The sequence below is a fragment of the Platalea leucorodia genome (assembly GCF_965183815.1).
Source record: "Platalea leucorodia genome assembly, chromosome: 1".
Classification (NCBI taxonomy): Eukaryota; Metazoa; Chordata; class Aves; order Pelecaniformes; family Threskiornithidae; genus Platalea; species Platalea leucorodia.
The window spans coordinates 19,949,460-20,021,548 of record NC_138823.1 but is presented as its reverse complement, the minus strand read 5'-3'; the positions used below and the strand labels follow the sequence as shown (position 1 = coordinate 20,021,548).

The window sequence follows — 72,089 nt, the reverse complement described above, 5'->3', positions numbered from 1 at the left end:
CAATTTCAGTGGTTAGGAACAGTTAATTGTCATTATGCCACTATGTAAACTGATAGTGTACAGTTTGAAGACTATGCACGATCCTGAGGCTTTGATCTCAAAAAGGAAGTGGTTAAACCAAAAGAAGGCTAGACAACAGCTGAAAGGATATAAGGTACAAGGAATAATTAAATAGACTAATATATTTCAATTTAAAAAGGCAGTTGAAGTTGGATGCTAAAAGTCTATCATCAAATGGCAAACAGAAGGCAAGACAAAAAGGAATAGCTGTTCATTGCCTTTCTTGCAAAGAGAAGTAGAGAGGATCAGTTGAAGCTAGCAGCTGGAAAATTCAAAACAAACTGAAGGACATATTTCTTCTCCTGACAGTCTGATCTAGTATGATTGATCTTGTATTATATTATAACCTAATTCAACATAAACCATCCAAACCTGTATTTCAAGTTTTAAAGTGTATTTGGAGGAAATATTTTCCAATAAGATAAAGCTGCTGTAAATCAAAGTAGCTTGACTGCATAAAAACAAGGGAAGAAATGTGTAGAGTCATAGAGGGAAGAAGGCAAGAAATAGCAGGTGAAAATATTTAGGTGGGCTATTGCTGCGGATGAAAAACTGTACATGAGCGGGCAATGTGTGGTTGCAGCCCAGAAGGCCAACTGTATCCTGGGCTGCATCAAAAGAAGTGTGGCCAGCAGGTCGAGGGAGGTGATTCTGCCCCTCTACTCTGCTCTGGTGACAGCCCACCTGGAGTGGGCGTCCAGCTCTGGGGTCCTCAGCACAGGAAGGACATGGACCTGTTGGAGTGGGTCCAGAGGAGGCCACAAAAATGATCAGAGGGATGGAACACCTCTGCTATGAGGAAAGGCTGAGAGAGCTGGGGTTGTTCAGCCTGGAGAAGAGAAGGCTGTGGAAAGACCTTATGGTGGCCTTTCAATACATAAAGGGGGCTTATAAGAAAGATGGGGATAGTCTTTTTAGCAAGGCCTGTTGTGATAGGACAAGGGGTAATGGTTTTAAACTAAAAGAGGGTAGATTTAGACTAAACACAAGGAAAAAATTTTTTACGATGAGGATGGTGAAACACTGGACCAGGTTGCCCAGAGAGGTGTTAGATGCCTCATCCTTGGAAACATTCAAGGCCAGGTTGGACGGGGCTCTGAGCAACCTGATCTAGTTGAAGATGTCCCTGTTCATTGCAGAGGGTTGGACTAGATGACCTTTAAAGGTCCCTTCCACCCCAGACTATTCTATTCTATGCTTGTTTGTTTTATAATTCCTGGAGAAAAGGATGTAGGAGGGAGAAGGAATCAAACAAATTATTGCTTTAAAAAAAATTATTAAAAAAAACATTTGCCACTTTCCTGAAATATTTTGATCTGTAGTATTATTTCCAGGAAAATACAAAGTTACAGAGGTAAAAATGTAACCACAAAGCCACAAGGGCTGGATCCCTTTGCTAATTTCTGCTCACATAGCATGAACGATTTCCCTTGTTGCATGAACTGTTGCAAAGGGAACTGTTCTTTCCATTTCTTTCGAACCTCTCTTGTATGTGATTTTATTTTTAATATAGTTCAATTTAAAAAGAAATACTTTAGTTCTCTTTTTTAAAAAACACAACAAAAGAGACCTAACTCACAGTATTTGAGTAAATTTCAAATTTTCCACAAGATATTTCCTCCCTGGAGGAAATCAGAGCGCAGAACCTATGTGTAAAACTGTTTTATTTTCCACAAGGGGTTGAGAAAGTTATTGCTTCAATTCTTGCATCAAGCTGACACATCACATGGGAAAATATCAACAGTAGCTTAAAATCATATATTATTTCTTACCCTCCTTTGAAGATTTTGTGTCTTTCACATTTTTCTTTGAGGGATATTTTATTTATCTGAAGTTTATGGATGCACAAACGAAAGTCAGACATTGTTGTGCTTTTAGCCAGAAAGACCTTTATTCTGTTTTAGGAAAATAAAAAACTAAGAACTGTCAACACTGACTCTACTTAAAGGTCTCCTGATCCTTATGAGATCAGGATCAATGTGTTTCATCAATAGCTGGTGACAGCTGAATACCATTAGTTTTCGATATAGAAATGACAGCTTCCAGCAGAGCAAGAAGAAGCTATTTCCCTTTGTTAAGGGGTAATACATGATAGAACTGCATGAAAAATATTGTTTATTTCGAGTTAAAAATTTAGAGGTTCCTCTGGTTGCTTCTATTTCACCACATAAGTAGACCGCTGACAGTGAGACCCGCTTTTCCTCAAAGTCAAGCAGAGCAGGGACTAAAATCTTGGGATTTTAGGGAAATGGCAGGACCTAGTGTTAAAATTAGTGAGCTAAGAAGAGGCAATAAACAGAAAGCTGGTGGGACAGTCTCCCTGGGGCTATTTTTTTAGTATGAACTGCAGCAGCCCACCTGAAGAGAGGGCACATGGGGAAATCCAAGTCTCTGAGGAGGCTGAGTCCAGCTCTCCAACATGACCCTTGACCACTCTCTTGTAGTACATTTTCAAATTTTCTTGTTTAGAAGAATTAACCATGTTTTGACTGATGGAAGCATCACTGAAGTGTTTCCAAACACCTTTAATACATAGCAAAAGAGTCATAATAGCTACCAATTACATTTTCACAGCTTTCTTATTTTTCTGTCAGGCTGTGCTTCTCCAGTAAAAGGAGAAGCATTTTAGAAGGGCATTTCTTCAGCTGTGACTCATTCTTCACAGTAATATCTTCATTGTCTTGAGGCTGATAAAACATTTCTGTTGCTATAATTGCATAGCTCTTGAATTTGACTCCAGGACTTTCTTCCTTTTCAGAACTTTTTTTTCTATAATGTCTTGAAACTCTGTTTTGTTTGGGTTTTTTTGCCTTGATGTGGGAACTGTTGTCTGTTCAACAACTCTGCCTCTTTCCTCTCCTGCATTTTTGAACTATAATCTTGAGTGCAAAGCTGTGGAGAATGTCTGCTGGAGATCCTTTGCCTTGGCTCTGATTTTTGTCTTTTCCTTGTTTGCTTTGAGTGAATGACAAGTACATGCATTTCCTGAGTAAGAGATGGTGATGCAGGTGGACAAGAGAAAATCTGCAAATGATATTCTGGAGACTTCTCTGGAGTTACTTTCAATTTATTCTAATACCTCCTTTTTGTATCCAAACAATGCATTATCTTAATCCACTTATTGTTCATGATAAGCAGCATTAAATAGACTTTGCTGAATATTTTTTTGTAGCAATTGAAATTTCTCTGAAACAATTTGATCACTTCTGTCTGAAATTACCGTTCTCAGATCATTTATTCTGTAAAGTTAATGATATATGTACTGTAACTGGTTTGCTAAATAAGTTTTGAGTTCCCTACGATTAAAGTGCTTATTCTCATCAGCAAAATGAAGCTGTAGTCTACGCAAGGATCTCAGACATGTAATGGGGCAATTTCTGGAGCATTCTGGAAACCGCTTTGGTGCAGCCATGACCTGCTTAGAGAGCTTCATCCTGGTTCATCTTTTTTCTCGTGCAAGCAATGACATTTGCAGTTCTGAGTTAGGATTCATGGAACTGCTCCTGTACCAGGACCGATGGCCTGTTCAGGCCCCTTGTCTCTACTGCTGGACAGATTGGTCTTGGGGAATTTATTGTGGTTTTAGGGCAAGGCCTCTTGGAATATTACTATTGCTGAAAAGGGCCCACACACACACTTCTTGCTAGAGCCTTCACAGTGCCAGCCTGCTTATTCACCACAAGCTCATCAGATTTTGGAGCAACCCTGGGCCAGCTTTAATGAAATAACGCAGGGAGATGTGACAACAAAAAAAGCCCGAGCTCTTTGCTACTCTGTCACTGCAGGCTCCCAGCAAAGCTAAAGATTCACAGAAATTCAGATGTGTGAAGGTTGCCAGCTCTGCTCCAGCTCTGCACAGCTTTTCAAAAAGTGGTGGCACGGCAGCACTGTCCCCAGTTGCACATCCACACATAGTTGCATCAAGTTTCAAGAACTTTAATCCTGGGCTTTTGAATCCTTTTAGTATCTCCCATAGATTTTATCTGCTGTTTGACTGGTGTTCAAATACCAGATAAATAGCAATGCTACCAGTTTTTGCTATAACTTCAAATGTAACAAAATCTTGATGTAAAGAAAAATAGATGTTTCTTTTGTCCGGGGACTGAGAAAACTGACTGACGCTGCCTGAGAGAGACAGCACCTTTTCCAAACTGGCTCATTCACTGTGAGTGAGGAGAGCTTCCCAGCTCTGCAGGGGCGAGCGGCGTGTCCTTGATCTGCATCACCATCAGCAGGGAGAGGGGAAGTCTGACAGACAGCTTCTGTGCTTTTATTTTTGAAAGATGTGATGCCTGAAACCATTGTATCGCTGTTCACACCCATTTCTGTCTCAGCCTTGAACATGCTGCCTCAGAGCCCCCAGATTTGGTGGGTCTGCCTCTATGAAGCTGCTTTGTGAAGCAAGATTAAAGCTTCTGGAACTTGCTGCCTTCATGCCCATACAAATTGCAGAGGATGCATGTTTCAATGGGTTACAGATAGATACTTAGAAAATCCACACAGCCTCCATGAGCCTTAGCTATATGTATGTATTTCACTATTTAACGTAATTTCAGCTGTGATAAAATTATCTGACCATTAATGCTGTGTTGTCAAGGAGATTATTTGGCCTTTCTCAGAGGGAGATCACTGTGTGGAAAGCAAAAAGCTCGGGATAACAATTCATTTGAAAAGAGCACCCACGCATAATCATTTATACTGTACAAGAAGAAGCATACATTAATTCCTTGTTCCTACCTTCATAAAAATCAGTTATCCTAGTCGGTGTGTTTGCCAGTGCTCGAACTGGATGGGGTTTGAACTCCTAGAGAAGATCTCTGACAAAATGTTCTGGGTTATTTATGGCTGTCAGGGAGCAAAAGACAGGGAAGCAAATTGTAAGTGTGCATTACTGCAGTGGCAATAGCAGAGGCCAATTTATGAAAATGATGTGTTGTAAGTGCAGTCCAGCTAGAAAGAAAATATTTCTGACGCTTATGAATAACAGGATAGGAACCGTTTCTTGTGTCTCTTTGCACACTCAGGGTCTGATTCAATGTCTGCTGGAATCAATGGGGAAAACTCCCTTTTACTTTGCATTTTGGGTCCAATCTGTGTAGAAACAAGATCATGACCAAAACGAAAAATAAAATGAGCCAGCCACAAATCAATGTCTTTCGAATCTGCAAAAACAACAAGCTGTGCACACTCACACCACAACTTGTCCATTTTGAGGTTGAATACCATGTTTTTGAAAGAAAAAATTGGAATATTGACTGGGGTCATTTCGGATAGTTGGAGTCATTTTGGAGAGAAGTCGAAAAAAGGTGTGGTAATCCTGGCACCAGTCAGTGTTCCCAGTTTCTAAATATACTGGTCCATTGGCTGGATCCCTGTACACTGAGAGGCTGGATAACTACAACTGTGTGCTTCACAGTAGATGTCTGTTCATACGAAACAAGATGCATCATCATGGCCACACTGTGAAAAATTATCCTTTATCTCTTGTCCGGAGTTTTTGTCCTTTCTTTTTCCCTGTCTTTTTGGTCTTTTTAGTCTCATATAGCCATTACATTGACCCTTCTCAACCTATTCATGGCGATGCCCCTTCATTTGGAGTAAAACCTCTTAAAAGCCCACTTAACATTTACTGTAGAAGTAAACCCAAAAATGTAGCAGTGATAGAAATGGTAATGCATTTCATTTATTTCAGTGTTGTTTCAAGAGACTGATAGACTACGGGTCCCTGAGGGGCAAGAACAGGGAGCGGAGAAGCAAGGTGGTCTTTGCCTTGCCGCAAGCCACCCTGAAGCCCAGTGTCCTCCCCTGGCCTTGGTGGGAGTTTGCACCTTCCAGCAGAGACACAGTGCGCAGGAGTGCCCATGCCTGCCCTGCTGTCTCTGCGGGACACATGGGCCCCCTCCAAGTTCTGAAGTGCCACGGCAAGAGGGCTGGGGGATGCGAGCCCCCCTCAGGTAAAGCTAGGCTGGAAGTATCTCAGCTCTGCCCTGTGGCAGCCACTCTTCTGGCATGGTTATCCACTGCTTGCTTCAGCTGATGCATAAAGAAATGTGAAAATGATTTTGAGATACAGGTTGCTCTTCCCACAGAAATTGTGGACTGCCATATCCAGGGTGTAAACAGCCATTGCAGGCAGGCAAAACACTCAAACAAGCTGTAAAGACACAAACACAGCCTCTAAATCAGAGGCAGGCATTCATTTTGAAAGAAAGACATTCCCCTGGCATGATATAAAACTAATTGAAATAATTAACAACCATGTTAGAGCTCTCCAACCAATAGATGTCATCCAGCAGTCCCAGTTTTCAGAAAAGTCACTATTTTGTTACTTTATCAAGACTAAACATCATGAAGTTGGACTTAATGGTCACTCATCAACACAAAGGGCTGTGGCTGTGCGCCCACCTGTCATCTCAACTGTATAATGAAGCTCTGAAATGACATGCAATTCAAAATGCATTTCTCCAATTACTCAATACACATTAAAATTACCATCCTACAAAAGATCATGACTGAAAAGTGTGGTTTCAGAGCTGGGATGCTCAAAAAGAAATGCTCCCTTACTGCTTGCTGCATTGGGAACACTCACTGAAATAGCTGTCATCTTCAGACGGTGATTTCCATCCACAAACTATATCCAGGGTTCAAGCTTCAGGGTGCATCACAGAATTAGTTTGCCACCCTTCTTTTGGCAAGCCAGTAAAGCAGAAAAGCTTTTTAAAAATTAGGGCTTTATTTTTAAGTGTTGGCTATTTTACAGTTAATAATCTCCAGTGCTAATTTTTTCAACTAAAAATCCTTTGTACAGGACTTGGACTTGCTGTAATTGCCCCAGGAAAATGTAAGCAGTGGATGGATGTAAAATGTGATCCATTTGATCTGATTGAGTATGTGTTATGTTTTGCTTTTATGCACAATTTGCACACCTATTCCTAATAATAAGGCATCAAATAACAATGATTCCCAAATGACACCCAGCATGTGCTCACACAGACACACGGACACGAAGAAGCACTCTATTCACTGTGTATTGTGAATGCCTGTCCTTCTTTTCTGAATTCATCACGTTTCCAGACATTTTCTGATACATATATCACAGACAAATAGCTTATTTTTATTGAAACAGTTCATAAAGTGCTTGTTGCTAGGGTAACTGTACCTTTTTCAGCTGTATTTGCAAGGACGGAGGCTTCCTACCTCTTTGGTTCTTCATAAGCAGCTTAAAAATGAGGACTCACCTCCCCAACGCCCCAAAGGCATCTGCATGGCATTGAATTAAAGAACCGTAAGCTTTAGTATGTTATTAAGTCTGACTTGGTATATCTTCATTGCAACATGCATCAAAGTACTGATCCATTTTAATATATTTATTCAACCAGCCTACTTTTTAAACTTAATTATGAATATATGGGGCTTCAGGATGTTAGTTATTCATTTGATATTGCTTTTACACTCATTCCGTGTTTTACATTTTTGGGGTCCATGTGCTTTTGTGCTGTTCCCTTCACACAGCTGTATGACCCTCCCCCTGGCCACCATTTTAACAAAAGGTGTATATACCACAGCTCCTCAAGCTCATGTGCAGTGCTAGGTCTTGTGGAACTTTTCCAAGGCTTCCTACCACCTTTATGAGCCAATTCCACCAAAAACGACTATTGTGAATTAAAGGACTATATATCTTTCCTTACTGGCCCTAGCAATGGTGTGAAATGCAAAGGAAGACCATCTTGGACAAACAGCTTCTATGGCTGCAAATGGCCATGGCAACTAACATGCTGATTGAAAAACTGAACATGTAGCAATTGCAAAACATGCTATTTTAGTCCATTATGGGCTCATGTCTTTGTGCTGTCCAGCTTTGTGAGTGTGAAGTGGCAATAAGCTTCACAAGAGCTGTTTGAAACTGGCTAAAATAGAGTTTCTTGGAGTGTTAAATGAAGACAAATATGTGCAACTCATGTTCCACCTCTGCATTTTTGCTACTGCTCCATCTCATGTGCTGCCTCAGCAAGCAATGGCTGTTGAGGCCTTGAGCCACAAATTTTCACCTTCTCATAGCAGTGCTTATTCTGTTTGTTTAGTTCAAATTCTGGGGTTCTGAACTGCTTGTTTGTATGAATTATATGGTTTTTTTAAAAATGGCCAAGCCTTGTCACCTACCTGTGACTCACTATTTCTCTGCAATTACATGAAAAATAATAAGGGCCTGACAAACCCCAGAATTTTGTCCACCTGGCAATGCTACATAAGAAAAACTAACCTTGGTACTCTTGCTTGTGCTGCCCTACTGTGTCCTGACTTCACACCATACATGCACTGGTGTGTGATCCTTCACTAGACTCTGCTCAGATCTGCTCTGCACCCTAATGTAGGTCCTGGTACAGCCTCCCATCCTGTGGGTCTGTACTCTGAGCAGGAATGCACCAGTCTTTTCCAACATCTCCCTTTAGTGCCGTGGAAGCAGGCAGGTGGGAAGGCACCTCTGGAGATCATCTAGTCCAGCCTTCTGTGCCAAACATTCACAGGTGGGTCAGGCTGCTCAGGGCCTTGCCCAGGCAAGTTCTGAAAATCTCCAAGGATGGAGGCTGCAAATCAGCTATCCAATCAGTTTCCCATGTTCTGATTTGTACCCATTGCCTCTTGTCCTATCCCTGTGCACCTCTGAGAGCAGCCTGGCTCTGTTGCCTCTGCAATCTCCCATCAGGTCCTTGAGGACAGCACATTAACTTGGTTCTCTATTTCTTTTCCTGCAGTGGTTCCCAAGTGCCTTTCCCCTCAATGATGTTTGCAAGTCCCAGCTCCTGGAGGAGGAGACCTAGCTCCTGAGATCTCAAGTGCTTACAGAGAAGGATGGTCCAGTCCATCAGTTGGATTTATTTGCAGTGCAAGGAAGTCCCCAGAGCCACATGACTTTTGTGTCTGACCAGAAGGATTTGCAACTTTGATCAGTTTTGGTATGTCATCCTCTCTCTTCTGCCAGCTTGGCTACTTGGCCAGAGCAAATGAAATATAAACTTTAGAACAGCTGGTGTCATTAAGGTCAACTTTTGACTTTTTTCTTGATTTTTTAAAAATATATTAACTGAAAGTGGGCTCCTAAATCCTGTCTACTTGCTGAGTGTATGTGTGATCCATAACAGCAAGTCTGTCACCTTTGCTTGACCTTTTTCAGTCCAAACAATGCACCACTTATAGACACTTTGGACGTCTCTAAATGAAAATGTGAGGTGGCTTACAAATCCCCTATCTTTAAACCATAGTTTTAAGAAGACAGTAAGAGCACAAAAAGTAGAGTCAATAGAGGATTTAGTCTACAAGGTAGCTGGACCAGAGGAGCGGGTTCTACACGCTTAGCTCAATGACTAGTGAGAAATCTTTTGGCACGACAAGCCTACAAGCGTCCTCCCAAAGGAACAGCAGATATTCAGGCTGGTACACTCTGAAAATAAGTGCTGTTTCATGGATAACCAAATAGAGCACAGTTTCCACCCCACAAAAGCTATCAAAGGACAAGCAGGACATGACTGGATGGTACATGCACTGGTACTAAAGGATCCTCCAAGCCACCTTCATAGACACCATGAAAGCTTACTAAGAAATTTAAAATTCAAAAGACAACAACCTAGTCCCCGGTAGAGAAAGCTCCTGTGGAAATCATATTTAAGGGACAGAATTAACATGACATAATATACATTTGCAAATATTTTCTACTGAAACCACTGTGTAGCTTATCGGAAAGTCCTAGTTTCATTTTCGTGTAAGTTTTACTAAACTGAAATCCACTGTAGGTTTCCAAAGTAACAATGCATTAGGAAAAAAAGATTATATATAACAAAGCCTTGGAGATGTGTGACTATGTAAGGGCAGTCACAATCAATAAGACAAAACAAAAGCTTCCTTTTGAGCTTGTAGGCTTTTTTATTGCCTCCTTTGTAACTCTTTTGGGAATGCGTAAAGCCAGGATGAGAAAACTGGCATACAAATTTATGTGCAGAAATATCACATTTAGGGGAGGGAAAGGTGGAATTCCTGTGGAGGATGGTCAGCATCTGAGCCCTGGTGCTCACGGCTGTACAGAGCATTGTTGTGGGGAGTACTAAATAGCAGCTGGGGAGGGTGTGAGGAGCGCAAGGACAAAGCGTACCCATTCCAGCTTCTGGTAGTGTACACAGAAATGCCAGTCTGAATGCCTGTGTGACTGCAGCTCAGATAAACGCTCTCTGTACATTACTGTCTAACATGATTAATTGTAGTAGAAATGTTTTTTTTATCAACTACTAGTACCTGCTCTCTCAAAAGACAGTAAATAGTGACTCTTGGTATTTCAGATAGCTTCTCATGTTATTTTATTGCAGAGCAAAAATGGACGGACTGAAACATAAAGCAGCAGTTGTTCAGGTTTTTTTCCTCCTTGTCTTCAAAGCAAAACTTACCAGTGAGAAGCAGTGTTTCTCTCCCTACAGCTAACTTTAACGATGCTTTGGTTTGTCTGACTTGCTTGAAACCGTAACGTTTTCTTCCAGGAAGTTTGCTTAGGGCTACGGGTTGAGCAGCCCTCCTGAAAGACCTGCTGCAGGTACTGCTCCTCCATGTGCTATGTCCCTGCCAGCGTAGCATAAACAAGCAGCGTAAGTCACATCAGAATCAGCTTCAAGCAAACAACACTTGCACCCATCCTTTTGGTTGCAGAGAGCCCCAACCAGCCCTTGCCTCCTCAGGCTGTTCTGCCTGCCTTTGGTACACACCTACTCACGTTTATACACACCACCCCCCCGCCAGAAGCACATAGAGGACTGAAAAGATCTGCAGCACTGTTACAGTGATAACAACCTCTAATACGCAGCTCATGGCTCTCAAACACTATTTAGTTTCAGTAGTGGGTATGGCCACTGTCCCGATCCAATGTCAGGAGAGGTTTCGATACGATCCCAAGGACGAGATTAAGACGCAAACGAGGTCAAATGCCGTACAACTTTTTGACTTTATTTTGGTGAACGAAGGGGTGAGGACCGGGTAGGGAGATGGGGGGGAAAAAAGGAAAAAAAGAGAGAGAGAGAATAAGAGAAAAAAATAGAAAGAGCGTGCTCAGGTGGGTGAGAAAAGAGCCACATAGGGGAACTAGCCACCGCCACTCTGAGTCCGGTGTTGTCCCATCGATCAAAGGTCCAGTCGGTCCAGTCTCTGTGTCCGCAGGAGCAGCTTCCAAGGAGGTGCACGGTGTAGGACGAGAAGAGAAAGAGAGAGAGCAGAGGGCGAAGAGAGAGGGCCTCAAAAGGCGCACGCGGTCCTTTTATAGGGCCATGCACATGCGCAGAATGGGTCTGCGTACATGCAGTTTGTGCTTCTGCTTTTCGTGCCCTGGTGTCTGCGCAGGCGTGTGTGCAGTTCATGGTCCCACCTTTCGTGTCCTGGTCACTGCATGGGCATCCATCCTGTGGTGGTTTCGTTGGGGGCTGGATGTCAAACCCAGAAGATGGAGGTAGAACGGCAATGTCGAGACAATTCTGGTTCCATAACAGTCCTCGACAGCCACATTAGAGAGGATGCTGAAACGGGCAAATAACATCAGATATGTTAGTAAGATTCTTTGAAGGAATGTGTCCATTAAGATCTGGCTTTCATTTCCCACAGAAAACACCTAGACAAGCCTTCAAGAGGAAGCTTTTTTGGGAGGTTTCTCAAAAGCAATGAGGGCAGGTTTGGTTTTGATGCCTCCTGCTTACAAGGAGTGTGAAATTTGCTGCCAACAGATGTAATTCAATGAATCGAGGCTGGCAGAGAATTTGGTCCTGAAAGCCCAGCCTTGACTTTGTGGTGTATCGTACAGTTATATATTTCAGAAGCACTGCAGAAGTCTATGGACTGACTATGAAAGTTCATACAGCGTGGAAAATGTCATCTATGACCAAGGCAAGAAGCAACTCTTAAAATGAAAGAGAATCCACCTGAAGAACAAACAGAGCAGTGCAAATAATCATCCTCTTTCCCTAATGTCAAGGAAGGAAGAACTGGGTTTCAGCTAGTATCTGGTGAGAGTCACACCATGGCTTGGCTACTGCTGCCCCATAAACAGTACTGAAGACATACAATATCAGAAATGTTTTTAAGAAAACACAGGAAGGTACTCTTTCTCGGTCTGTTATTTTTTTAAAGTGTCTGTCACAGGAAGGCGAGGAAGCTCTTCATGTAGTGACTACCCCATCCATTACACTGTGTTTTGTTTCAGACAAGCACCGAGCCTGGGTGGGTGGCTGCTCCACTTGTTTTCTGTTTCACTGTGTCCGTCTTGCTTTCTGCTCACTTCCGAACCTGAAACCTGCAGCGCAGCGTTACTGTGACTGAACAGCCCAACCTCATCCAGCACCACAGACTCACTATTGATTTTCGTGGAGCAGGATCCAGGCCTTCCTTCCCTGCATCCCACAGGTGGCATGCTGAGGACTGACCACCACGTGGCAGTGGGCTGTGTTTCTCGAGGGTGGAAAGCCTTCCAGATCTTTCTCCATGACCACCCGTGGTGGGGCTGGGCCTGCACACGTGGATGGGGTGGGTGGGGGGAGAGAAACAGCCCCAAGAACCTGAGCTGTGGCCTTGCTGGCTCTGTTCTGCACAACGAACTGTCGAGCAGATGCTTTCTTCTTTGGTTCACCCACAACCTGGTCTCCTCCTTCCAGTGCTGCTGTCAAGACCCACTCCAAAGCCCAAGTTGGCCTTTTTTTATTCCCCCCCCCCCCGTTTCTTTATTTTCTGGCTTATGTGCCTTTCTTAACCCTTCTGGCTCTCTAAAAAATGGCCATCAGTTGTATTTCCTTCCCTGCTGCTTGTCCCCCACATGTTTTCCTCTCAGGTTTCCTGGGCAGTTATTTATCATCTGCTTTTGCTGCTGGTTCAAAGGCTCCCACAGAAGGCAGCGAGGATCCCCCTGAACAGCCAGGCTTTCTCTTAAAGCCGCCTCAGTGGCTGACGGCAGACTGACAGCGCCCATGGGTGAGCCAGGCCACAGGCTGGGTGCTGCTGGGCTGCACCTCTGGGACAGCTGGGCGCCTGTACAGGTGCTCCGCCAGCGATTTATGGGATGGTGCTGCTCAGCCAGGTCTATAGGCACGGGATTAACATTTATTTCAGACTATAACAGCCATTGCCACTGGTACCCATGTTCTCCTCGCTCACTGTTTCTTGGTTCCTCCATCCTTGTTTTATTCCACTCCCATTTTTCTCCTTGTCCTCAGGAACAGTAATAACCCTCTTAGACTCCATGCATGAAGTAAGAAGCTGCAGTGTGAAGCATCCCTTCTTTGTTGTGTCATACATTCCGAACCTGTTCTTGATGGTTGCTTTTTCTCAGTAAAGCCATTTATTCTTCCACGTTACTGGCAAATAACAGAAACAGCTGTTTATATCCCCTCATGACCTCGTTCATCGTACATACGCGCTATGCAAGTATGAAGCAGCGTCAGAGAGACAGAGTTTATGGTTCCCTGTTACGGCTTTGTTGGTATTTATGGAGAGTTGATTTTAGCCTGTGGTGCTAACATACATTCTTCTGGTAACAACTCATTACTAACACATGACAACTGAGTCTGGCAGTTCACCTTGAAGATAAAACCAAAAGATAACGAGACAAATGAGGAGCAGCTCCACGGTATTCTTAAATCTACATATAAAATTACTGGAACGGCTACCAGGGACTGCAGTACTGCTCATTTGTTTCAGTGACTGAGCTCTGGATTATACAGCTCTACTTCACTTTCTGTCCAATTTAAAATGTTTTATTGCCTTGTACTTACCTTCTCTGTTGATAGGTTAAGAGGAAGCTACATCTGAGCCACCAACACCCCACTGTGCTACTGATCACTTTGAAAAAAAAAGGTAGAGCACTATAATCAGCTAAACCTCCACAGGGGGTGATACTAGGCTGAAGTCAACTCAGCAGGTATTTTTTACCCACTGTTTTCACTGTCTTAAGCTTTTCAACTGAATGGGTAACAATCCCATGTGCCTGTTACACCTTCGACCATGTCACATCGAGGGGAACATGACAGACCTCTCCCTTCCCCGCTCCGTCCTGCCGTGTTGAGAGCAGCCGGAGCAGAGGAAGCAGGTCTCCAGCTTGATGCATGCTGCTGTGAACTTGTCTTTGACAATACAGCCTATGATCCTCCCTGTTAAGATGGTAATGGAAAATGTCCATAAAATATAACAGGCCTTTAGAGCTAAGGGCAAGGAGGAAGACTACAGGGAAGGGTGTGTGTTGTACCATAGACAGGCATAGATGGGTTTACGGAGGAAGAAGGATGAGAGGGGGGAGCAGAGGGAAAGAGCTGTGTATGCTAGAAAATTGTCTTTCAAACCATGCTATCCATTAACAAAAGCATGAAAGCATGTTTTTACAGTCTGGTAAAATAATGCATCGACTCTTAATTACTAATTCCAGAATAATGCACATAAATATATCTAATACATCTGAAAAATGTGTCTTGCATATCTCCTAATGAAGATAATTACTTTGGTTAAAGGATATTGATATAGCTGTGTTGTTATACAGTGAATTAAAGCTATTTTCAGATGTTAGCTACATACTCACTGCTCATTCACAACACAATTATAACAGAAATAAATGAAGCTCAAAAGGAGCAAACTTGCCATTTTTTGCACCTCTGCATTCTAAGCAATAAAAGAATAAAAGAAAACATAAATCAAATCTCCGGGAAGGAAACAACATTTGTTAAGCTTTATCTCTCAGGATTACCACTTCAGTAGATTTTATTTGATTCAGACCTATTCGCTTATCTCTAATTAATAACACAAGTGATTTGTTCCTCTGATTGGCTGTTATCATTGTGGCTTTTTTAATTAGCTGTTTTGCATGGATATGTCACTGCGTTGTCCTTCAGATTGCATGTTTCGTTGTATTTATCAAATCTGCTCACTTACAAAATCAAGTGAGCAGTTCTCTGAACAGCAGGAATAAAGTAGCTGGTTCTTTGCAGAAACGCATCTTTTAGTTAAATCCTCTGTTATCTAACAAGGCACAAATTCTGATCCAAGTTTCTCCCCTATGTTATGGTATGTATAATGGCTCTCTCCTTCATGGGTTTTCTGATATCCTTGTTCAAAACTTATTCCGTTCCAGACGCATCCGTTACCTCAGGCTTTTGTCCTTTATGTAGCCACTTGTTTTAGTATTTGTCAGCCTTAATGTATTTGAAACAGCTAACCTTCCTGTTAAATGTATTTGAGGTTCGTTAAAGTTTCTAAGAATTACTTAGGTTGAACAAGCAAACAGATGAAGAGGCACAAGCTTCACTCCTTTCTCATACCAGAATGAATACCAGTGGGCTAGATTCTGAACTGGTCTAATTTGGTACAGGCCCAAGAGAAGGCAAAATAAAGCATCATACTGGCATTTCTTGCTGCCTTTGCCATGGACTCACCCTAATTCTAGCAACAACCACTCTCTGGCTCTGCTCTACTGCATTTGCAAACCTACTGTTTGTTCTACTTACTAAATACAGATGACTAAGTGATTTTGTAATTTACTGTTTGCATTAAAGAGCAAACACACTCAGAGAGATTAACTGAAAGTGAAATCAAAACAGTTGTTTTCAAAACTTTCATGAAGCCCAGAGTTATGAAGAAATAGATTTACATTTTCAACAATGGAACATGACTCTTTTTTTGTTTATTAGAAATACTTTAACATTTTGAAATTACAAAACACTACTGCTATTTTTTTCTTGCCAACAAAAGTACTTTACTAGGACTGAAACAAATTTGAGAGTTGTTTCAGTCATCCTGTCTGTATTTGTTTCTACAAAACTGATTTTTAGCAATCCCTTCACTCAGCTGTAGCAGTAGCTCTGTGCCCTTCCAGCAGTGTCCCCGTCATTACCCAGTGTCATGTGCAAGAAGTCATGGTATAAACCTGTTTTCCACTGCCTTTGCATAACAGACCATACAACATGAAGCCAAGGAAGTAGAACAGCATATTGTTTTCTTATGCTTATACTAACAGCTTTCAGTCTGCTCCGTGTTGTAGCTGAACAACCAGCCACCCACAACCGACCATCTCAGCTGACTGCTAGAAGTCTTTTCAGCAGGTTTTTTACCATGGTCTAGTAAAGACACCACTGGGATCACAAGCTCCCGTCTTCTATGTGAGTCACTGCTATAGGGTTTACAGTGATGAATAGCAAATAGCTGAGCGAACCTGGTTAGTCGAACACCAGATGCTTACATGTTTTTTGGCATAACTCACTTTTTCACTGCTAGTTAGGAAGAAGTTACCAAGCTTTACGTCAGTTAGGGGTCAGGCCTCATAAACCTCAAACCAATCTGATGATCTTCTCCACACTTGGGCAGCCGATGGTCTGTGCTTCGTCTGGACCCAGGCTGCTGCCACACCAGCTGGCAGCTGCTCTCTCAGATGCTCTTTTCTAGTGCCTCTTTCTAAGATTTTATTGAGCTATTTATTGAGCAAGGAATAAAGTGCTTAGCTGTCAATTGCTTTGCAAGACCAAATGAGTCAACCTCCTTCCCAGCTACCAGATTAGCATTTTGAACCTGCTGAGCATCTCATTATGGATGTACTAAACTGTCTGTTGGTAATCAAGGTACTCTGATAAGATGAGTAATTTTCACAGCAAGGAAGAATTTGCATTAAACATTATCAAAATATAGTATCTTAATGAGTGATTTAATATCCTTGTGTTGCATTTCTCAGCATAAGGAGCTGGTAGTGTACTGAATTATGGTAAGGCTTTCTACTACAAACAAAGTTAAATGAATGTCCTGAAATTCTGTCTGATCATTTATTACTTTATCCTCTAGAATAATAGACAAGCAACTATATTCTTTATGACAAAACTCTAGGTAGAGTCATGGTAGAATTAATATTTATTCTCCTGACTTAAAGTTCTCCAGAGACACAAATCAGAGGCTAGAAAATTGGTTTTACATAGAAACTAGGAAGTTCTGACCTTGAAGTAAAACTATGGGATCTATGAGATCTAAAACTCAAAACCACTAAAGACAAGATTTCTGCTTTGATCTTTCAGGCAGTTACTATATTTTTTTGTTTCAAATATTGGATTTCTTTTATAGGCAATTAATTTTAATGCCTATAATATACATGTATACTCATAGAATCTACGCCTTATAGAATGAGATTCCAGCATAATTATAAAATACTTCTGTTTTTACTAAGAATTTGGGAGTATAGTCTACTTTTTACCCATAATCACAAAAGTCTTTCCATTGTATTTTTCAAAATATGGGCAACAATTTTAATCCAAAGTATGTACATGAAATAAAATTTGACAGTATACATGTTCTTCTTTGAAATGATGTATTATTAAATAACATTAATAAATCTTGTTGTAAGGATGAAAATACATAATATAAGCCAGAAGAATGCCAAGCTTCTGCAGTGTTACTTTGGGATGAAAGCTCAAGAAAGTCCGTGTGGGAGAGGTAGGATCTTCCATTGTTTTCTGTGATGCTGACAGCTCCCTTAGCAGAGGAGAATGCCCACCAGCTGACCCAATCCTAGATGTTCCCATTCCTTCTGCTGTGAACTCCTCCCACCACTCCAGCGTTTTCCCAAGGTAGCATTAATTTCAGTCATGGGACAAAATTTTAAATCCAATTTTACAAACCTTTTTACTTTTAAAAGTGAGGTGGCCTCTATTCAGGGGGGAATTGAATCAACACTATTGTAAAATCTCAGCACTTCAGGGAAGGAAGAACAGTGATTGTTTTTACAGGGTGAAACAAAAGCCAAAATTTCCTTTATTACATACAAACTACCTTCTAAAAGAATTAGTTTATTCACCTTTCTACCTGCAAGAACTGATAAACAGTGTTGCAGAAAAACCAACACATAATGAGATGCTATATACAAGGCATCTGCTTCCAGGGATACAACAGAGAAAGACTTCCAAGAAAAAAATCTGCATCATTAGTAATCAATGTGATTGACCTTGGAATAATTAAGCATAACTAAACTTTTAAAATTCATAGGTTAGGTCATTCAGCTGGGGTACAGAAACAATGGTGCATGACTCCATTCAGTTAGTCACAACTGTGTGCGTGGCTCAGCATGGCTGTCTATCATCTACAGCCTTTTCAACTCCTGTCATCTTTTTGGTTCTTACATGATGAAGTTGTATTCGATGGAAGCTCAGTGTTGGGAGGCCCTCATCCGAAGCTCACTGAAGTGCAATGGGAGCTTTCTTGTAATCCAGCCTCTTCCTAAGGACACGTGGTCTGGGACAGGACACAGTAGTTAGTGCTCTTTCAACAGCAGCTTTTGTGTGGACAGCAGTTTCAGAAACTCTCCATGCTACTACGTAAAATTTAGGTTGGAAGGAAACTTTAGAGGTCACACAATACAACATCCTTCTGAAAAAAAACAGTCTGCCTTCAAAATTAGATCTAGTTGCTTAGGGGCTCAGCTGAGTTTTGCAGCTCTCCAAGGATGGAGGTGCCAGCCTTTCTCCAGGCTCCGTCCCCATCCTCAGCCTCTCCCAGGGTGAGCAACTGTTTCCTGTGTTCAGCTGGACTTTCCCTTGCTGCAAGCTGTGGCTTTTGCTTTCTGTCCTTGCCCTGTGCGTCCCTGAGAGCTGCCTGCCTCTGCCTTCTCCATAACACCTCCCCCGACAGGTAAATGAAGGCTCCAGCTAGTCCTCTGCATCAGCCCTCTCTCCTCCAGGCTGAGTAAGCTCTGTTCCTTCAGCCTTGTCCCATACCCTATGTGCATCTGCCTGCAAACCATCTTAGTGATTTTCTGCTGGACAACCTTCAGCTTATCAACACCCTCTTGCAGTGGAGGCTCCAAATAGGACATGGTATTTCTCATATGGCCACGTGGGTGCTAAGGAGAGGGAAATAACTTTGCCTTCACCTGTTATCTATGAGCTTATTAGTACTCAGCTCAGTACCCCCATGTAGAGAAGCTTAGGGATAAAGTACTGTTCCCATTTGCTTGCACCATTTCCATGTGCAAGATTTATAAAGAAAACAGAGAAAAATCGTAAAATAGACCAGAGTTTTCAAACTGTGCATAAATGTACTGGACTGTTCCTTCTGACTCGGCTGTCAAAGGTACTGGGCCTCCGTCTTTAGGTATCTATCTGTGTTTAGGAGAAGAGGGTCGGTGAAATACCCAGAAATTCTGGACTCAATTGCTGTTCATGAGGAATCTCCAATGCTTGACTAACTTTGGATAATGCTAACCTAATTGCCTAGCTACTCTCTGTGCTCAAGTATAATTTTAGTAGATTGACTCATTCTTTTCCCTTCAGCACTTGCCATAATGACTTGAAACACTTACCTAATCAGGTATAACAATGATTAGCTTGCAGCCAAGCCATGATTTCTGACTTGGTGCTTCCACCCATACCATATCGCTTGCATCCCTGGGCCAGTTATGTATCTGGTATACACCCACCAAGCAGCTAGGACTGACCCAAGAAATTATTGCAGTGATGTGCCTTTGCAATAAATCATCCCAAGAATCACTGGTATTCTCTCCTGGTTAACACAGTGGTTTGAGGATCAGTAAATCCTTCATCCTAAGCCTAGCTGTTCCCGCTGATTTCTGCTGTGGGCTGAGCATGGACACCTAATCTCCTTGTTTCTCTCCCCAAGGAGGTGTAAGGGTGAGCTATCACTTGCGTAACTTTCCAAAGACAAAATGCTCCATAAGGCATTTGCCACACCATTACACCTGCTGTGAGAAATACCACTGGATCCTGAGCTCAGGCAGAAGGTGGAGACAGGAATGGTGTACTGGGGCAGAATCCTTTGAGCTTCCTTCCAAACAAGGAGCTTTGGTGTGATGCCTGGAAATGCCTTGAAAATGCTCTGCTGGCAAACATACAGAGAGAGGAGAGACAGATAAATACATAGATACTTAATTCTTGGTTGTTTCTTTCAATCCCCTTTCTGATGTGCTAACACAAGTCTTCCAAGTTCTCTCCCAATTGCTCTGTGTTTCTCTTTTAAAATTCAGATTTGCAGCCTCTTGTTTTTCTTCAGTGATATTCTCTCTGTCACCATCTTATCACTGGTTTTCTCCCTCAACTCCTTTGGTGTTTTTCTTCTACCATAAGTCTTTGTGATGCACTGCTGAAAACACAAAATAAAAAAGAACCCCTTAAATTTTTTTTCTCTGTTTGCTTCAAAACTGACAAGTGTTTTCTTCTTTATTTTTCCTTCTGGGACTTTTTGTTATCAAATGCATGTGTCTTTAGTTTCTATTTTGTCTTTTCTCCCCCTTTTCTTGAAATATGTGAGTTAAAATTTAAAACCACCCTGTAGTTATTCACTGTTGCTTTGTAAGAGGTGGGCAGGTGCTGCCAGTTTTCCTGCTCTGTATCCTGATTCTCAGGTGTGTGTGAGTACATAGGAAGGAACATGGAACTTAATTTTACAAGTAGGTAAGGTATCACTTAAAACATAATCATTATGATATATCTGCTTGGGTCTTGAGAAGATAATCCAACTAAATCATGCATATATAGAGCTTACTGGTTTCTGAAAATTATTAGAAGAGCAGCTGCTTATCTATATAACAATGAGTTCTAAGTACATGTTCTGTTGAGTTTAAATTTCATCAATGGCTGCTAACTTCATCCCAGTTGTAATAAAAGAAATGAGACCCCAAAGAGCATGAAATTACACAATTAGAGTGCTTTGTCTACAATATTTGACATGCGCACATTTTAGACATCATAAGTCATGCCTTGTTCTTAGGATGGCTTGTTATCACCCAATTAATCCCTTCCACAAATTGCTGCAGACTGAAAATATTATTCTCACATAAAGATGCTTGTCTTGACAGCTGTGCAAGCATTTGTTGAAATATAGTATGAGACAATGCTTCCAATGTAAAAATAGTAAAATTCAAACTAATAAGCAACTTTCATGCTCTCTTTATCATTTAAGTATTAAAGAGAATGGTCATCTGTACATTAAATACTTGGAATCATATTTTACTTGCAGAGATATCTCTTCATTTTAGTGGGAAGTACTATTTTGTAGTGCTCAGGTCAATTGAATGCTAAAGCCAAAGGTACAGGCATCATTTAGTAGTGCCAGAACCATTTTTATCAGCATTCAGTCTGCTGTTCCCACATAGCTAATAGCTCTTTTAAACACACATGGCAAATGTGAGTATATTAGTGAAATTCTAGGCATCCTCTTTAGTCTAAAATAGTATTAAATGACTGTTGGAGCTTGCAGCACTTATTTCCATGCAAAGCACAACTGAACACATTTATAGAAATGTTATCAATCAACTTTAAATGTTTTTTTGGTCAAAAAATATGGTCTATACAGTACTCAGTATATTAAAGATATTAAATGGAAATATTTTCTGTTACATTTTAAGGTATAGTCCTTTATATAATTGATGTCTCTTTTTTCCTTTTCACTGTCATAAAATGACAGTTTCTTTATGTTTCTAGTGCTTGTTATTGGGAATCACAATATCATTTTGGTACCTATTGTCTTTTTTTCTTTGCTGGTAAGAAACACTTTATAAAATGGGAAAGCAGGCAGGTTCAGATCCTTAGGCTGTTCAAATGAACATAGCCCTATTCAAATCAACTGGTGAATGATATCTCTGCTTTAAATTTACTCCCAGAGCTGAGTGGCCAGTATTCAAGTAAGTGTCACAAGTACCTTTGATTGTTTTGGTGACTGCTTTCTTAGACAGCAAATCTTTTAATGACCATATTCAGACAAGAGGTTTGGGCTGGAAAAGGCGGGATAACAAATGTGATCTACAAAAAATCACTTTTCCTTGATTATAAACTTTATTTGTAACTTGCATTCGCTGTTACTGGGCACAGGGCTTTGCAGGAAGTCTGGAAAACACTAATCCCTTAGAAGGGTAGTGAATTTACCATACCATGACTCTTTCTTCTGCTGCTCTTCAGCTGCTCTGGTTTATGTCTGTGCCACCAAAATGTAGATGCCCATCCCACCGCGCTGTGGCAGCGCACACAGCTCAGTAGAGGCCCTGTGGTCCTTGTCAGCTGTCCAGCCTTCCCTATTTGGATGCTTCCCAGCTCACTGGGAAAGGGACTGAATTTCAAGACTGAAATTCCCAGCACAGGGAACCTCATTTTTTTAGAGTACATACCCATAGTTTGCCAAGGTTGCCAGAGTTTAGGCATTTCTCCTTGCTTTGAACAGTGAGGCACAAATGTTATGACTGGACTTTTCACCAGATACCAGGGACCTTAATCTAGTAACTTGAGTCCTGAGGGTAGTTCAGTCTTTCCCAGCCTTCACCTGAGAATCTTCCAAATCCCATTGAAGATATGAGTCTCTGTGCCCCACTTTTCTTCTTGAAGAAGGCACAAGACAAATGAACACTAGCATGCCCAGGGATTACAGTCATGGAATCAGAGGGCGTCCACCCCGTCCTACTGCTCCCAGGCAGAAACAGCCACGTCTATTACAGGTGGCTTTTTACTCATCCCTAATGCTGAAGCCTCTGGATTCCCCAGGCAGACTATTCCAAAGCCTCACAACCTTTACTGGTAAAAGGTTTTTCCAACCTGAGCCTTCCTTGTTGCTGTTTCAGGGGATTATTTCCATCATGGATGTGGAAAACAGTTCATTCATTTTCATTTTGCAGCCTCAATCTTCTCTTCTGAAGGGCAGATGACATAGATTTGTTTGTCATTTTCTCATAGATCCTGCAGTCATAGATATTTCCTCTACCTCTTCTCTGAGTTGTATCCACATCGCAGAAGGTGCCTCCCAAAACTGGACACAGCCCAGTGAGGGATGAGTTCATATATCATGTTGGATATGATCCTGCTGATACACTCCAGACAAAAGTTTAATTTCACACCAGCTTCTCATTAGCCCTTCGTACTGGTGGGTGTATGGCTTGGAATCAGATGAGCTGCTTCTACAGAATTGTTCTCCTGCCAGTTATTCCACACTGGAATTGTGTACCTGCTTGCTCCTGCCAAAGTGTACCACTTTGTGTTTGCTCCTATTGAACTGCACCCCCTCTTTCTTCAGATCACTTTTCTGTGATGATTTTGACTTAGTTGATAGTGTCTTGGAAAGTAAAGTCCAAGTGAATGCAGATAATTCAGCAAATCAAAAACTTTGTGAAAGCAGTCTTCCCCACCCATTCTTTTGTGTGATCTCTACATTTATTCTGGAAAAGTTCCTTCTGCTTGATCAGCTTCTTTTAACAGTTTCTCTCTGCCTGAGTTGATAGAAATTAGTGAAGAAAAGAGTAGACCCCTTTAAAGTCCTTCCAGTCTCCTTTGCCACATGATTCCAGATCTGTCTCAACAGACCACAGTATCCAGTGACCTTGTTGACAGGCAATAGGTAAACCAAATTTCCCATGTAAGCCAACTGATTGCTTAAATCCATTTTTTCTTACTTTTTGTGACAATTGTTTTTTCAGAATAATTAAGATAAAATTCCTTATTACCTGCCTTGAGCTAACAGCCAACACCAGTCCAACACAAAGATTAAAAGAAAACAAATATGATACAAAAAAACTCACCTTTGAAACAGAATTTGCACTGTCATGCAGATTAAAAGCCCTTAAATCAAATAGAATTTGTCAGACACACCTAGGATCCCCAAGTCATCCATAAGTCCTAAATCACTTAGGCACTTTTGGAAAACTCACCCAGGATTTTAGCTCTACTTCAGTGGAGGTACTCTTCGGTGACAGGCAGCAAAATAATTGTTAGAAGGAAGGATCGCTGCCTTTGGTAATGAGATTTATCTCACAGAAAAGGTGTTTGGTCCTCTCACAATCTTTACTCATAAAAGGCTTTTCCAGGTGCAGATTTGTCCCACAAACCAAGCACTTTGCCACAGGCTCACTACACTAGCACAAAACCACAGCTATGTGGTGCAGCAGATGTAGGAGAATAAATTCTAGTTGACCACAGCTACTACCATATTTAACCATGTCAAGTGTAAATCCAAAACACATTTGGAGCTGATCACGCCAGTAGCTAGTTACCAACTTTAAGCCAGCCTTTGGATGGTACTGAAGTTATATCACTGATGGTGACTTTTGTTCTCTACAAACTGCAGCCTTGGAGACATTTGTACAGTAGTAAGTGCCTGGTGCTCCCTCAGGGGTGCACACAGAGTAAAGAATCCGTGTTACTTATGATTTTTTGTGAACCCTGAGTACAGACAGGTAATAGAGTATGAAATTGCCATTTTCGCAGAGCTGTGTTTCAGAACAGAAAAGGCCAGCTGCGGAAGTGATCTGAGTTAGAGAAACAGAATTAAGAATAATTTATAGCTAGTGGGGTAAAGTGTTTATAGTGATTCATTGTACCATCTCAGTGTGTGCTTAATGTTATGAGGCAGTTTGTTATAGGTTTGATGTCCCTCAAGTGAGCAGAGACACATTTTAATTGAGACAAATGGGAACAAAATTGGACAAGAATATTGTTGGCTAAGCGGTATACAGCACAGGGGGTATCAACACGACGCCTCCCCATCTCCCTCTGTCCTGGTTTCAGCTGGGATAGAGTTAATTTTCGTCTTGGTAGCCGGTATGGGGGCTGTGTTTTGGGTTTAGGATGAGAACAATGTCGATGATACACTGATGCTTTGGTTCTTGCTAAGTAGTGCTAAGCTGTCTCTGAATAGGTGCTAAGTGGCGCTCACAGTGGTAAGGGACTTTTCAGCTGCCCATGCTCTGCCGGGTGCACGGGAAGCTGGGAGGGGGCACAGCCGGGACAGCTGACCCAGACTGGCCGAGGGGCTATTCCATACCATATGACGTCATGCTCAGTATATAAGCTGGGGGAAGAAGAAGGAAGGAGGGGGACATTGGGCATGATGGCGTTTGTCTTCCCAAGTAACCATTACGCGTGATGGAGCCCTGCTTTCCTGGGGATGGCTGAACACCTGCCTGCCGCTGGGAAGTAGTGAATGAATTCCTTGTTCTGTTTTGTTTGCGTGCACGGTTTTTGCTTTGTCTATTTAACTGTTCTAATTTATTTTACTTCAATTATTGGGCTGTTCTTATCTCAACCCACGAGTTTTCTCCCTTTTACCCTTCTGATTCTCTCCCCCATCCCACTGGGGGGGAGTGAGCGAGCGGCTGCGTGGTGCTTGGTTGCTGGCTGGGGTTAAATCACGACACCCTCCTACCCAAAGGGTTGTACCAACAGAATAGTGCTAGCAAAAGTCAGTACATTTCAGGGCCTTGTTTTTCTGCCTGTTGTTGTGGACTTGCTAACTGCATCTGTACTCATTTGTACATGTAATGTCAACTGATGCCTGGACCAACAGGTATGTATATAAAATGGAGAAACAGATATGCAGTAAAAGTTTCACAGTGATCTCTGGTCAATCTGCTCTCAAAATTTCCCTGGCACAGCTGGTGGGCTTGCATGTATTAATGCTGAACTGCTTTTGAAACTAGCCTGTGTATTTTGATGGTTGCATTAACACAACATTAACTGGGAGAAAAAGCTGATCTTTTACTGACTCCCGGATTCAGTATGTGATCTTTGACTGACGATCATGTTAAAAGGATCATTTTAATGTATCAGGTAATGTGCATCACATGATGTTTGTGCCAAATCCATGACACCAGATGCTTTAATTACATAGAACATGTATTTACAGTCTTGAAATTCCTTCTGCAATTACTGTAGATTTTACAGAAACATGGTAGGTTGGGGAAGTACTGTATAGGAGGAAAAGGGAAATGCTCCATAGGTAATGTTAATACTATCAAAATCCTCTGAATGCCTCCTGTAGACATACTTCCCTATAGCTACACAGTGACAACTCTATACTTTTTTCTTTACCAGAATGCAACACTTGGCAAAAAGCCATAAAAAGTGAACTGCTGGCTGAGACAAGGTGATCTGTCCCATCTCTGATACAGACCAGTAGCAGATGCAGAAGATAGCAGATGCAGGAGAATGACACAAACATCAGATAATACATTTCTTGCACATCTTCCAGACTTCCCATATTCACTTCAAAGTCATGTGGGCTTTCAAATATTCTCCAGCTTCTCTGCATCCCATGTCCTCAGCCATTACTCCTGCACTGCAAACACTTGCGTACTCTCAGACATAAATGTTCTGTCTCAGTTCCTCAGCCTCCATTCAGACCATCCACGTCACCTACATAAGCTAACAGAATACATGGAAACACGTGGAACAAGACTTCATGGTGGGACAGTGTGGCAGAAAGGTATCAGTCACCAGAGAAAGAGAGAGTCTATGGAGGTGCTGAAAACTTTTGATTCAGCTGAAGTAATTGAGGGTTAAGGGATTTATTCAGCATGTCAACTAACTCAGTTTCCTGGTTTGGACTCTGGTTCAGCTCCCTGTTGGGTTTGATCCCTGTTGAATCCCTGGTTACTGACACTAAATCTCTGCTAGTTCACTCCTGGGCTCTCTCCTGGTGTGTTTTATGCTATGTGGTTGAGCATCTTGGGCTACACACACTAAAGCCACATAGCTTTAAAAGCATAGATTGCTAATCTATCCAGTTTAAAGGATCAAATGTTGTGGACTGTGAAGGGGGCTGGGGGGAATCCTTTTTCTGACACACAGGCTTCACACTAGGACTGGCCTTGTTCCTCTTTCAGCTGTGTCCAGAATAACGGGATCTGCAGATCGCATGGAGCAGAATCTCGATGAGATTCATGATACGGTTCTGTTGATAAAGCATTGGTCAAGTAACCAATAACCTGAATTTTCCCACAGGTCACTGCTAGGCCACTGGCAATGAATCTGATTCTTTTCACCCCTGATTCTTCATCTGTTAAATAGGAATAATGATATTTACTTTACTTTGTTAAGTACTTTGGGATCTACAGATGAAAAGCATCTGAGCACAATTGAAGTGTGAACAGGCAAATGGAAAAAATGACTGGAAAACTTAAACAAGTGGCTTCAAATATCTGAAATTGTTTGAGTTTAATTTCCAGCCATGATTCAGGTGGTATCCTCTTTTTGTCACCACCTGTTGTTTCAGTATATTTAAAATCCTAGTTTTGCAAACATTACACCCTGTGCCTATGCTAATCCCTTTCTCTTAACACTAAAATGTTTTGAAATCCAAGTTGCTTTTCCCCAGTTGTGCACGGTTTTATTTTTTTTAACCCTTCCTGAGCAAAGAGCAAAAACAATTGCTGTAAATGGAGAAAAAAACAGATTTAAGGCAGATTTAATCTTCAATCTTTTAACACAATAGTATAAGGAAAAAAAATGAGTCGAAACACTGTGATGGGGAGTTGACAAGGGTTCCTTCACAGAGCCCTGCAGAAGGGTTTGCTATGGTTTCTCTCTCTGAGGTATTAAAACTGGCAGCAGGTGAGACAGAAAAGCTCTGCATCCGTTTCCAGGTGCAGCTGGGCTCCTGAATACTGCTACTGTATCTGCAGGTCTTTCATCAGCACATCGCAAAGCAGTTATTTCTACCAGTTTTTGATTTGTCTGTGGTTTTACACAACCTGACTGAACAAGGAGGAGTTCATTCAACCAGAGGAGACTCTTCATTGAGGAAATGGTGGTGGATTAGTAACACTCCTTGTGTGTGTGTGCGTGCACGTGTGTGTGACTGATCTCATTAAGAAGCAATTTGTGCTCTGATGGTTTTATTGTTGCTGTGCAACAATCCAGAAAAGAGCTGAAAGGGCTCAGGAGTGATGACAGCAATAGCAATAGTGAGTTTTGAAGAGAATTGTCTGTAAAGTAAAGAAACCCAATTTTTCCTGCTGTTTTCAAAAGTTGGAGTACGTTTCTTCCTGTCAGCTCTGAAGAGACTTTTACAGCTCCCTGCAAAGCAGGAGGCAAGTGTAAATTACCATCACTGTCACAAGGACAGGGACACGGGAGAAGTCAGAATTTTAGAAATTGGTGTATATTTGTTGCCAGTCAATCTCCCTTTTGTTTGCCAGGGTGGATCAATATGATCGATACGTGAGATAGCCATCTGAGAGCAGAGAGGGAAAGCAGCATGAAGTAGAAAACCTGTGGGGCTTTACAAATCGCTCTCCTTTCACCTCCCACTGCTGTCTCCACCCTCGGCTCGTTGTGACTCCTCCTGGAAAGCGGCGATGCTGAAGTCTGCTTGGGCTGGATCAGCTCAATCCCGTGCAGTGCTGTAGCCAGCTGGCAGTGCAGGGGGGCTCTGCTTTCCCTGCCACTGCCTCCTCCTCCTCCTCTGCAGGGGGGAAAGCTCCCATCTCCACATGCTGTGTTTTCATGAATGCCTCAGACCGGCTATGAGAAAACAGCTTTTTAATCTGTGCAAATGAGCTGGAGTCTTAGAGGAATTAACCTGTCTGGTAATTGAATTTACAAAGACTGAAAGTCCAGGTGCTTTCGGGTGAGTAGAGGACAGTACAGGAATGGGACTGTGACTACATGGAGAACGTGCTCTGGGGCTACAGCTCACCCACGCTCTGCTCCACTCACCCTTTTGCAGGGGACCATGGAGAACATGTGCTGAGACTAAGTGCTGGCGGAAGAAGCAGTGGGATGGTGAAGATGGAGAATGGCACTGGAGATGAGCAGAATCAAACTGGGCTACCCCTATCAAGCCAGGAGATTGTAACAGCCGAATACCAGGTGGTTACCATCCTCTTGGTCCTCCTCATCTGCGGACTAGGCATCGTGGGCAACATCATGGTGGTTTTGGTCGTCCTCAGAACCAAACACATGAGAACTCCCACTAACTGCTATCTGGTGAGTCTGGCTGTGGCAGATCTCATGGTGCTTGTGGCTGCAGGACTACCCAATATCACAGAAAGCCTGTATAGATCCTGGGTGTATGGCTACGTGGGGTGTCTCTGCATCACTTATCTCCAGTACCTAGGGATCAATGCTTCTTCTTTTTCCATCACTGCCTTCACCATTGAGAGATACATAGCCATCTGCCACCCAATCAAAGCTCAGTTCATATGCACTTTCTCAAGAGCCAAAAAGATCATTATTTTTGTCTGGGCTTTCACCTCCATATACTGTATGCTCTGGTTTTTCTTGCTAGACCTTAATACAGTAGTCTACAAAGACACTACTGTTGTGTCCTGTGGCTACAAGGTGTCCAGGAGCTATTACTCTCCTATCTACATGATGGACTTTGGTATATTTTATGTTGTGCCAATGGTATTGGCGACTGTCCTCTATGGCCTGATTGCTAGAATACTGTTCCTGAACCCCATCCCTTCGGACCCAAAAGAAAACTCTAAGACATGGAGGAATGACGTGGCTCACCAAAGCAAGCCTGTGAATTCCAAGATGACTAACAGGAGTTTCAATAGCACTATTGCTTCTCGAAGGCAGGTAGGAACAGAAGTTTGAAATGGCTTTCTGAAACCTAAAACCCACTTGTTTCAGAGATCACTAGTCTAAATGTGTGGAAGGGGGTAAAACATATTCTCCCTTTTTGCTAAGCAGTCAAGCTGAAATTCTGTGGTATGTATACACATATGTATAAATATATATTTTTTCTTGCCTATTCATTATTACCTACAGCAAGGACTGAAAAACATAGTATTTTATTTCCTATATCAAAAAACAATTAGAAAGTGTCAATAAAGAATTAAACATTTTTAACTGTAGTTTCTTTATATTAAAGCCTGTTAGTAATCCTGCCAAATATACAAAGTGACTCTTGAGTTATTTTTGAGATCTGAAGAGAAGGAAATAGCCTGGGAGTTTAGGAGACTTGAGATTTGTCCCAGCTAAGGCACTGTATCATTCTGCAAACACAGTCAAGTTGTTGCTTTTCCTGTGTCTAACTCTCCTGTGAAAAGTCCACTTAAGCAAATCTGTATCTTTGTTATTTTGCCTTTCATGAAATATTTTTATGTATTGATGGCTCAAAACTGAGGCATAGGTTTGACTAGCTTCTTTTTATATTGTTAAATATGTATACTGCAATGTGTAATTATACAAGTAGAATATAGTTAGTAGATTAATTTATGGCTATTTGCAATAAACCATACTGCCTCATACTCACACAACATGCAGCAGGTAGCACAGTCGGGTGCAGTGCTGAGAAATGCAGGGTGCATCACTTTGCAGCTAGCTCTCGGGAGCAGGGTCCGGTTGGGTCAGACAGCTTGATGCAAGCGTGGGGAAGCAATGCTCTGCGCTGAGCGACTTGGCTTAGAGCCCCTCGGCAGCCACTACAAGGCACCCTGGGGGTCGCTTTGCCAAGTAGGATGCTTCTGCCTCCCTGCACTGTACAGTTCCTTCAGGAAGCAAAGCTGAGGTGTGCACCTTTTCAAGCAAGCTGAGTGCCCTCCTTGGGTGACAGGTTGAACTTTACATTCTTCTTGTTTTATGTAGATTGCTACTGTTTAATGAGAGGGACCATTTTCCCTTATTACAGAGATGGCACTGACCTCAAAAGTTAACTGAGCTGCCTGCTTAGAGCACCAAGCACTCGCAGAGCACTAGAACCATGCTTTGAAATGCACAACTGAAACGTGTGGGCTAGGTTGTATTTAATGATGTGTCTCCAATTATAGTTCATAGTCAGATTAAAAGTGTTTAATGTTGGATTTCTTTGTCCATTAATTAGTAGAAGAAGAAGATAATCTGCTTTTCAAGTTCTCAGTATCACTTTAGTATATGTGCTTGTTGATGTGTGCTTAGCATCACTTGAAAAACAGACAAATCTTTTACATTGAGCATTGCTGTATGTGGATACCATTATATTATGAAACCAAAAAGCGGGGATTATAATGTGATGTCTTTTACGTCTTGTAAAGACAGAAAGACATTTTCTAAAAGCCTAAGTAACCTGATTGTTTAAAGTAACATCATTATGAGTAAAGCTAGCATTTGCATATAGTATAACACAGGAAGCAAAGCAAGGATAGTGTGTATTATTAGTAATATTTTTTTATATAATAGCAGCATGCAAAATATAGCCAGTGGTGTAAAATGGGAAAACACAAGTCCATATTAAAAAAAATCTAACAGTTAGTAAGGCACACAAGTGAAAATTTCCTGCTGCTATGGCAAAGACATGCATAGCTGACACTATAGTTTGGCTTCATAGTGAGTTCTGCTGTCATATAAAACTGTTTATATGCCTTCCTGGAACTGTGCTTGCACTACAGTGATGGAGTTGCATACAATGTCCAGCATGTGATCTGTAGAAAAAGTGAAAATGTGGTGTACACATCCTACTTCTGTGGCAGTTCTCATATATCGCTCTCTACAACTACCTGAAAGGAGGGTGTAGTGAGGTGGGTGTCAGTCTCTTCTCCCAAGTAACAAGCAATAGGATGATAGGAAACAGCCTCAAGTTGCTCCAGGGGAGGCTTAGATTGGATATTAGGAAAAATTCCTTCACCAAAAGAGTTGTCAAGCATTGGAACAGGCTGCCCAGGGAAGTGGTTGAGTCCCCATCCCTGGAGGTATTTAAAAGATGTGTAGATGTGGTGCTTAGGGACATGGTTTAGTGGTGGACTCGGCTCTGCTAGGTTAACAGCTGGACTTGATGATCTTAAAGGTCTTTTCCAACCTAAACAATGCTATGATTCTATCATTTATCCAAGAACATTTCTACAAAATGAAATTTGTGCATGTTCCTGTGGTAGGTTGGCTCCGGCTGGCAGCCAACATCCACCCAGCTGCTCGCTCACTGCCCCCCACAGCAGGACGGGGGAGAAAATGGGAAGAATAAGAGTGAGAAAGCTCATGGGTCAAGATAAGGACAGGAAGATAACTTATTACTTACTGTCATGGGCAATGCAGACTTGACTTGGGGAAAATTGACTTTGTTTATTGCCAATTTATTTCCCCTTGTTGTAGCCACGAGTTACACTCAGTCCCTTCCGTGAGGCAACCAGCAGTGTGGGACAGGGGAGTGTTGTGATCAGGTTGCAGAGGTTTCTCTCTGCCACTCCTTCCTTTTCACTCTTTTCCTCTGTTTCAGTGTGGGTCCTCAATGGGCTGCAGTCCCTTCAGGTGGTGCTTCACCAAGGAGTGCCTCCTCCTCCTCTGACTTCAGTGTTCCCTCTGTTGTTTCTCACCCTTTTGTTCCCTTCTCCTCTCTCTTCCTCTCTCTTTCCAGCATTTTTGCCATTTCTTAAATATGTTTTAACAGAGGTGCCACCAGCTTGGCTGATGGGCTCAGCTGTGTCCTGTGGTGGGTCTGTTGGAGCTGGATGGAGCCGTTTGTGTCTGGCACAGAGCAACCCAGACCCTATTCTCAGAGAGGCCACCTCTGCAGCCTCCCCACTGACAAAATCTGGACATGGACATTCAGTACTCTTCCATTGAGTGGTTATAATTAATTACTATTATAATTAACCTATTATGAGTTCACATTTATGTAATACACCAGAATGAAACAGTAAGTTAGATAGGTTTCTTCAGCCTTCATGAAGATTTAACTCAGGAATTTCATAACCATTTTTGACAATGATTAATCCAACATGGCAGTATGTGAATTGATTTACCCACTTAGTCTGACCTGGATTGCTTGACTAATCTGGATTTAGTTTGACCTAGACTGCCAGGTCATACCATTGTCTTTAATTTTCTTGGGACTTCCCGTTATCAGTTTTGAAAGTCTTCCTTTGTTAAAAACATTTGTTAAAATTTGTTTTTTACCTGGGTAAGAAAGTGTTTCGTCCCCTGTCATACAGTGGCTGTGCTTGAGTTGAAGACCACTATCTGAAGCTGTTTCCAATGCATGGCTGAAGTAGATTCCATCCTCCTATTGTTTTTTAGACTTTTTTTTAACCTATATTGCTGTGTTAGCATATGGCTATCTACACTGTCAGCTTTGTGTTTCTATATCAGCTTCCAGGAGTCCAAATTCCAAGAATCAGCTTCTATATACAGTCAATACTTTCTATTGTGAGTCATACAGTTATGCAATTTCAATTGTTTTCTTCAAAAATGACAATACGTAGCTTAGGTTTCTGGTATGAGACTTAGCCCAGAATTAGAAGCTGACAGACAGAAAATGTGAGGAGCAACTTGGAAAACATCCTAGATTCAACACCTAGGATGCTTCCTCACACCTGGCACCAACGGAAAGAGTAGGGCAAGAGAGGAACATCCCTGATATGGCATCTAGGATATCTCTATGCTCAGGGAGGAAGCAAATACAGAGTAAAATAACCATTTCCTCACAACTGTGGATGACTGCTACCTGAGCTGAGGCAAGGGGGCTGGGGTGGAAAGCTCAGCAGTGAGATAAACAGGAAGGAGGGAGGTGTCTGCTGCTGAAGGAGAATAGATGAACCATGATCAGTTTTGTTAGAACGTGTATTTTCAGTCTCTGATGTAAACAGACATAATGCCAGCACTGAAGAGGAAAAAAGTGGTCAGGTAGTCAGAGGACTTCTATTTTGTTTTCAAAACAGAACGGCAATTTAGATCATTCTATGATTTAGAAAGAAGGCCGGGAATATATATTAGAATAGGGGGTCAAGCCTATTTTAACATATTTTTCTGAGAACTCTCTAGGGATGAGCTCAGAATGAGGCTATATTACATCTCCAGTGAATGAAAATCAGCTCTTCCAGGTAGAAAGTGGTCTTTTGCTTACTCCTTCCATTCCCTGCCTTCACCCTCCCACCCACACCATTTAAAAGTCACTGAACTATGTTAGTTCTAGGAAATATTTATTCCCTTCCTATGTTTGGAAAGCTAACAGGAACAAAAATCTATTTACTAAAGGATCAATACCCCCATATCAACAACCACCAATGGACAAAGCCTTCAAAGTGCTCTTCAGGCCCCCCTGAAGTTTTCATTTAAAGCACTGCAAGACAAAACTGAACAGGGAAGACAAGCGAAAACAACAGGCATAAAAAGCCAATCTTTTTTCTTAAATGTCAAAAGAAAGGGAAAGGCACAAAATAAGCTTTCTTCTCTCATAAAGTATCTCCATTTTCTACAAGTCAGTAGGCAACACCTGACTTTCTCCTGAGGGAAGATCTCTGCCAGAAGGTAGAGAGATATTGGTATGCTCCATTTTCAGTGGAATCAGTGTGTGCTCAAGGCTACATGGCAGTAGGCTCTGAGGAACCAACAACTAGTGTTAACACTTGTTTTTAGTATTGAAACATGCAGGTAAACCTTCAAGCATATGTTTAGTTTGTGACTTAAAGAAAAATCATAAACACCTATTAGGTCTGATGGAGCTCGTGATGACTGTGTTGAATGGGTTTTCAGCTATGCTTTGCAAAGAAAATAACCTTGCTAGACTGAAGTTGGTATATAAGTGAATACTGTGGGAAAGCATTTGACTGCCCATAGGGGGTCTCAGTGATAAACAGTGACATAATGGTTTCTGCAACAGAAGATTGGGAGAAAATGAAAAGGTGACTAAGAGTAAGGTGAGACCTCTTTGACCACAGAGAAACTATAGAGTATTTCTGCTGAGTGATTTGCACAATTTGAACCTGAGAAAACAGAGTGAAACAGTGCTGGTGTACACGTTTCCTCAAGTTAAACAGGAGGGAAGGTGAGAAAGCAAAAATTTCCAGCACCCTTCAGTTGAACCCAGGTCACAGTAGCTGAAACTTCAAAGCTCAACAGAGAAAAGATCAATATGATTAGAAGATGATATAACAACAAAGAGTATCTGTTAAGGCCAGACGGTTCAAAGTCCTGTTTACTTGATTCAGAGCCAAAGAAGGAACTTCAATGCAAATTCAGTGTTAAGATTTATTTAACAACTATATGATAATTTGGAAAGATGATCACAGGTCCTGAGGAGGTGAATTGAAGTTGATTTCTACTCACTCACCAGAAAATACAGACTATGAATTCGGAGCTGTTCAATTAAACACATAATTTGAATGTGTAAGGAATCCTGGACCTCATGAAGCACTGGGAAACTGTAATTGTTGTCATGAAACTAGGGTAAAAACTGCATGTAGTGGCAAGAAAGATTGAGTGTGATCCAAAGGATTATGAACCAACAAGGGACTTTGTCCCAGATCCCTCAGGACCTTAGATTAAAGAAATTCCCCTCCAATACTTTCTTATAATTTCACAGAATCACTGAGGCTGACAGGCGCCTCTGGAGATCATCCAGTCCAACACCAGTGGGCTTTCAGTGGTGCAGTGGTAGACTGAAGACATCTGGCTTATTAGACTACTAGGTAGCTGTTCTTCAGCCACTTTGTTTTAGTTTCTTCATTGCAGTTGCAAAGGCAGATGCAACAGTTAGATCTCTTATTTTTCAGGCATGCATATGATTGCATTAGCCTACCAGTTTTTGTCTTTGCTATTCCAGAATGGCCTGTTATTGGTACTTGCGAACCATCCATATTGTTAAGTCTTCCAGGAAACACATTCACTGACTGTATCCTAATCAAAATTAATAGCAATTGAGCAAACATTAACTGCAGTTACAGGCATTTATCGCACATCAATAGTAATATGTGTGCATAAATTCAATCTGGAAAAAATATAAGTGCATATACCAAGGGTTTGACGAGATTGCCCATTACCAAAAATTGCAGACAAACCAAATTCAATACAATCAGCTCATTGCCTCTTTCAAGCTGCAGTTCATGTTCAACTTACATTCACAGTCATTACAGCTTCAACTTTACACATGCCTGAAATTCAAGCTAATAATTCTTTAGTCTTTACTCATAGTCTTCCTTTCTGTATCTTTACACCAAAAAGTACCATAACTATCAAAATAAATCTCAACACTTCTTGTTCTTTGCTATTTCATATGCAGCACCACCACAATTCCACTTACTTCTAAACTGCCGTTGCTTGCAGAAACAAAAGAAATAATGGTTCCTATTTGGATTTTGGAAGGTTTAGCTACTTATTTTATAGTTGCTGTTTAGGACAATGAATTCAGAGCAGATGTGTACCTGCGATGCTAAAAGTTGAAGGTTGAGCAGTTTCCCCTCTTGTGCATTTTAGGCATTCTATTCCCAAGTCTTTTACTAAAAAGACAAGAGGGAAAGCAAGGTTTCATTTCATGAACGGAAAATGTGTTGTTCAAAGTATTCAGAGAAGATTTCACAATAAAACAAAGATTCACTAACAAGTTACACCAACCAACGTTAAATGTTTCTTTACAGCATACGGTATGAGGGAGAAAAGCTGTTTCTGCTTTTTTTTTTTTTCCTCTGGGTGCTTAATTTTGCTCACAGGGCTTCTTTTTTTCTAGTGGCACAGGTACTAGGATCTATCAGCATTTCTAAAACCTTAATTTTAAAACTTTTTCTTCTGAAGATTTAAATAATTTTGTTCTGTTCAGAAGCACAAAAATGTCCTGAAGACCCAGGCATTGCAGGAAGGAAGAAGAGAGTGAGACAACTTAAAACTGAAGGATAGAAAAAGGATTTTCCTGTCACACAGAAACACTTTGAAAATGTAGGGAAAAATAAATCCTTTTTTTCAAGAGTACCTGTTCTGTGAGCTACCTTGGCAAGCAGCTCATTACCTTTTAAAAGAAAGCAAAAGGCCAGGGGAAGCAGATGGGAAGACAGGGAAGCAACCTAGTCTCCTTTTGATAGCAGCTAAGAGCCCATACATTGTGTGCACACAAGCACACAGGCTGTGTGCTTCTTTTTCTCTTTCCCATATGTTCCTCATCTGTCCGGTCCAGATCAGATCCTGGTTCTGGCTCTCCCACACTTCCATTTTATCCCACCTAGCTCAGTCAACAGATCCCAAATTTTTTTCTTGTCCATCCATAATATGAACCCAGAATTACATATTTTCGGGTAGATTTCATACTTTCCCCAAAGGAATTCCTAGTTTCCTCAGGTATCAAGGGGACTCTGAAAAATAAATACAGCCTTAGATAGCAAATGTGTTTGTTTATACTTGAGATGGGATCCAACTCACTTAAGTTTATGCATATCTAACAAAGTTAGTTGCTTAGTCCAATCAAATCATCTAAGATCCCTGCATGGTCAATCAAAACAGGTAGGTTACCCTCTGGAGAAATTCCTCTCTTAGACATTGATGCAGTGCATGATGATCTGCCCCCCCAGAGAAACCCCTCTGTTCTCTCACAGCAGAGCAAGCACAGATTCCAACTTGCAATGCAAGATAAGTTTTGTATGGCTTACATGAAATCCTCAATCATATCGCTTGGTTTCACTTGCAGTGTTATTATATCAAGACCTTAATCCTTTTATTTATTTAATCCTCCTCCTCATTGTACAACTTCTTTTGGATTGTGCAGTCATGGACTGGCATATAAAATCTTTGTGCATTGCACTGAACGCCACCAAGCACAAGAAAGAAAGACAAAATTACATGTCTTTAAAACACCAGAATGACTCTATGGCACAGTAACTTAGTAATTATGACTATTACTTTTCTCTATCAATGTAAGACAGATTAGTATTCAAAGGAGAAGGAAGCAACTACCAAACTGTGAGTACCATCGTAATGAAAATGTCTCGTAAAAGCACTTCCTTAGAATGACAAGGTTTTAGAGGAAGAAGGAAAAGGAGAATACTAGTTCAGAATTAAAATATTGGGAATCTGTTTAGTAAAAATAATTTTAAATATTTTTCAGAACATTCTCAGAAACCAAAAGATAGGGCTTGAAGAGCAGTTGCATGCAGCCAGGAACACATTCAATCTCAAGCACTTCGCTATCATTCAAAGTACACTTGAAATTTAGAGTAAAATGGATTTGCTCAAAGCCTTTCAATCATGTTTTCAATCTCCTTAACTAAGAATAATTTGTACTCTGAGTACAGGATACGCAGTGCACACCCACAAGAAAAGAGCAATCAGTGTATGCTTGCCTTCACCTGAGTAATGAATGAGGATGCTGGTGCCTCTGCTTTCAGGGAGCTTTGGCGTACAGTTACAGGCAATAAAAAGCAGGTTCTTAAAGTTTGTCCTCTTAGCACTCCACTGACATCAAATAATTAGCCCCCCTCCCAGATGATCATAGAATCGTAGAATGCTTTGGGATGGAAGGGACCTTTAAAGGTCATCTAGTCCAACCCTCTGCAATGAACAGGGACATCTTCAACTAGATCAGGTTGCTCAGAGCCCCGTCCAACCTGGCCTTGAATGTTTCCAAGGATGAGGCATCTAACACCTCTCTGGGCAACCTGGTCCAGTGTTTCACCATCCTCATCGTAAAAAATTTTTTCCTTGTGTTTAGTCTAAATCTACCCTCTTTTAGTTTAAAACCATTACCCCTTGTCCTATCACAACAGGCCTTGCTAAAAAGTCTGTCCCCATCTTTCTTGTAGGCCCCCTTTATGTATTGAAAGGCCACCATAAGGTCTTTCCACAGCCTTCTCTTCTCCAGGCTGAACAACCCCAGCTCTCTCAGCCTTTCCTCATAGCAGAGGTGTTCCATCCCTCTGATCATTTTTGTGGCCTCCTCTGGACCCGCTCCAACAGGTCCATGTCCTTCCTGTGCTGAGGACCCCAGAGCTGGATGCAGCACTCCAGGTGGGCTGTCACCAGAGCAGAGTAGAGGGGCAGAATCACCTCCCTCGACCTGCTGGCCACACTTCTTTTGATGCAGCCCAGGATACAGTTGGCTTTCTGTGCTGTGAGAGCACATTGCTGGCTCACGTCCACCTTTTCATCCACCAGTACCCCCAAGTCCTTCTCCTCAGGGCTGCTCTCAATCCCTTCATCCTGCAGCCTGTATTAATACCAGGGATTGCCCCAACCCAAGTGCAGGACCTTGTTTTTGGCCTTGTTGAACCTCATGAGGTTCACACAGGCCCATTTCTCCAGCTTGTCCATGGCCATCCATGGCAACATGCTTCTACCTCTTCACTTGCACTGACTGTAGACTCTGTAGCAGTGTATGGGTACGTGACTTGGATCATTGACCTGAGCAAACCAAAAACCAGCTCTACAGAGAAGTGTTTAGTTTTCAGTTGGACCAGCAGTCTGACCTGACCCACCTCTTCATCTTTGGGGCCAGCACAAGGAGGGAGGTGAGAACAAGATTGCTCTTTTTAGCTCCAGTCACAGGTTCCTTTGGCTTCAGTTTATGTCAAGACCAGGAAATCATGGAGTCTGAGTGCTGCAAGACAATGTCTTACCTGGCATAAAGCCTGACAGTGTGAAGCTAACCTCTTGGCATTTTTAAACACATTCAAACCTGCAGACTGAATTGATCTCAGCTCAGGGCACTTTGTGCTGTGACCATGATATTTTTTATCTGCTGCTACGAGCCATTTCTAATACATTGTCAAATCACAGCCTTAGTAAGCTGAACATGGCAGCAGTACAAGCTGGTGGTGTTAGATAGAAGGAAAATGCACATCAAGCTGCCAGTATACATAAATTCAGCTAATAGTTTGCACACGACATACATATATGTCTTTGAGGCATATAGGATGCAGCCACTTGAAGAGTAACAGCCTTTTTTTCATTGCTGTAAAGTATTAATTGTGTGACTCTAAAATATCCCCTTCCTGACAGTAGGATCAATTTGCTTCTAGTTCAACCCAGGATTCAAACTGACAGCTGCACCATTGTAAGTGATTCTCTGAGCAATTGTTCATTAAAGACATGCTCAGAAGAAATGTAAATTGCCAATGATCAGTAGGTATGATAACAGTCCCTTGCTGAGCTTCTGGTAGCAAAGTACTTTGATGCTTGTGTAGACTATTATCCACTTGCCCTCTGAATGCCTCAGCCAACGCAACACATCTGTTAGTTGGGCTCAGTCCTATTGTTAATCCAAGCTCCACAAATGGTTACTTTCTTCCTTTAAATGTGGATTATTTTCCATGATGAATGATTATTCTCAGTTGAACGGATTTGCTCAGTTTGGAGGCACAGGCTGGAGCTTACCTGGAAGCAGGAGAGGCAGCAGGTGAGGAGTCCTGAGTCTTCCTCAGCCAGAGTGGGCCAGCACTGGGTCACCTCGCTCTTTGCAGCCATGTTCACAGGACTAGACCTTTTAGAAGTGGTTTGGAGGTAAGGAAAAATCATCCCTTTAGCTACCTGAGACATTTCCATTTGCATTTTGCTGTATTACGATGATTGATTGTGCACAGCAAACAAGAAAAGCAGTCTAGAAGTCATAAGGAAATGTATCAGTCAAGTGACAAAAAAGGAGACAATATTTCTCAGTCTCTTTTTACTTCTACTGAACACAGCTGTAGGGAAGTCAAAAGTGAGGGTGAAGGGAGGAGAATTATAGGATAAAATCGTAGCCTTTGAATATGTACATTTAAACATAGATATCTAGACAGACAGATGAAGATACATCAATTTGTAGAGTAACTTTGCTCTTCATCCCATTCTTTATCATAAAATCTGTAGCAAAAACAATAAATTGGGTTATATCTGTATGTGTCTTTCTAGATAGCTAGAAGAAAATATATCCCTTCCTTAGGCAATGAGATTGCAGGCTTTCTGTACAATGAGCTATCTGATCAGAAGACAAGAGAATTATATGCTCTCTTATAACTTCAAACTAAAAACCACACCTAAAACTAGCATGTATATATGAGTGATTTTAGTGGAGTTATCTGTCTGTCCCCCTGGAAACAATTAAAACTCTTATCAATCTACACCTATCCTTTCTGCAAGCAATTAAAGTATAACCCATACAGCCAGAATGTATCCTGTGGTTAGAGGAGTTGCTGTTTCATTGAAGTATAACTTCAGGTACCCAGAAGGAAGGAATAAAGCAAAGGTAAAAAGAAGTTCTTTAAACTAATCTGTCAATAAGCAACAATAGTTTTATGTCAAGAAGAAAGGCAAATAGTAAAAAAAAATCACAATCAAAAGAAGCAGTTGTAGCTCACCAAAATCAGTGCCAATGCTTTCCAGTTCATGCAGACACAGTTAACCAAGTCATCTCCTGACTTGCATGAGGCCGTGCCACCATACTATCCCACTGTCACATCTCACTGTACTTTTTACCTTGTTTATTAACATCTTTCAAACTTTCTTTAATGTAGAGACTAGGGAATACCATATATACTAGAATGAAATTACTTACAAGAGAAGGACTCTTTTTACAGTGTTGGTTTTTTTTTTTTCTAATTTTTTAATTATTTCTTGTTCACTTCATTTCAGCTATCATGGGTATCCCCAAAGGCTGTTTTCTTCTTTATTCAAAACAAATTTACACAACAAATGAAAGTTCTTATAATAATCAGTTTTTATTCATAATCATTTTTTTTCCTGGCTCTGTAAACTTTAATTGACATTTCAGAGTAAACATCAAATAATGAAGAGCTAATCAAATACTGAGGATTTGATGAGTAGGAATAAATCTAATTCTTCTTTTTTTTCATTATTTTTAGCTTTTGGAAATTCTCTTAGGGTGGCTGCTAAAGCAGATAACCTAAATAGGCTTTAGGTTCAATTAGTCTACAGACTGTGCTAGTCTAAAGGAGGAGATCTAATGTGGTTGGAACAAATGGCTTTAGATCCCTTTTTTTCTATTTGAATCAACACTTCCTTCCAGCTTGCGAAGTTTCAAAGTCTGAGGTCTACAGTTACCTTACTGGGATGTCACCTGGAAAGAGTCACTTAACAAAACTAGGAGGAATTTGGAGCCAGGGGGTTTTTGTCCTTCTTACTGTAGAAAACCTTTCTGAATCAAACATTGATCAGAAGTTCCCAGCTGAAGAGTCTGTCCATAGTTTTGCTTTGGTCCTAGAGATGTAGGGATGTACATGTTCCTTCCAAGATGAGTACTAACCTTCTGCCCCTCTTTTGTCTGCCTCCGTGTTCCTCCAGGTTACCAAGATGTTGGCCGTGGTGGTGGCCCTATTTGCATTTCTATGGATGCCCTACCGCACGCTGGTCGTGGTCAATTCCTTTCTCTCCAGCCCCTTCCAAGAAAACTGGTTCCTGCTATTTTGCAGAATCTGTATTTATTTAAATAGTGCTATCAATCCTGTAATTTACAATCTCATGTCCCAGAAATTCAGAGCAGCCTTCAGGAAACTCTGCAATTGCCAGCAGAAACGGGAGAAGAAACCAGCCAATTACAGCGTAGCCCTAAATTGTAACGTCATCAAAGAGTCTGATCACTTCAGCACTGAGCTAGAAGATATTACTGTCACCAATACCTATCTGTCCGCTGCAAAATTGTCCCTTGGTGATGCGTGTTTGTCACCTGAGGTAACAGTTAATACATTTTAATGTTTGGTATAGAGTCCTCACGAACCAGAGCATGTTCATGTGAACGGGGCTGTGCTGGGCTAGCTTTCATCTGGGGCAGCACAGCGAAGGACCAGGGAAGGCTGGCAGTGACAAATGATGCACCACCAAACAGGGCATGGCGGGGAGGGAGAACTGCCCGGCTCTGGAAAGTGACGCTCTCAAAGTGCCTTGTGTCAAGCATGACGTGACTGGGAGGATCTGGGGTATGGGGAAGGATGAGGAGAAAAACATAGGTTAAGCCTTACTCCCTCAGGAGCAGAGAGCAATGGTGGAGCACCAGAGAGTGGCACTTGGGCATGGTGCCTCATGCACATATCTGGCAGGAGGGTGGGCATTGGTGTCTGAGCTCAGTGATTCCTCCCGGGCGTGCTCTGGCTGCCCTGCAGGAGGGCAATGGGGCATTTTCTTGTGCCTCACCTCCTGGCTCCAGCTTGGGGTTAACTAGCCCAGTGCCACCATGCAGCTGGTGCTAAGAGAGCACACAGATCTCCCCCACACCAGCACTCTCATCCTGAGAGTGCTGAAAGCCACACCCATTTCCATGCTACCTGCACCATCCTCGTGTGTAGCACATCTCTAACCCAGCTCTCTTCTACATGATGGTGCATGTTACTGTTTTCATTATGCTTCTTTACACAATGCTACTTTAACGGTTGAACTCGATGATCTCAGAGGTCTTTTCCAACCTTAATGATTCTATGATTAAATGCTGTTCGTAAACCTTACATTTTACAATATAGATGGTCCACGGAGAAGCTTAGATTTTCATTTTCTTTTGCAAATGATATTAGAATGAGAAATATTTCTTTCTCAGTTTGCTTCTTCTCTCCTTATTTTCAGGCCTGAGGCCCACCTTGTTCTGAGTACACAGTCATATAAAACCTTTGGATGCTCTGTTCCCACCAACCTGTATGAAACATAAAGGCATTTCTGCTCACAGAATTGCAGGAGTTACCATATATCTCTACACACCTGTCTGCGTCCTACAAGAAAAAGCAGCCTCTTGGGGAGTGAAAAGAATATATTATTGAGTCTAACTGAACAAAGCATTTAACACAAAATAACTTTAAGCAGGTGAGTTGGCTTCAGTGGAATACCCAAATCCTTCGTCTCATGTATTGGCCAAAAAGTGGTCTGCGTTCTCAGAAAGAGCAAGGCTGCCCTGGACATCTCAATGGACACAGAGCGGGACAGCGGATGATGCTCCCAAGGAAGGTGAGAGGCGAGGAGAGGAGCTGCCCTCCTGTGTGCTGCCCTGGGCAGTACCAGCGGCGCCGCCCGACAGCAGCCAGAACTGCTGCCGATTGCAGTAATTACCCACCATTGACTCCCTCATCCCGCAGCAGTGCAAATCTAATTCCAGGCGTCATAACATGCTTCAATAAGCAGATATCTGATGGCAAAGAGCATGAAATCTTTTTTTTTTTTTACCTTGAACAGCATGAAATAGGAAGACCATTCAATGAATTCGCAGCAGGGAATAAACAAAGTAAAAAGTCGGTAGGAAGCTTTAAAAAAATCTTATTTTTTTCAGCAAGCTAGTTTAAAGATGTACCACTTTAAACGTAAGTCTTGGTTAATACTGAATCCTGTTAGAACTTGACAGGTATTGAAGAGTATTGGACAGGCTTTTACCAGTTAATTTTATCTTGGTTCAATAGTAATTGTGTCTCAGACTGCTACATGGGGTTTATAGCTTCAGTATAGATAATGTCTAGGGAAAAGAGGAAAATTCAGTGAAAAAATGACACTTTTTTTCATTTTTCATCTCAAAAGTTATCCATTAGAATACTTCAGGGCATGAAAAGTCTTGTCAGAAGAGAAGTCATCATGGCTTCTTTCTTGGCAGCATAGCTGTTTGCATGCTTTTCCCTCACAGGCCCGTGAGAAGAAGCCTGGGGCCATGATCGCCCCATGTAGCTGCAGTCAAAACATTGCTTATCACTTTGGCTTTGCTCTAGACCAGCTTGTGTTCTTGCTAGAATTATATTTTCCCATTCCTCTGCAGCAGTAACAGAAATTCAGGAAGATGCCTGCGTATTCTTGTTTGTTATGAACAATTTGCACAGCTTCTGTACATGACATTTAAAAAGCTGTAAAAAACCTAATTGTTCTAGTAAAAAACCTATCCAGTGTGGGATGAAAGAGGTAGCCTCACTAGCTTTGTAAGGCTTCCCTATCCAGTTTTTCTTTGCACATACAGCACTTTCCCAATTCAAACCACTTTCACTTACATTCAGCCATATTTGCAAACTTAAAGAGAACTAAAAATACCCCGACAGGCCTCAGATTTAAATTTCAATGTGAACCCATGTCTGCTGCATCCAAAAACCTCTATTCGACGTTCTCTGGATGGCGAGGAGGAAGCGAACATTCTGTATCCTGCTCCGTCTGCCTCCTTGTTTAACTCCTGTTTTAACCTTGCAGAGCTCCACAGGTACTTTCTTGTTTGGCAGAATGATGGCAGGGCACGAAGGGACCAACAGCAGGAGGTTTTTAACCAGTAGTACAGACATCATAAACTTCCTCCATAAACAGAAAGCTCTGTCTCTTATTTCCATCAGCACTTGCCTTTTCATTTTGGCAAGCAGAGGGAGCGAGACCATGGGGGTATCCTGCTTCTTGAGCCTTTTACCTCAAATTACAGGGAGTCAGTTTTAAAACCAGGCACACCACCATACCTGTGGGCATTCGCCAGGGGCAGGCTGTATGCTGGAGCCTGTCCTGTGAAGCACGGGAGCTGGCAGAGCTTTGGCTGGAGCAGAGCCAGCAGCTGAACCCATGCAGGCTGCGTTGCAATATTTTCTAAATCCTCCGCACTGGGGCTCTTCCTAATTTACTGGGGGGCTGAGGCTTGCCAGCTTGTCTGCCTGAGCAGCACAGGCCACCAGACACATGCAGTGGGGTCTGTTTCTGTGCAGATGCTCCATCACTGTGGCATCTGAACACCCATGCAACTGGAAGGGAGATGTCCAGACTCTTTGCTGGTTTTAAAATAATAAGGAAAAAATAAAATGACAGAGTAAGCACTATGGCAGCCAAGTGGGCAAAGCTGACTGGGGTTCAAGAGTCAAAAGAGAAAAATAGCAATGTTATTCTAGACTTAGTACCTAGCAATCATATCTCATAAATACAATACTATAGCAGCGACATACACTTTGAACAAACCTTTCCTTTGTAGAGCTTGATGTGAAATTAGAGGGTTCCATGGCATTTTACTGCTCACACTTGCTTAAAGCTACAGTTTGCCACCATAAGGGGAAGTCAAGGAGAGGGACCATGGGCCTGTTGGAGCAGGTCCAGAGGAGGGCCACGAAGATGATCAGAGGGCTGGAGCACCTCTCCTATGAGGACAGGCTGAGAGAGTTGGGGTTGTTCAGCCTGGAGAAGAGAAGGCTCCGGGGAGACCTTATAGCAGCCTTCCAGTACCTGAAGGGGGCCTGCAAGAAAGCTGGAGAGGCAATTTTTAAAAGGGAGCATAGTACTAAGACAAGGGGTAATGGCTTTAAACTGAAAGAGGGTAGATTTAGTCTAGATATAAGGAAGAAATTCTTTACTATGAGGGTGGTGAGGCCCTGGCACAGGTTGCTCAGAGAAGTTGTGGATGGCCCCTCATGGGAAGTGTTCAAGGCCAGGTTGGCTGGGACTTTGAGCAACCTGGTCTAGTGGAAGGTGTCCCTGGCCATGGCAGGGGGGTTGGAAGCAGATGGTCTTTAAGGTCCCTTCCAACGTAAACCATTCTATGATTCTATGATACCACAACCTGTATAACATTTCCTCCAAAGCAACTGCCACAGGAAAATGAAATTATCTGGGAAATCTTACACAAGCATTTATATTTACTTAGCCAAGAGGCATATTCAAAGTAAAAGCAAGTTCCTGTGTCTGCCTGAGCAAAGCCTTTGTGTGCAGCCAGCCAGCACCACTCCCAGCTGATTCAAAGCAGATCCCTGGGTCCATACCACAGGGAGAGGGTGCAGAGGCAGCTGCAGGTGGAGCAGGCACGTGGAAATCCTTTCGCTCTTCAGATGCTGTTATCAGTTAGGCATCTATCCAATGCTTTCAGACCAGGCCCTACCTCACAGACTTTCTAAAGAGGTGCCAGAACTAGGTCCTTTTCTTACTTAAAAAGCGAGCAGACCTCCAGGACAAGCAGCAGGCAAAGAGAATGCATGCCATGGACACCTGGCTATACTGTTGGGAGCACAACTGGCTGGGCTAAGTATTCATGTAATAACAGTAACACAAACTTATGCTTTTATCTTGACCCTTTTCAGGGTACAGACTGAACTACAACTCTCATAGACTGACTATCAGAATTAAATTCTCTCCTTTATTTGCCTTTTTGCTCAAAAGGTAACTTTCTGCTTTCTCAGCCTCTGTCTCCATAGTTCTTTTTTTTCAGATGCTCAGGTGAGGTATTTAAGCCCATATTCTTAGTGAGGTTTCATCAAGGTCTAAAGTCTATGTAGGTGATTTTTTATGTACCATCACTTGGAATAACAAATGAAAAGGAATTATTTCATGCTGATATTTATTTGTGCAAACAGAAATGATTATGCATGCAAAATTTTGTGCAAAAATGCAATATCTAAAATTGCAGATTTAAGTTAAGGTGTGATTTTAACTTATAATGTGCTGTGACTATGTCTTTACAGATGTTATTCATGAAATCCATGGTAATTTTATACTGATTCCTATAGCCGTATGGAACTTTGCTAGATATCCTCCTAATGTGATTTTTAGATCTATTTCTGTGTTCTTCTGTTTATAACAGCAATCAACCTTTTTTCTTGTACCTAGATGTTGTAGATTAGATATGTGGGAATGTATTTATTTAAAAATTTGTGTGATTTTAAGTTTATTAATAATATAGCAAACTTTTTTGCTAGAAGTGAAAGTGACTGGATGTCAACCACTGACTGAAGTAATATAACTATTTATCTTTATATACTTATTTTGCGGATAACAAATTCCTTTGCAACATTTAGTTTGAAAGAATTGTCTGATTGGTAGCAATACTGAAATCCATGTCTATATTCTCATTTAATGGCTTTGATGTAAGAGACTGCATTCTTATTGCATTTTTATTTGGAACTTTACCCAGCGTGTAACAGAAAAGACGCTGCTGTAGCATCTGGCTTTTGGAGCTACACTGCTTCCTGTGTGAAATACTGAGATGTTGGAAGCTCCAGTGTTGGTAAATTGTGCAGCTGAGAAACGTCAGGTGTATTTAAAACACACTTTGGTTCAAATTAGTGCACACCGTCTTTGAGGTCAGAGTTAAGGATATATCAAAGCAGCTCCAATGTATTGTGAAGGGGTTTATGATGCTTCTGTGGAAATGAATGGCACAAGTGAAATGATAAAGCTCTCACTAGCTTCCCTTCAAAAACAATTATGCAATACAACTGACTGAAGGACTGATCCTACTTCAGGAGCTGCTGCCGTAGCTCCCCTACTACACAGGGAATGCTCGGATCAGTCACTTGGCCTTTGGAAGTAGACAAATATTTCTTGGTTGTTTTTTAAAAAGCTATTTGAAAAAAATACCCCAGATCTGAGCATTGTCACTGTGGAAAAAACCATATTATTGCAAGAATGTGCAAAGCTAAATTGTTCTTTCAACAATGCCGCATATGCTTATTTATTTCTACACTATTGTAAGAATTCTGTGTATGGTTGTTTTATTTATCACAAACTGCAGTGAAATTTCAAAATGATCTTTCAGTATTTTGTTATCTCTTCTTCAGACAGAATTGTTTCTTTTCTATTTTGTTCTTTTCAATAAGAGATTATTTTCTCGTGATTCTTTCATTACTACTGGGATACAGTGATACAGCAAACACCAATCAATTTTTTCAGCTGGAGTGATTGGGACTCCAGAATTCCTTAATTTGGGAGCTGAATCCTGGAAATTTGAATTCACACAAACTATTCAAGAGCAGCTGGTTAAGAAGGAATTTCTTTTTCACCTCCTCCGAGTAATTCTGATCTCATTCTGTCACTGCATGTGATTTATAAATTTGTTTATTGATATGATCATGAAACTGTTCAGAGAAATGTACTGCTGATAAATGTAGTCCTTCTAAAAATTAAGAACAATTTTTTTTCAAAAGAAGCAATTTGTAATTCTTTGATGCATGCCACTGTGGATGGTTTTGTGATGGACTTTTGTTGCTACTCTAATAAAATGTTGAGCAAGATAATTATACTGCAAATTTAGTTTTTTAACAGCCACTTGAATACATACCTTTTGCCTTGCTGTCCTTGGCAATGGACAGATAATGTAACAACATCCTTTGTCATCTATAGGGGAATGAGCATCCTAAAAAAGCAAGTTTTGTTTCCTGAAGGAAGAGCAGTTTGCCAGTAGTCTAGCAGTTACAGTGCTAAACAGGAGGGGATTCATGTGAATCCTTGTCTCTGCTACAAGGATTATTTATGTATTTTGCATTGGACAGAATTAAACCAGAAAAAAAAAAGGAAAAAAAAAAATCATCTTGGGAGTAGGGGCAGAAACCAGAAGCCATTTTGTTCTTTGGTCCTACAATCAACTTAGCTGATTCCCCTACTCGATTGGGAGTGCCTTGCTTTTCTGTTGATGCCAGCCACTTGTGCTTGGACCCAACCTCAAGAGGATGAGTGGAAGTACTTGGTCTACTCTGATTTTCCTCCAGGTAATGCATAGGAAACTCACTCTCCTGGGGAGTAGGATATACACAAAGGCTGAATTACCTAGAGGCTAGACTAAAGCCAAATGCACATCTCTCATTTCTTGGGTAAATATTCTATCAGTAGTACTAAAGACAGATGGGTCATTCTCCTGTCAGATCTTGCTGACTTCTGTGAATCCTAGGTAGTAGGTATCTTAATCTTCTCACTTGGTACCCAACTCAAGTTGTCTACATGGGGATGAGTAACTCCATACTTTAGTCCATGGTGGGGGTTGACCTGCTGGAGAGCAGCTCTGCAGATATGAGGCACTATGGATCCTGGTGAACAAGTTGACCATGAGGCAGCAATAAGCCCTTGCAGCAAAGGTGGTCACGAACCTCCTGGGCTGCACTAGACAGAGCATTGCCAGCAGGTTGAGGGAGACAATCCTTCCCCTCTGCTCAGCACTGGTGAGACACATCTGGGGTACTGTGTCTAGTGCTGGGCTCCTCAGTACGAGAGAGACACAGTGTGGTGGTGCATTCCATCCCCCCCCTTTTCTTCTTGTGCACCTGGCAGAGCATGGGAAGCCAAGCTGCTTTACAATCTCAGTAACTCCCGTCAAAACTTGGCCTTTGTGTAACGAGTTTGACGGTATCAGAAACTCTTACATGGCTAAGGTGGGAGCAGCACTGTCTGTACCAGGGAGGCAGCCCTGACAACCTTGGAACATATTTTTCATTTGTACCAGTTGCCTCCTGACAGCCTCGGGGCCTATCTTATCTGAGCTGTAACTTGGGAGGATCTGTACCAGCATCACTGGAATTTTTGAGAACTTTAGTAGTTTCCAGCTTGGGTTGTGAAAGTAGGATGGAAATTTACTGATGCCTGAAGTCAATCGTTTCGTGACCCTATAAGCAGCTGTACCAAGTGAGACCCTTTGAGCTCTCCTGGACCACAGCAGGCTGCACCAGAATCTCCCGCTGAGTGGGACACCTCTCAGAGCTGTGAACTTCTAAGTTTGCGTACGGAGGCCTGGCAATAGGACCTGAGTTGATCTCCAGCACTCTTTGCTCCTCGAGGTTCGCACAATTGAGACAGACATTTAAAGTGAGTATTTCACTAAACCTGAGGGGAATTTTTATAGGTGCCTTTAACTACACATATTGCATTTTTACTAAACTCGAGTGATTTGCAATAGGTGCCTTTATCTGCACATATTTCAATAGATACCTTCATCTGCACATATAAGGTGTATTTAGGCCTATTGTGTGATTGTGCGTGTGTGAATCGATTCAAATATTGTAGTAAACCTCATTTAATCGCTTTGTAGATGCCAAATTAATCAATGATTACTTACTGCTACATTCTTGTGATTTTCTCCTTGCTGCAAACAAACCATGAACTGCTGCTAAACATATATAATCCTTAGACATAAACTGTTGACCAAGTCTGAGACTAGGATTGGATGCAGCCACACCTAGACTCCTCTCTGAGAAGGAGTTTAGAAAGCAAGGGGGTCCATTCTGAACCTCGTGACTCAAGAGGAGGGCCCCCTTTTCTTCCTTGTATTTTCTTTGAACTCAATTCCCTCTTTCTTTCTCTTCATATATATATATATATATATATTCCATTCATTTAATAAGTAATAGAGTGAACCTTACCATCGAACTTTGTTAAATCACACTTTTATAGATTTCTATTAAAATCGCTATTTGCAAATATATTTGGCAGTGATTCTTTGAGTGGCCTAACCACTCATCTGTGACACGTGGAAATACTGGGGTGAGTCCAGTGAAAGTCCGCAGAGATGATGAAGACACTGGAGTATCTGACATATGAGGAGAGGCTGAGAGAGCTGGGATTGTCCAGCCTGGAGAAGAGCAGGCTCAGGGGGATCTTACCAGCGTGTATAAATACCTGATGGGAGAGAAGCTGGACCCAGGCTCTTCTCAGTGGTGCTCAGTGACAGGGCAAGAGGCAATGGGCACAAAATGAAATACAGCAAATTTAGCTTAAACGTTAGGAAAAAAAACCTTTTACTGAGGGTGCTCAAACACTGGAGCAGATTTCCCGGAGAGGTTGTCAATTCAAGGTTAAGTTCCTCCCTAGAAACCTCACTCTTTGAGCTTTCCCTAACAGCTTTAGATGATATCATATTTGCTCCTATTCAGAACTTTGTTATTTGGTGAAGATGCATAATTGTCCTGTTCCTCTGCAGTACATTGCATTTCTCTCTCTTTTAGGGCAAGTAATTCTTCTACGTGTTTTGAGACTTTTTGTGAAGTTTACCATACATGTGCTTTTATTGATGATTTGATGTATAGAACTAAACATGGAGGAAAGAGGCATTCGGTACATTTTGTTAGTATTGAAGGCATAACGATTTGTGCTACTTCAGAAGATTCAAGTTCCCATTTATTGCCACTTTTGCACATAAATCTATGAAACATTTTTTTCTGAGAGCTGCTTCAGTTTTATTTCAGTATTAGGTGTTGCCACAATTTTCAGTAAGAGGGAAACATCACAATATTTGATATCATAGCTTGCTTTTGTATGCTTTTGTGTCAAAAGAACGTGTCTACATGGCTCTGAGACTTCTTAAAAGTCATTGAGATGGACTCTTCTGGGTAGTGGAGTAACACCTGAGAGGGGATCTTCCCTCAGGCTAAAAACAAGTGCTTGAAAAGATAAAGAACTAGTGAAGCACCGTCTGACTGTAGCACACTGCTTGCCAACATGCCATGGTGAAGTGCGGTAAGGAAACGGGACTGATGACACACGCACTCTTGTCAGACTGTGGCTGCAGAGGTTCATGACACTGAAGCTATTACTGCTTGCACAGTTATGAGGAGGTTGAAAGTACCAGCACTGAAGACTCTTAGACCAGTGGTGTTGCTCCCAAATCGTCCAAAATAAAGTGCTGCTACCAAGAATTACTTGCATTTGTCAAATTAACTCTTTTCAAATCTGCAATTATTGCACATATTTGCATGAACATGGTGGGGTTTTGAGCTTCCAGTTTAAAGCTAGTATTCAAAAAAGAACAAGAAATTGAATCCTTGCTTGGAATGTTTTATAACAACTGGATAAATCTCCTGAGAGATAATCAGACCCATCTTACCAGGCTGATGACAGGCCAGCTAGCCAGCTGGATTTTGTCATGACTTAATAAAAGCATATGAACTAGAGGAATGGACCTCTACAAAAAGAAGAAATAAAAAACAAAAAATCCAACCAAACATCCCACCCCCCCAAAAAAAAAAACCCAAAAAAACCCAGAACAAAACAAACCGTGACAGCTTTAAGAACAGGGATGTGCTTACAGAAACTACCTGCTGGTATTATTCATTTTCAGTATTCATTCAGTATTATTCATATTCATTCATTCAGTATTACTCATTTCATTCAATTCATTCAGTATTATTCATACAGTGAGTCTCATCTGAAGACAAAAAGTTGGTAAGACCTTACAGAGCTTATGGATTGTGCAGGAAGCTGGAGAGATTTCAAACTTGAAATCTCTTTCTTGAAAGTGGTACAGGTGCAAGAATGCAGCTTCAGGTCACAAGATCCAACACTGCGGAAAAAGTTGAATAGCCCCATCACCAAGTTGTGCCTCATCCAATACTCCGTTGAAAGAAAAACCCAAATACTATAATAACCCCTGCCCAAACAGGTATAGAAATAAGTTTTGAAATACATCTATATATACTGTAGGCAAGTCCCTTCTGCCACCTCAAGGTTATTGATATGACTTTCCCAAACAATCTGCTGAGATGGCAGATATATTTTTTTCAGACTGGAGGACTCAATGAGCATGGATGGACTTGTAAAGGACACAGAGATGTGCAAACTGTAAATCTGCTCTAACCAAACTCAGCTGGTGCATAAGACTGCAGTGAGAAAAATAGTTTCAGTGAAGGTCTGAATGAGGAGCCATATGTAACTTGACATATTAATCTGGGGTGGCATTCTTCTGAGACAATGTAGAGACCCAGAAGTAAACTTCACACTGCCACAACGAATTTCTCTGGATTGACCATAAAGAATTATTTCTTAGTAATGCCTAAAATATTAAGAATTTATTTTGCTAAGTAGGCATGTTCAGTGCTATGGTACAAAACCAAATTTAGCACCATATGAGAAGGTGTCATTCAGAGGGTAGCCAACCCTGCTTAGCTCCTGGGCGAGTCCGCTGTGGATGAATAGGGCCTGTGCAGACACATGTCTCCAGTGAAATTTGCTGCTTCTAGTACAACCAGCAGCAGAAATTTCTGACATTGATTCACTGGAAGTATCCCACCACACCTCAGGGGATATTTCCCAAAGGAGCAACTACCAGATGCAAGCTGAGTCCTGTGCAGTTTTATTCAGAGTAGCTGATGGTGGTGGGGGAGGAACTCCACCACAAAAATGCTCAGAGACATCCCACATGATCACACTTGTTTGGGGCCTGGCTGGTCCACCAGCCAAACCGGAGGGATGTTGGGCTCCCTGGGTCGGTCAGTGTCCTGTAACTGTGGCCAGTCCACCTGGCCGCATCTCTGTGCGAAGCCTCAGGGCTCCCAGGTGGTCCTGCTCGGCGGTGGTCACCCTTGTACCCCTCTGGGCTCAGATGACCCACTGGGGCTGGGCCATGTGTCCTCATGGTGCATTGAACCCCCTCCCACTACTACGCTCAACCTTGGCCACATGAATCCTTATTTCTAGCTATCTTTTCACCTCTCCAGCCATCACTCATATTTAAGGTCCTTTAGACTTATAATTAGGTATGTGCCTATGTGCTCCTCAATCACAACCTCTTCTTCACTGTTCTTGTCCAAAAGGACAAGTAGCTAAATATCATTAAATATTAATGAATTAATAATTAGTTATTAATAACAATGACTAATAGTGATTAGGGGTCTTTGCTACTTCATTAGGGAGCTAAAAATATGTTACAAATTGTACATAGAAAAATAAATGAGCTGAAATAAAATGAAATAACCCAATGGAAGTTATAAACTAGACATTATTATAACATTGTACCAATTTTGTTAGTTAATGCTGAGAACTGATTTATTTGGGGGATAAGTGTTTTAGCTCTTCTAAGATCTAGCCTGCCCACCTGGCATGCCTTGGGCATTGGTATGGTTCATGGCAGTGCAGAACAGTACTGAAGTGTTGTTTTCCAAAACACACATTGTGAAATAAGGAAAAACCCTCTGGGGAGGAAAGACTTGTTTCTTTTAAGGTCTGAGAGATTCTGCCAATGTTCCTGTTCCTCTTGTGTGCTGTCTGCTGTCTCTCTGGGGAAGGAGAGATTAGAACAGGATGTAAAAATCACAGTGTAATTCTTATCCTCACGGACCAAAATGGGTTGCAATGCACATCAGCAGACTGAGAAGCTGAAGGAGTTTTTGGGCCACTTGCTTTCAAACCAGCTGAGTTGCTCAAGGGGACAAGGAGTAACCAGCAAAACTAAACTACATGTGCAAGAATCCATTTAGGAATGATCTTTTATGGAAGATGGGGGAAAGAAGAATTGTGGCCACATTTTGTTTTGTCACACAACTAGTGTTTGTTTTGCAAAGTTGTCGTATCAGAAGCATAACATTTGGCAAGTACTCAAGATTTTTTAAAAAGAACACGTGCAGAATATTTGTGGGGCCAGTATGCTAGAGGTGGAGAAGTGGGGGTAAAGGAAAAGTAAGAAACGGTTGTACAATGAGGGATGAACTAGGATGGAGCAGCCCGCGCCTGCCGGAGCTCATCGTGCTGTTTATCCTTCCCCTTGCTCTTGCTGCATTCACCTTCTCTGAACTACTGCTACTTTGCTGAGTGCATGGCTCATTTTCAACCACCCTTTCTGAGCGCAGAGGGTGTTTCACCTTTGCTCTCCTACATGATATTTCCAGGGACATGTAAAGTGGAGCAGTTAACAGCATGCCATGCCAGAATTTCATTGCAAACTCTGAGCATGGAAAAGGTCCAGGGAACAAAAGAGTACCCAGGACAGTTTGAGAGAAATGTTCACTTTTGCATCAGCGCAAATTCCTTCAGGGGATTTTTTTTTCCCAAGTGTTTATCGCATTAAATCATTGATTTCTAAGTAAAAGTAAATACTTGTTAGCTGCATTCCACAGATGCAGCATCTTGCCCTTGCCCAAATTGTGTCCCACCCACCCGTGGCAGGAGGTGTGTTGGGTGGGTGGAGAGAAGCACCACCTGGGCTGGGGGACGGACGCAGAAACAGGCCGCTTGCCTGCGCTCTCCCCAGCCAATTCCCCCCTGCCAGGAGGCAGAGGTGGGGCAGTCAGAGGGCTGTGGGGCACGTGTGGGGCAGGAGGGAGGGCACTGCCGTGGGCCCCAGCAAGAGAGGGGATATGTAGAGTGGCCCTGTAACAGAGGTGCTGGAGGAAGAGGGATAAAAGAAGGCAGGCTGAGGAGACGAAAATTCAAGGACAGGACACTGTGCAGAGCAGGACCTGAGTGGAAGACCAGGGTGGAGGTAGAGGTTAGGGAGCTAGGAGAAAAAGGTTTTTCTATACTAGTAGAAGATGCCATCCAGAGGGACCTGGACAAGCTTGAGAAGAGGGCCCATGTGACCGAATGAGGTTCAACAAGGACAAGTGTAAGGTCCTGCACCCGGGTCAAGGCAATCCCAGACATGAGTACAGACTGGGAGAACTCATTGAGAGCAGCCATGCAGACAAGGACTTGGGGGTCCTGGTGGACAAAAAGCTGGATATGAGCCAGCAATGTGCACTACCAGCCCAGAAAGCCAGCCATATCCTGGGCTGCATGAAAAGAAGCGTGGCCAGCAGGTCGAGGGAGATGATTCTCCCCCTCTATTCTGCCCTCGTGAGGCCCCACCTGGAGTGCTGCACCCAGCTCTGGAGCCCTCAGCACAAGACAGACGTGGACCTTTTAGAATGGGTCCAGAGGAGGGCCACGAAGATGATCAGAGGGCTGGAGCACCTCTGCTATGAAGACAGGCTGAGAGAGCTGGGGTTGTTCAGCCTGGAGAAGAGAAGGCTCCAGGGAGACCTTATAGTGGCCTTCCAATAAGATTGTGATGTAATGGTATACAGTAAATATGAAAGAAATTCAGACTTTTTAGTCAACCTCATTGCAGTAAAAGAATGAAGTGCTAATTACACTTAGCTTTCTGTCAAAATGTTATCTAGCACAACTTTTTTTTGTTAGCAGAAAAGGGTAATTTTTTCCCCGGCATGGAAAGAGACTTTCAGAAAGTTTCTTTGTTTGAAGTGTGAGTCCAGATACTCCTTCTTCTGGGCCAGAAGCTGCCATCCACAGACTTTCTGAATGTGCACACAACCATGAAATTAGAGAAAACTTAAATTGTAAAGGATTTTAAATTTAATGAGTATAAATTTTAACTTGAATTAAAATTTCCTTTAAAATATAAAATAATTTTAGATTTGAAAGGAAATTTTAATTCAATTTAAAACCAGCATGTGCTTCTATTTAGAAAGAAAGATTCCTCTGACACAGTCAGTGCTGGCCACTGCTGGAGATAGGGTGTTGAACCAGCAAAACAACTCTGGCCAAATATGACATCTCTGGCATTGGTGTTATTTCAGGAATGAAAAGCTTAAAATGGAATCATTTAAATACAAATATAATATTTTTTTAAAAAAATAAAGAAATTAAAAAGAGGTCATTTAGATTGCTATTCTTGATTGTATTCATACATACATACATGTATATATTTATACACACACACATATATGTGTATATCTACTACGCCTTAATATGAAAACATATCTTCCTCTCAAATAAGTCTACTGCATTATTACTGGATGCCTGTGGACGTGTAACTACAATGGTAAAATCCAAGCATTTTCAGATATTTTTGGATTGGGTAATGAAGAACAAATCCTTCTCAAGACTGCGAGAAGACCAGAGGGAAAGAGCAAGAGTACATTTAATTCCCAGGCACACCATTAGTTTTTCAGTGCCAAAACCAATTCATTTACAGGTTCAATATAAAAGAAAATGAAATATTACCATTTGTTTAAGCAGTGAACTGTCGAAATATCACAAAAACATTTAGATATAAAGAAAGAGAAGAAAGAGAAGATGCAGACACAGTCTCACATCTAGTAGAAATATAACAATTTCTCCTATATAAGAGCAGCATCAAAAGTCTTTTCGTTTATAGCATGCTTCGCTAATAATCATAGCTGTTAACAAGGATTTGATAACTTACCAGGTGAATAGACACCAGAATGAGCAGAGAATTATTAGTTGTAAGTCATAAAGTCAATGGTTAAAGTCATAAAGTAACAGTTTTGGTAAATTCTGCTATGAAGTGTAATGAAGACAAGAAAAACAACTTTTCAATTTGTAGCTTATTTAGAAGTTTATTTTATGAACCAGCTACATTCAAATTTTAAACTGTTTTGATTGACCTGATGTGAAATCATGTGGAATCTTTCTTCATTAGAGGAAGACAATTTCTAGGTAGGCATCCAGCAAAGTTAGTGGTTAAAAATTCATAGCAAATTTTGATTAAATCTGAAATTGCAATAAGCAGCCCAATTAGTAGCTAATTTCTGTTGTACTGAACTAGGAGATTGAAACATTGGAAAAATGAACCCATTTGTAAATTCAATTTTTTTCTTGCAAATTTTACATAGGATAAGGTAAAGTTCATAGGATAATTAAATACGTGGACCTTTGGAGAAAATTTCCCTGTGAACTTTGATCCAGCAGAGCTACCAATACCTGTTGAAGGTTCAAACTAGCTTAGCCATCATGGTCATCCGCTGGTGACAGCACAGACATGCGAGCATATGCCAGTCTCAGATGAGGGTGCTGGGCTGCTGTAAGGGGGAGAGTGCTCAGCGGTGTGTGGCAGGGCACCGGTGTCTGGCAGAGCACCGGCCCCAGACAGGGTCCTGAGGGCCTCAGCATCCTTCAGCCACATTGGGCCCCAAGTCTTAGCCTGCACCTCGCTGAGTTTCCCTCCTGAAATACACGTGCTTACACTCACCATCGGATGTTGCTTCCAAAAGCAATACTGTGATATAGTACAATACCAAACACTCTACAGAAATGCACTAGGGCAGCACTGGCCTACGCATGTTAAACCTGCCTGATGGAGCTTTTTTTCTTTCACACGGAACTCAGTCTTCCCCTGCCCAGAGAGCTCTCGGGCTTATGCTAGCATTTGGAGTCTCTTTCAGAGCTTGATTTCAGCAGGGAAAAATTAAGGGAAAGCAAAGCTGTGCTGACAGATCTGTACCCCGAGTGCATAGTGTTCCATCAGATAGCAAGATATTTCTGCTCTGCACACATTTGTGATCCAAACAGGCAGAGGAGAAAAGCTTTCAGTCTGCCAAGACCAAAGCATGGGGCAAACAGATAGAATGTAAGAAACAACAGAAAATAATAACCATCTCATATTATAAATTTCTGTTGAGTGCAGGGTAGATGAACGGTCCTTCTCATTGTTAACAACCATTGATATCCTACAGCTTGGATATATGCAAACAGGGAATCATGAAAATAAGATTATAATAAGAGATTTTCACCCAAAAGCTTCACTTGACGCATAGCTTCCAATAAAAATAGTATATAAAACAGGTGGAGTCTAAAATAAGTGGCATCCATCCAACAAGGATCATTTGTGAGGTGAGAGATCTCCCTGTCTATGATGGGCATACCCTGAGTTTATATCAGTTTCAGAATGTAATGATGCAGGTCTCCTGCCAGCTCAGCAGAAGAAAGAGGTCTTGTAACAATGAAACAAACCTCTTTTGTCCACAAACAGGTTTTTCTTTCAAGTTCTGGACAATAATTATATAAAAGAAAATAAATACTAACATGAGACAGCTCCAAGTGTCTGGGGGAACTACAGTCAGCAATTCCGGATAGCAGATCAGTCTTGTATGCCACTGATTTATATTTGACATAGAGCAAAGCATATTTAGAAGGAAATTACGGAAAGATTTGTGGTTTCTTGAAAGACAGGCTGTAATGGGTTTGGGAAGACATTGTCATTCAGGAGGACAGTGAGCAGAAATTAAAAAGGGTCGGTGAGTTATTCAGCACATAACATGCACGTTTAGAAATGAAATGGGAAAAGACAGCTTTGTTGTGTGGAAGCCTCTTAAAAAATTGACTCTTTATAACGTAAACAAATTTTTAAATGTAATACTGAATCCTACCCTGTTCATGCAGAACAACAACTAAAAGAGCAAGTGACACTGTGAGAGCATATAATGGACGTGTGGAAAAGGCAGATGGCAATGTCTCTATCGCAGTGAGAATGGGTTAGTCTAATTTTTTAGAGGTCATGTCTAATAACAAGTTGCACATCAAAGAAACTTCAAAAGTTGTTGATGTTACACTAAAATAGGATGAGACAAGATGCTTGAAAGAGACTGCTGTGTCTGTTGTACTAGAAAACATAAGGGAGCATGGAGCGAGCTCAGATAGTAAGATTGTATTTTTCAAAATTACAAACTCTAGTTTAATTTCCCCAGTGATATGACACTCTGGAGTGTCAGACTGAAGTTCAATACACTACTTCTTATTTTGACTTCTTAAATTAAATATTTTGGTGCTAAGGGAAACTGTTTTGCAGGTGATAATTGCATGTAGCGAACAGTAGTGAATTAAGCAGCAGCTTGGCACTGGCACTGTTCTTCTGCCATCGACACTGCTAAGCTGTTGTACGGTCTCTGGAGCACGCCTAGCCCCATGGCAAGTGATACTCTCGCAGGCAAAGGGCAAGGGTAAGCCCGGCCTGGCAGTATTCCCAATAAGCACTTTGGGTGTTGCCACCCTCTTTGCAAGGGTACAAGAGTTTATACGGTACAGACACGGACCATGCGGTGCCTGTTGTATCTGAAGCTAGCAAGCAGATGGTGGTCTAGTTTGAGTGTTAGCATAGGCACAGTCACCCTACCTCATGGGAACTAAATGGCTTTACTATCTTTTATTTATCAACAGACTCCTCTTCTCAAAAGGTAGTAATTCACCTTTCTACCCTATCTTCATAATGAAGTTAAACTCATAGCAGTTGTTCTCTGCCTGCAGTTTGGTCCTTCACATCCAGATCTGAAATTGGACTTGTGTACTAGAAATCTTGTTTGCTTTCCTGAATGGTTGTAGATGGTCTAATAACAGATATTACTTCTCCCTAAAAAATATCATTCTGCTATTATAAACAAGAAGAAAATAAACTTTACTATAATATGGATTAAATTTTTCATAGAATAAGTGTTTTATACTGTTTGCAGATTGTGCTGTTCACCAGAAGCTAAGAAAATGACAAGAGAAATGAGCAGTACAATGCAAAGTAAGAAGACCAACTGAACATGGTTAAAAAAACACTATAGAAGGGGTAAATGCCATCTAATTATGCCATAGATAATTACAGCTTTTTAAGTGCCTTTCTCAAAGATACCAAGTTTGTGCTGAAGTGCTGTCAAAATTCTTCATATCACGAAATTCATCAAACACAAGCATATGCTTGATGACCTCTATGTACGTAAAATCTTTGCAGAATGACATTGGCTAATGAATTGGAACATTCTTTTTAAATAAGAGAGTATATATAAGCAACAACTCTGTGGACCGAGGCAGTTATCAAAATTCAGGATGTAATAATGGTAAGAAATCAGCTTGTGCAGAAATCCCCCAGCCTGCCACTTCAGTGAGATGAATCCCCTTCCTTGTTGGAGGTCAAGCTCACAACTCCAGTTTCTGCCTCTGGCACAAAAAGCCTGCCACTGGTGTCCTGTTTTCTGCCGAGGAAACCACAGCACACCTCCACCCTGACCATGCACATCAGCTCTCAAGACCATGACCGCTGTCCGAGAGCCTCGCTGCACGGGGTGGACATCTCTGCCACCCACATGGAGACAGTGCCTTTGCAGAGAACGTGTCCCCCTTCCTCCCATGCCCCCATGCCAGTTGCCATGAGTACACTGCAGTACACCTGGATAAAAAGGGGCTGCGATGCTACTAGAAATGATAGCACCATTCGTGAGATGCCTATTGCAAACAATAGATGACAGAGACAACTTCATCTTATCTTAAAATGTAAGACTAAATCTGAAATAGGGGGTTATTTTCTGCTCTTGCCCCAGTAATAAGACATCACAGACTTTTCAAGTCTGATGGCATCTTAATCCTAAACACTAATCTCATTCCGCGGACAGCTATCACAGTAAGAGAAGACACTGGGATGAATTCTCTCTTCCCACTTAATGAGACCTGTCAGAAGTCAGATTTTTCTGATTATGGTTTTAGCAAAAAAACTGGACTTCTGTCAATATTTCAGAAATCTAATTTCTAAGACTGTTCCAGAAGCAGCAAGTCTACATGAATGTATTAGATGCACAGTGGGAAATAAAAGACTGCATTGAAAAGTATCTCAAATGGGAAATAAATTCTTTTAATTCCTTCTATTTCAGTACTCAAAAGACACTCTTTGAAGCGATATCCCTCAGTAAACCCAAGTGAACCAACTGCATATGTAGGAGAGCTGCCATCAGCAGGCAGCTAAATGCAAATTTATAATGTATATTTTGTAAGGCTAACCACTAAAACCTATGTTTATTAACAGTGGATTTAATCTGCATACGTTGACATCCATAAGAGAAATGAACAACAAGTAACCTCTGAGCTCTGCAGCAGGGATTCAATCTCCAGACTTCTGAGTTAAGATGTTTTTTTTTTTAGTCTGTTGTCAGAAGGATTTTTTTTCCCCCCAAAGGATGCTGTCTAATGCATGCTTTCCCTTTTGCTCTAGGCCATTTATTATCCCCTAACTTGCTGTTCAAGCTGCAAATCCCATTTGATGGTTTGGGGCTGGGAGGCAGTTGGATTTCTAACTTTGGTTGGTTTCTTTAGTTCACTAAGACAAAATATTGAAACTCTTAGAGCACATAAAAACTCGTACAAGCCCCCACAAGCCAATTGTCCCTTCTGCTCTCCAGAACGTGGCTCCTTTGTGAAGCTGCTGTTTTAAGAGACTGACTTTGTACAAGGCTTACACTTGGCACGTAGATGTCTCTGGTAAATCATATGCCCCATTTTCATGAAAGATGTTCCCTTCTTGATTTTGGCATTAATAAGGACATTGCAGGGGCAGTATCCTGCAGCGTGTGCTCTCTACCACCACAGTTGTAGGAGTCAGTGAGTCTTTATGGGAACCTCCATGCAAAAACTGTCTTTGAACATTTATTTCCATGAGTGTCACTTATCTCTCTGCTGTTTTATGTTCTGGTTACCACAGTCTCTGAGAAAGTTCCTATTCCTTACTGCACTTATTGCCACAGCACAGGCAGAGAGAGGCTGAGGCTGTGCCTGTGATGAAGGCACACAACACATAACCAGATCTGTAGGCAGCTTGCTGCATCCACCCTCAACCCCAACGTGGAGTTTCCAGCACAAGGAGGGCTACAGCTTCCAGGCTGCCCATGTCCCTCGGCCCCACGCTGCAGGGCAGGAGCTGCGTCCGAGGCATTGCTGCAGGTCCCCGGGGTGGGGGAAGCAGGGGGAGCCCTGTCTGTGCAAAGATACTGAAGAAATCAACTTCGCAGAGGATTTTCCTCACTTCAGACTGCCTCGTCTTGTATTTGCACACAAATTCTTCTTCCAGTTAAAGTTTCAGTCTTCTTAGTGCCTTTGGATTATGTCCAACAGAAAATTTCTCCCAGTTTGTACATTCATTTTCAGGAAAATTTCCAATACTTAAAGAGGCTGTGATGAGTATTTATTTATGTCCTGGGTTTTATTTCACTTCTTTTCTTGAGTAGTTTGTTTCCCCAATAATGTGGCTGGAACAAGCTAAGGTGTGACTTGCTAAGAGTATGACTAATCAACAGGTGCTTTGCACTAACAAGGACTGTGTCTTTATGAGGTTTGAGTACTTAAAGTTTGCAAAGCTCTTTTGGGAAAGGAGTAATAGAAGTGCTGATCATCAGTACAGTTACTCCTGCTGCTTATTTTCCCCAGGTAACTTATTTTCCCCAGCTAATTTTCCCCAGTCTGTAAAAGAGAAACAAGTATTGTTGGGGACAGGGGAGAATTCTCTCTCTAATTAAATTATAAACCACTGTAAAAGTCAAAGTAGTGTATTACTGTGTTGTCTTTTACAGAACAACTAAGGGATTTAAAACCTCATTTTTGTGACATGAAGAGAGAATGCCACATGAATCATTCCCTGCCAGCATGACTAGGAGCTGTACCAATCTAATCCATCATTGCTACAACCTTCAGAATGTCATTTTTCATAGTCTCTCATATGATGAAATTAATTGAAATTAATTGAAAATTAGAGGCATGTTTTACTGGTCAGGAATGGAAGGGCAAGGCAAAAACACCTTCTGCTTCTCCATCTGTTACCATCAATTCCATCAATAAATAGAAATAAATCAAAAATTGGTTTGAGGTTTTCTGAGTTTCAGAACTTGGTTGAAAGATACAGTATTAATTACTTACACATAGAGCAGTTATTCCTACAGTTGATCCAGCTGGTAGTAGAAATGAAAGAAAGCAGTGAAAGGTTCGTGTAGCATAGCATTTGTCTTTCAGGATGAGTAATTTCAGAAATGTAAAGGATTGGAGCAAGGGAAACAAGAAGATTGCACTACATTATGTCTCCTTTAATAATGCCACATGAAACCAGAGGATAAAGCTTGATATGAAATATTTTTTAATCTGCATTTTATATCAAGAACATGGTTCAGAACTTACTAACTTACTCTGAGAAAAGAGTCTCTGGACCTAGCTCCCCAAGCCCTTGAAGATACCAGAGTCCATCACAACATGCACCACTTCCAGTTCCCTTCCCTCCCTTCAGCTGCCACTGCTTCTTTAATAGCTCAGTGTGAGGATGGGTCAAGGACCATCCTTGATTATACTCAGGCTGTTTCTGTTGCAGGCTCTTTCACAACAGATAAATAGCAGATGCGCTCTGACCAAAACATCTGGAGAGTTCAGAAATTTCTTTCTTCAAGTAATACCTTTTAGCGTCTCAAAAATATAAAATATCAAAATAAATTGAAAATTTAGAGTTGTTATTACCATCTGCAATGCCAGATCCTGTACTTGCCTTCAAGTGTGGTGCAGTGGTGAATTCTCCCAGACCACTAAATGGATGTAGCTAGGGAGTGAGTGTTAGACCTGGTAGTAGGTGATTTTAGGCTCAGGACATAAAAGCATTACTTAACTACTAGAGAATAACTCCCAGTGAGTAATAAAATAAAGAAAAGACTACATGAGTGGGGAAAGCCATTGAGTACTTGCAGTAGTTCTGTGCTTTGTGACAGTACTGAGGAAGAGGCTACTGTATGCTTCACACTACACTTCATATGCTAATTACACCTCAGTCACATTGAGAAAAAGGTGTTTTATTTCAGATGCGATTCTATGTGGCAGTTTCAATGTGCACTGAACACTGTTGTGGGTAAAGACCTGTGAGCTGCTCGGTCCTGTAAGTTAATGTTAGTGCTTTGCTAAGTAAGTATTTTGCTTTTAAGTAGAATGAAAAAGAAAGATGATGAATATAAAGAGCATGTCACTCATTGGACACAGTCACCTCCTGGTAGTGCAAGCCCTGAGGATGCAAAAAAGCTATTTCAAGTCTTATATATTATGCGTGAAATTCATTCAGTTCATCTTTCTTTCCTATCCCCCCTCAAGGTACTTGAACTTTTCCCAGCTGTGATGATTTACAGTCATCTACAGGTGATGAGCTTGTTCCAGTACATGGAGCCATGCAGCAGAGACACTGAAGTGCCATGTGGCTATGAAGCTTGCCTTCCAGCGAGGAGGCTCTCAGAGAAGCTATGCTACTGAAGAAGACACGGCCTAATGGTGTGGACCTTACTCCTGATGGACACTCAGATAGGATATCCTGCGACCCTCCTGCATGTTTCAGGGGCCTGGCATGCGCAGCTGCACACGTTTCCCAGTAGCAGGCCCAACAGAACTTCATGAAGAAGGACTGACTTTTGGAAATTGCAATGGATTTCTGCAGTTTAATCAATTTAAAATTAGAGGAGATGGAAGCTGTCAGCTACAACAGCAGCTTCCCAGTGGTAGAGGAGTATACCCCGTTGGTAATGTAGAGAGCTAACAAGGATTCCCAGATACATCTCAATTTCTTTCTGACACATGAAACTCAATAGAGGAAAAAATAAGCCTTGACTTTTCTAGTTTTGAGGAACGCATTCCGTAATTATAAAGGTATCAGTGTTTATCTGATTTTTCAGACAGAAAGAAGCAGCAGCTTCAAAGTGCAAACACCTACCTTTCTTTTCACTGGGTGAAAATTAAGATGCCAGTGATAATACTGTTAAATGTCAGCATTGTCAATTAATTTGAGAATCCTCTAAGTACACAAGAAATGAGAGGAAACATCTTACTATGGAGAGCCAAACTATCCACTTTGAATGAGTGACAGCTCACTTTCATGAGATACTATTAATGTGTGGCCTTGCTGAAGGGCATTTAGACTGATTTTGTTTCTTTGTAAATCAGATCAACTTTCAGAAGCTGGGAAGATGCTGGGTTTGGTAACTGCAACTGGCACTGACTCAAGAGCAAATTAAGTTTATCATAAAAGAGTGTGACAATGTGATCTTGATTCCACGGCTGTTGAAGGCATACCCTATGATGTGTTCAAAGGAATCATAAATCTCGTTAAACTATTGCCAACAACAATTGATTACATTTCTTCAGTGGATTGTTTCATGTATTTCTAGATGAGAGGTTGATATTTATGCTCAAAATACTTAGGAAAAGTGAGTCTTTCCTAACTTCATAGCATAACTGAAGATTCAGAGCAACCTGAAGATTGCTTTAAGTTTGAAACTAATTTTTCAAGCACTTAATGTACTCTCTTGAGACTTGAACCAAGCTCTTTTTTTGGTACAAAGGCCAGACTTCCCATACATTTCTGTGTTTGGAAAGTCCTGCCTGAAGGTCTCATCACCTCTCTCCGCATGTGTTCAGAAATCTCTGCTATGATTTCAGGGTCATTGAAGTAAGGGTACAGATGAGAAGTTGTTCATCTGTAATTTAGGTAGGCTGAAGATAACATTCAACAAGATGATTGCCACACTTCCTTCTAGATGCAAAAAACTCTCAATAGAACGCAAGCAATGATTTGACTATGGGAAACATTAAATAATTTGAAAGAATGGTTCAAGTCAAAGCCAAATCTTAAGATTTAATAGACAGAGCTACCCTACTTGTAACAGTGCTGTCTAGGAGTGATAGTAACCAGACAGGTGTAACAACCATTTTCTTAATGAAGGCAGTGTTTAAAGTAGTATTCTGACAATTAATGTCAATAGGCTCAAGATTTCATCCCCAATGTGCAGCTGTTTAATCAGTTATTTATTTGTTTACTTTCCTGTCCTTTCCTTTGTTCATGATCACAATTTTCTTTATCTTATACTTTATACTTTTTTTTTGTCCTAGAGTAAAATGCTTTTTAACCATATAATATTATGGTATTTAATCCAATATAATTATAACCTGCGGCATCCTCAATTTCTCATCTCCTTAGGAGCCTCACCTTGGATGAAAGCGTGGATTCAAAAAAAGACAGCCTCACTGATCCTAAGGGGAGACACTGAACTCCCTGAGCAAGAAGTCATGTTGTATGTATGTTGCTGTAGGTAGAAGAGAAGGGTACGTAGAGAGGTGACTAATACAAAGCAGGGAAGGTACCTGCTTCATTTACAGTATTTGCAAAGGGAACACAAGGTGACATGAGGGATCCCTAACCACCCCTGAGCAGTCATGGAGCTCAGGAGATCACATCCCAGATCCTCCCACAGAAAAGCAGAGGTCTGGGTTCATTAGACAGAGTACAACATGTATTTGAAACAAAAATCACTTTAAATCTGAAATTTTGAAGGCCCTTAATGCAGGCGGGTCTCAGCAGCACTGAATGCCAACTAGAATTTCTGGTGTCATTTCCAGAACTTTTAGAAATATGGTGAGGTTGCCTATAACAAATTCAACCTCAACAGTTGAATATCCTACAGCAAAAACTACTGAAGCTTTCTCCACAATAGAGTCAATATACTTAATTCTCCATGATGTAGCATCAAATGTATCAGAACACATCAGGTCTCTTTAGAAGAGGAAATAAGCCTTCATCTCTGTCATTTTCAAATCAAAGTTTTGCCTTTATTTTACTGCAAAATATCATCTTTCTGTATTAGAACTAGAAACTCTTCCTAACTGGATGAGTAATCAAAGCTGCAAAATGCTTATGCTTGGGTGGCTAATCAGAGCTGCAGACTGTCTGGTTGCTTAGAGCTAGACATGCTTTCATGTTCAGCTGAATAATTAAAATTGAATGTTTTCCTGTGGAAAATGAGATACTCAGGGAGTAATTTGCAAAATATTTAAGCATTAACAGCTTGAAAACTCTGTCAAGCTAGAGAGGAAGAACTAAAGAAGAGCCCTATAAGTATCTAGGCTTTGAACTAGGTTTCGTTTTCCCGCATCAGAAATTTAGCTTTTCAAAGTAATCAAAGTTGGGGGAAGGTGTCTCTTAAACAATGACGGTGCTCTGCAGAGATTCCATCTGTTTCAGTCAGGAAAGATTAAAAATAAATCCATACAATCGGGTGCACCTCTTTCAGTCACAGTAAATAACAGAGTAACGGAGGACTTGGTAATTTTTATCATCAGTGCCTGGCACTTGTGAAGTGCTTTTCAATTCTGAGTCTTTTGCAAGTACTAATTTATCATCAGAATACTCTTGGGAGGCAGGGATTAAGGTTATGCTACAGGCAGGGCTCTGAAAGTGGCTTCCTTTTAGAGTCTAAGCATATATGACTCCAGAGCAATCTCCCTCTGATTCTCCAGCTTTAAGTACAAGAATTTTGAGTGACATGTTCAGATCCAAAAATCAAGTGAAATTTAAACTCAGAAGATACCCAAAATGTCTGACTCCCAAGACTGCATGTGGAAATTTATACAGCTACCATTTAACATTGCCATATAATCTAAGCAACTTCAGAGGCTGTGTGGAGTCAAATCATACTAGGATACAGTGCTAAAATACCCAAACTGGTGGCAAATGTCATTCAGATACAGTAGTTTCAGGTAAGTTCTTTTTGCAGGATTGCATATAGACTAACATGGATGACACTCCATGGATATATCTATGGTACCTTCAGTTCTAGAGCTGGTTGTTTGAAGTTAGCTTGGCTCTCTATGCCTGGCACTTGTCTCTGTGTTGACATAAACACAGTAATTTAAATAAAAACCCCTTTCTCTCAGACTTTTAGGAGATGAACTGCATATTCTTACTCTAATGTAGTTCTAATCCTTTATCTTCTTGCTGCATGCTGCATGCTCAAAAAAAGGTTCGAAAAATTTCCAAATCAGTTTGCTGGACCAAGCTAAGTTGCCATTTCCCCTTGAAATTCCCATCCTTGAGAGAAAAGCGTCCCACCAATTAGCATTTCTGAAAGGCAGGAAAAGCTGACTTCAGACCAAGCATTGTCAAAGCTAAAAATATACGGAGCTGTAGGCACAAGAAGAAATGTAGATGCTGGATGTATCTTCACTAAACAGAGGGATTAAAGCACTCACATACGTGGCAGAATCCCCACAGATGTTGATGGGACAAGGATTTTTCCCATGGCAGTGTAATTTTACTTTCACTGGTGTGAGAGCAACAGGCTGTATGGGTTTATGAATGAATACCAAGGTAGTAGAATTTACAACTATGAATGCAATGGTTACTTTGCAACAGTTCAGCACTTTTAAAAGACAACTTTTTTACTGCTTCCTCTCTGTTTCAGTCTTCATTGATTATCTTTAAGAACGTCTGCTGTAAGAAGGTCCAGGAGGAACAGGGAAAACTAGATACAATGGCTGTCTTTTACTAAAAGGGAAGAAGGTGGCATTGGAAATTATAGATCTAGCCAGCTAACAAAACAGGAGCCAAGATGTTTTTATTAAAAGTCAATAATGAGAAACAAAAAGAGCTACATTTGTATCTGAAATTCAGAAGTGTTTTTGACACTGTCTGGAATGCTCTTCCATGTGGGAGGCGATGAAGCTGCAACATGTAGTCCAAGGGCAATCAAAACACACTTCTGGGCCTTGGGATGGTTCGTAAGGGAATCTAGAGCACAGGTTATTTTTTCCTCTATCATTCCAGCTATGAGCAGCAACATTGGAAAAAACGGACGGACCCAGTCTATTAATACATGGCTCCATGGCTGGTGTCACCGCCACAATTTTGGGTTTTTCAATAATGGGATGGCCTACACAGCACCAGGCCTGCTGACATCATTGAATAGAATTCACCTTTCTCAAAGCGAGAAGAGGGTCTTTGCTCACGAGCTAGTGAAGCTTATTGATAGAGCTTTAAACTAGACTTGAAGCGTGAGGGGGATAATATCAGGCTTGCCCACGATAAGCTGTGGGATGACATGCCAAGGTCTTATAGAGATGAGCCAGGGGCTCCTGAGGTAAGAGGAGCCGACAGGGAAACACCAGTGAAATACCTCAAAGGAATTAAGGGGTGTTCCTCTAAGAAGGTGGCATGGCCGACAGCCCAGCTGAAGTGCCTCTACACCAATGCATGCAGCATGGGCAACAAACAGGAGGAGCTGGAAGCCACTGTGCTGCTAGAAAGCTATGACCTAGTTGCCATTACTGAAACTGGGTGAGACAAATCCCATGACTGGAGTGCGGCACAGATGTGCTACAGATCCAAAAGAAACCAGTTTTGCCCTTTCCGAGACCACTCCATGGTGTGAACCAGATTGCAGTAAATGGCGATAACCAAGAGATTCACTTTGGAAGATCCACAACATTAATGTAGTTGCACATTTGTTAATTCAGGCTGGCTCTATTCTGTGAATCTCTATACTGTACAGACACCAGTAAAGATTCATGAGATCTGTGAGCTTTGAAACTGCTCGACGTTGGATTGATGCCCATATTTGGCATGTGCATATTTGACATATTTGACATTAAGATTATTCCCCAAGTCACTTTCATTAATACTATGACCATAAGTATGACTACAATAGCTCAGTTAAAAGTAGAAGTCATTTTTGCTTGGCTGGACACCAAAATTTACCAACTACAACCATAGAGGAGTGCCCTTATATTTCCCCTCCGTTGATAACACTGCTTTCAAAGAAGACAAAGCATCATAAAGATGATAGAAAAAAAATTTAAACTACTAATAAATCTGGCAAGATCAGATTTATTCCTTTGGGTTCAAAATGTCATTGGTAAACAAGTATGTGAACTCTTTAGACAAAAAGTAAATATAAATGAAAGAGAATATAAATGAATTTTCAGTTACATTTCAGTTACGCTGTAAAAAGAGAAAACCACAGGTAATTAAATCCAATATAGATGTTAACTCAGGCACTTCAAAAAACAAAGGGAGTCGCTAAAAGAGTTTTAGTTTGGATCAGAAGTTCCCTTAGAGGTAAATCTCCCAATTGTCTTCACAATGGTTTGCATCCTGGAGGTTTTGCACCATGCAATCTAGATCCCTTTTGGACAAAACTAACCTGGAAACTGTGCTCCAGTAGCAGTCTCAATTAACTGCAGCCACTCTTGGGCTGACCCAAGGCTGCCAAGAATGCTAGTCCAAAATAAAATAATAAATAAATTAATATGCATTTATTTATTTATTTATTTATTCAGGTCCAAATGGGCCTTTTTTCCTTCAATACCAAAAGAACCTCATACATTAGGAGAAAGAGTCCTAAAATAGCACTTCTGGAAATCTAATTTAAATCTCTCTAATCTGCACAGAGTTTTACCATTTCAGTTCATGTCTTAACAGGAAATGCTCTCTACAAAGTCCTTTATTACCTGAGTCACATTCATCTGCTTGGTCCATCACATCCAAGTATTCTGCATGCTGGGGTGCTCCTTGAAATGTGTTGTTGATAGAAGATGCAGAAGGAGAAAAACACAGCTGGTGTCCTGTTAACTGAGCAGCTGCATCTAGACCAAAGCATCTTTGAAGCACAGCACAAGAGGAACCTGTCATAGGTAGGCAAAAGTAGACAAGCTTCAGGTTTGGGCTGGTGAAAAGGCTGTAAGGAGGCCCATAACTAGGAAACGTGTGTGAGAGAAGTGCATGGTGAAACAAGAAGCCCATACCAGAATAGGGTAACGATGGGTAGAGATGGGTAGTGTTGAACAACATTCTCCATCTGTTGTTTCATTTCCTTCCTTCTACCACACCCTCCTATGAACTCTTTTCTTTCTGTCTCTACTTTCTTTTATTTTTCCATTCTCTGGAAAACTTCTAACACTGTGAAAATACTAGACTGCTGCAAGGTTCCCTTGCTTTCCAATGCTGGAAACAAATCTTTCTAACATGAAGCAAGAATTATCACCTCTGGTCTTTCAGCACTTCAATACCTTAGGGTTCTTCACAAGGCTCTCAAGAGGAAAAACAGGTCACAGTTGTTTTGTGATAAACAAAAGGTCCAAGTGTATCAAACTGTTTTCACTATTTAGAAATTAAAGTTTGTTGTTGGCTTTGTCTTTTATATGTATGTGCTTTTTATATATTTTTTTCCATTTTCACTGATGTATAAATATTCAAGGAAATTCCCTTCTCTGCATATATTCTCAATCATAAATATTTATGAATTTTCTCAAGTAAACCCCACATTTAGACAATGAAGTTGTCATCTTCCTCTGTCCTACAGACAAATTCTCTAGCACACACTTTACAAATACAGAAATTCCTGGAGGCATACCAAAGACATGCAACAACTTTTGTGATGATTGTACATGATCTTCCATACACCTACACACTCTTACTCAGTGCCCTGCAAGAAAAGTCCTGTGCTATCCCTGACATTTCCCATAAAGTGAAATCATCTACATCACTAAAATACTAAGAAATCACTAAAATTCATGAAAGCAACCACAGTGCATTTATTAAGTACTGCCATTTCTCTGCCAGTGGACCACTCTCTATTGTATTAAAAATAAATATAGTACACAAAATATACTGCAAATTTAACTTATAGCAATAAAAACCCTATCATTGTTCAAACAACAATGCTTTTACTGTGCTTCTGTGCACCATAAGACATAGTAAGTGATTTGTAAGAATGTGAGAAGGCACATGTCCAAAACCATAGGTTTTTCCTCAAAGCAGAAAGCAAGGAATCCATGATAGCATGCTCTCGTCAACTGTGGTCAAACAGTTAGCAATTGTTGGGGTTTTAAAGAATTCTGAAAGTT

The 72,089-nt window shown here is 41.3% G+C and overlaps 1 protein-coding gene across 1 annotated transcript; it reads left to right on the top strand.

Moving 5' to 3' along the window:
* Positions 1 to 28,595: 28,595 nt before the first annotated feature.
* On the top strand, positions 28,596 to 44,695 carry TRHR (thyrotropin releasing hormone receptor; the record flags this gene model as incomplete). Its single annotated transcript, XM_082315796.1, has 3 exons — positions 28,596 to 29,390; positions 41,760 to 42,146; positions 44,471 to 44,695. 3 exons carry the CDS (start codon positions 28,596 to 28,598, stop codon positions 44,693 to 44,695), a joined length of 1,407 nt encoding a protein of 468 aa, XP_082171922.1.
* Positions 44,696 to 72,089: the final 27,394 nt, after the last annotated feature.